This window comes from Dendropsophus ebraccatus, chromosome 5 (assembly GCF_027789765.1).
Source record: "Dendropsophus ebraccatus isolate aDenEbr1 chromosome 5, aDenEbr1.pat, whole genome shotgun sequence".
NCBI lineage: Eukaryota > Metazoa > Chordata > Amphibia > Anura > Hylidae > Dendropsophus > Dendropsophus ebraccatus.
In genome coordinates, this window is record NC_091458.1 from 7813599 (window position 1) to 7885687 (window position 72089).

Here is a 72089-nt window from a genome sequence, read left to right on the forward strand (position 1 = left end):
CATTGTTCCCTATGTGTAACATAATCGGTTGGGGGCCCACTCAGAGTTACTCGCCCCCCTTAGACTGAGCCCCTAGCTACGCCCCTGCTGCTGATACTCCCTTTTGTGCATGAGGCACTGAGGGTGAGTTAAGTCTTTTACCTTCATCCTCGCCGCCATTTCTGTGTAATCAGTAGTTATATCCACAGGCCAGTTGGGCACTTTGGAACACTAGGGGCTGGACTACCGCCCCCAGGGCACTGATCGGGCCCGCCCCCAGGGCACTGATCCGGCCCGCCCCCAGGGCACTGATCCAGCCCGCCCCAGCCAGCTTCCTCTGTTAATATTCATTAGGGAGGCTGTGGTGGTAGTCCCGCTCCCAGGGCTCCAAAACGCCCAATTAGATGTGGATATAACTACTAAGTACACTGAAACAGCGCTCCGTGAACAAAAGGGAGATATCAGCAGGTTAAATTCATCTAACCTGCTGATAGTTTCCCTTAAGTGACAGGAGCTGTCTGATCATATCCCCATAATACCAGAATAAGCAATGAAGTGATTTGTTGTAATAGTCCCCTAGGGTGATTTAAAAAGCATAAAAAAAAGTAAAATATTACAGAGTCCTTCCCCAATAAAGTTGAAATCACCCTCCTTTTACCATGGTAGCATGCACAATTGTATGATCTGTTATGATATAGCAATATTGTTTCCACACGGAGAACAGCATAAATGAAAAGAGGAAAACAGCACCATGATTTCAAATTCTTTGCCACATTTTGTATTAGAAAAAAAACTGATCAAAATTTCCAATCTGCACCAATATGGTACCAATAAAAACAATTGATCATGATTAGAGATGAGCGAACCTGGAGCATGCTCGAATCGATCCGAACCCGAACTTTTGGCATTTGATTGGCGATGGCTGCTGAACTTGGATAAAGCCCTAAGGCTATGTGGAAAACATGGATATAGTCATTGGCTGTAGTTATTGGATAAAGTCATTGGCTGTATGTTTTCCAGACAACCTTAGAGCTTTATCCAAGTTCAGCAGCCACCGCTAATCAAATACCGAACGTTCGGCTAATCATGATGCAAAGAAGTAGCCCTCAAAGAACCCAGTTGGTGGGAAATAAAATGTTACAGGATTCAAAATAGGGCAGATTTAATCATAAGTGTTTAAAAAAAGTTTTAAAATAGTAAAACATTAGAAAAGCTCTACAAAAAAATTGTGAAATTGTATTTTTCCCCAATTTACAAAGTACAATTGTTTCTGAAAACAATAAGCCCTACATGGTCCTGTAGATGGAAAAATAATTAAGCTTTGGCTCTTAGAAGGCGAGGTGGACGAAAACGCTGAAATGAAGATTCTCTGTCCTCAAGGCCAAAATCCACTGTGTCCTTAAAAGGGAACTCCAGAGAAGAAAAACTTGGTTTCTATTAAAAGTTAAATAGATGTGTCTATATCATGTATTACCGTATCTGTACGGTTCTGCCACACTGGTAGCTGATAGAGATCCAGGAAGTGAAGAAAAATGGCCTCTGTGCCAATCCACATTGTCTCCTGCTCCTTCTGCTTTCCCCCCTTAGGAGACAAATCTTCCAGGCCTCTGTCTCACATTGTGTGTGTTTGCTGAGCACAGGCTGATGATGCAGACAGGGGGCAGGGCGTGATGTCACAGGAGGCTTGGCTGGATCCCCCAATCCCCTGAGTGATCCACCATCTCTGACCGGCCAGAAGCAGGTGCAGCATAATTTTACTGATTGGGATGGGTGAGGGACTGTAATGGTCAGCATTGCATTCTGGGAACTGCTGAACCAGGAAACACAGAAACACAAAACAGAACAAAAACAGTTTCAAAACTGGGATAGACAGGTAAGTAATGCGTAACCTCTACCCGGAGTACCCCTTTAAAAGTCCTGTGAAACTAAAACATGACAGGAAGGCAGAGGGATTTGGAAACATAATAAAGTCTATAGTGTGTTTACACAGACAGATAATCTGACAGAAGCCAAGCTGTATCATAGGAGGAATGGATGGGCTGCAGCAGGCAGGATGCCACACACAGCAATGTCTCCTATAAGTTCTCCTGTCTGCTGCAGCCTATTCATTCCTCCTATGCTACAGTCCTGTATTGTTACTGAGGGAACTACAGGTCAGCCGCCCCCAAAAGCTGCTCCTCCAGCTCTGACATGCTGGCGTCCCTGCACACACAGGACGTTTACATGTGCAGCGCTTGCCGGCCAGGTGTGGTGGGCGCTCGGACCCCCCGTCCGAGTGCCCCCCCCCACATCCCGCCGGTGAACGCTGCACATGTTAATGTCCTGTGTGTGCAGGGACACCAGACGGGACCGGACTTGACAGGTGGGGTGGGCACTTGGACAGGACAGGTGCGGAGGGACGGGGCCTCGGACGGGTAGGGGGGGGGGGCACGGATGGGACAGCGGGGGGTCGCTTGGACTGGATGGGGGGGCACTCAGGCATTCTCACCTGGACCCTGCTGCTCCTCCACCTCCCACTCTGATACCGGCGTCCCTGAACATAACTTGCAGCGCTCACGCCGGGCCGCGTGTGTGTGTGGGAGCGCTCTGACAGGACAGGTGTGGGGAGAGGGCGCTCTGACGGAGATAAAATACAAAAATACCGACCTGGCTAAGTTGAGGTCGGTTAACCAACGCTAGTGACGGTATCAGTATTTTTGCGGTATACCGCCCAGCCCTAGGTGCACGGCTTCAGGAAGATATCAGATTTTTTTGCTTGCACCTGCTGATAGTTTCCCTATGTGTGAATCCAGCCTTACCAAAAAGTGGTCTGCAAGAGAGAGCCATAGCGCCCCCTACACTACAATCTTGGAAACAACTCTATTATTCCACATGAACACACTATGCAGTAAAGGGGACATTTATGAAAGCTTCGCCCCAGGCGCAAATCCGCTCATTTTCACTGGCGTACGCCTGACATATCCCTGCCCGCTCGATATCCTCATACACCAGGCACAGGCCATACTGGATTTACTAAGAGGCGTGCGCCTGTTAGTGAATCCAGTTGGTCAGTTGGGGGCGGGGTCCAATTTAGGACTGGTGTACTTGTACAGCGGTCTTCATAAATGTCCCCGTATGTGCACAAAAATCTCACTGAATCTGGGATGTGCTTTTCCCTCTTTATCTCTTTCTTTCTCATCCTCTTGTTCGGTCTCCAGGTCCATCCGCTATATCTGTGTTATATCTGCCGGGTCATCCACGGACTGTTGTGTCAGTGTGTGACGACTTACCGCACCAAGGTGAAGGGATTGGAGGAGGTAAAGGACAAGGACTCAGTTACAATGGAAAAAATATGTTTATTTATGGCAAACCAATAATACTGTTATACTGCATAAATAGGAAGTCGTTCTAACTTATTATAACCGATATAAATAGCATCTTATAAGAGGTAGATGTAACTATGCGCATAATACCGTAACATTCTCTATAATATATAGCTATGTTGTGTTTCTTTGATGTAGTGTATGTTGTATACTATATAATTTTCCACTATACTCGCTTTACAATATAACAAGTTTACAATGACCTTTCCATGTGTTGGACGTATCACACAGTCCTGGATCTGATAGATCTGAATGATCTAGTTGGCTCACAGGTTGTAGTCTAGTGATTCCCAACCGGAGTGCCACAGAACCCTGGGGTGCCGCAACCAAAATTAAAAAAAGCTTTACTGGCGTGTAGTGGGACTGGACAAACTTCTACATGATGGCAGAAAGTACCCCCCCATGAGGCTGGGCCTGGAAGAGCAGGCATAGTGCCCTCCCTATAGGATGCCTGTACGTATGTCACACAGTTATATAATCCAGTTGGTATGTAACATGGAGCTTCTGCCCCCACATTGGGAGCCCTGGGGGCAAGTTCTGTGCCCTAGATGCCAACCTACCTATTTCTATACCATGCCAGCGGATAGAAGACATACTTCTCCCCGACCAGTATTTCCGTTTTATACAATTTCTGATGTAAATGTATGTACAGTAGAGGGCGGTGTGGAGTCGCTTCTACTGTCTTAGTGATCAGGTGAAAGATCATGTGATCACTAATATCCATTAATATCCATTTGTCATGACAAGTAGAGGTTAAATATAAGTTGTAAGAAACTAAATCAAGCAATGAAACCTATGACCGGGTTTACACTGGACATAATGTTGGCCGGGACCAAGAAACCCTCCTAATACTGGATCTCTACAGAAGCATTGACCATCAATAGTCCTGTCATCTGCTCATCACACCCGGCTTCTCGTCTGCTCAGAAATATATTCTCTTCTTTGGTTTGTCTTTTTCCATGTTTCTTATTCCTTCCTTCTCTTCTTTAGATAATCTATTGTACCGTATCCTAGAATAAAATCAGAATCCTCAGTATTAGTCACTTGTATTATAAGGATCCGTGGTGCAGCCTGTGTCTGGGATCAGTAGTGCGGCTTGTGTCTGGGATCAGTAGTGCAGCTTGTGTCTGGGATCAGTGGTGCAGCCTCTGTCTGGGATCAGTGGTTTCCTTTGTGTCTGGGATCAGTGGTGCAGCTTGTGTCTGGGATCAGTGGTTTCCTTTGTGTCTGGGATCAGTGGTGCAGCTTGTGTCTGGGATCAGTGGTTCCCCTTGTGTCTGGGATCAGTGGTGCCGCTTGTGTCTGGGATCAGTGGTTTCCCTTGTGTCTGAGATTAGTGGTGTCCCTTGTGTCTGGGATCAGTGGTGCATCTTGTGTCTGGGATCAGTGGCGCCCCTTGTGTCTGGGATCAGTGGTGCAGCTTTCCTGACTTATTTCTCTATAGAAACCTGGTGAGGAGATTTGGTCTCTGCACTTTATCCAGTTCTAGAAGAAGAGGTTTGGCTTCTAAAAAGGAGTCGGGCAGTGATTTTCTGTCACGCTCAACCATATGACCACCAATATCATCTGTCAGTGGTCATTTAAGAGAGCGGTGGGTTTGGCAGACAAAAGTATAAGGTGTTCAGGGACCTTAATACAGCTTGTAGTTCCACTACAAAGTGGCAGCCAGATAAGGCCTGTTGTGGCAGTGTGTCTATTAAGACCGTGGCAATAGTGGTAGAGAAGGTTTAATCATTTCTCGTCATGTCCTTATTTCTTTCTTCTCTGAGGAACCCTATAGCACGGAGTAAACACGCTGGAGGATAAGGAGACCATGTTTAACCAGTCTGGTATAGTCTCTTTCAACCTTATTCCTACACCTGAGGCCACATATCTAGATTGTTACTGTGTTAGGGTATTTTTGGAACAGGGGGAGATTAGGTCGCCTGTTTAGAGGCTGATTCACTCCTAGTAGGGATAGTATTGTTTGGGGGGAAAGCAATCAGGGCGAATACTAACAAGTAGGGATGAGCAGACCTATGGAAGTTTAGGTTCGACAGGTTCAGTCAAACTTGACAAAAAAAGTCTGGTTCAGGTAGCTGATTTGAAAGTTACACTTTGGTTCTCTACTACTTAAAGGGGTTATCCAGAACTTCAAAAACATGGCCACTTTTCCCCCTCTCTTGTCTCCAGTTCAGGTGCGGTTTGCAATTAAGCTCCATTTACTTCCATAGAACTGAGTTCCAAACCCCACCCAGTCTGGAGACAAGAGAGGGGGAAAAGTAGCCATGTTTTTGTAGCACTGGATAACCCCTTTAAACCCCTAGCGGGGGCAGGCTGTGCTCTGTTAGGGGGGAATTATTATTTACTCTCCTGGGCTTGTCTGACATCATCTTTCTTCAGCTTCGGTTCCAACAGTATCCGCTCACCCAAACAACTACTGAGGCGGTGTCCCAATGCACCCCCACAACATGGACCTCCGTGATCACCCTACTAACAAGCCACAGCTCCTTAAAATGTGAAAATCTTTATTTTGCGTCCAACATCAAACAAAAATAGACATACTGAATAAAAACAAGCGCCAACAGGCGAAATAAAGATTTTCACATTTTAAGGAGCCGTAGACTTCACCTTTCCATTGGACTTTTCCTTATGCCTCCATTTATAAGGTGCCTGGTCTTCTGATGTCTAGTTCATATACTCTAACACCATGAAGGGCACCTCAAACATCCACAAGCTGGGTCCTGTACCCCAGGTAATCCTATACCATGACATGACACTAAGCAACCCCTTCATTATGGGAAAGAGTATGGGAAGGATTTGTGGAGACCTCAAGCCTGTAACATAACATAATAAGGATACAGAACCATTCCACAAGTCTCATCCCCAGCTAATATACCAGCGTGCACTCCCTCAAGGACAAATAATCTGGTGAGATTTATACTAAGCTCAGAACATGAACATCCTTGAGTTCTTTCGTGGTTCAGGCCGACATCACATATCAAGGAGCAGTCAGCAGTTTAACAATGGTGCTGAGCATAAAATAGTATAAAATCCATGTATAACTTGTGCTGCACATAGCCCAGTCCTGGACACGTCTCTTATACTCACTGTAACTCCTCTATCCTGCAGGCTGGACTGGACAGAGCTTCCATCAAGTCTCCAAAGTGCAGACCGGACAGGCGGTTATGAGACAGATGAAGTCTCCTCAGGTATTGGTTATTCCTTATTACAGAGGCCAACTGGGGGCAGGAAGTGTCTGGTAGATTATTCTCATCCAACCTGTAATAATAAAACACACAGAGCCTTGGTATAAAATCTCCAGATTATGAATGAGGAGAGAAAATGTCCCTGGCTGTTAGTAACATCAATAAATGTCATCACTAGAAACATAGAAGATTGTCGGCAGAAAAAGACCACTGGGTCCATCTAGTCGGCCCTTTTGGTATTTTCTTATTATCGTAGGATAGATACACTACCGTTCAAAAGTTTGGGGTCACCTAAACAATTTTGTGTTTTCCATGATACGTCCCACTTCTTCACCACCATACGTTGTGATATGAATAGAAAATAGAGACAAGACATTGACAAGGTTAGAAATAATGATTTGTATGGGAAATAACATTGTTCTTACATCACACTTTGCTTCCGTCCCAGAATCCTCCTTTTGCAGCAATTCCAGCATTGCCCACCTTTGGCATTCTAGCTATTAATCTGTTGGGGTAAGCTGGAGAAATTGCCCCCCACGCTTCTAGAAGCAGCTCCCACAAGTTGGATTGGTTGGATGGGCACTTCTGGCGTACCATACGGTCCAGCTGCTCCCACAATGGGGTGGTGATCTGGTGACTGCGCTGGCCACTCCATTACCTATGATAGAATACCAGCTGCTGCTTCTGCTGGAAATAGTTCTTGCACAATTTGGAGGTGTTTAGGGTCATTGTCCTGTTGTAGGATGAAATTGGCTCCAATCAAGCGCTGCCCACTGGGTATGGCATGGCGCTGCAGAGTGATAGCCTTCCTTATTCACAATCCCTTTTACCCTGTACAAATCTCCCACCTTACCAGCACCAACCCCAGACCATCACATGACCTCCACCATGTATAACAGATGGCGTCAGGCATTCTTCCAGCATCTTTTCATTTCTTCTGCGTCTCACAAACATTCTTCTTTGTCATCCAAACAACTCAAACTTGGATTCATCCATCATCCACAACACTTTTTTCCAGTCTTCCTCTGCCCAATGTCTGTGTTCTTTTGCCCATCTTAATCTTTTTCTTTTATTGGCCAGTCTCAGATATGGCTTTTTCTTTGCCACTCTGCTCTGAAGCCCAAAATCCCGCAGCCGCCTCTTCACTGTAGATGGTGACACTGGTGTTTTGCGGGTACTATTTAATGAAGATGCCAGTTGGGGACCTGTGAGGCGTCTGTTTCTCAAACTAGAGACTCTAATGTGCTTATCTTCTTGCTTAGTTGTGCAACGCGGCCTCCCACTTCTTTTTCTACTCTGGTTAGAGCCTGTTTGTGCTGTCCTCTGAAGGGAGTAGTACACACCGTTGTAGGAAATCTTCAATTTCTTAGCAATTTCTCGCATTGGAATAGCCTTCATTTCTAAGAACAAGAATAGACTGTCGAGTTTCAAATGAAAGTTCTCTTTTTCTGGCCATTTTGAGCGTTTAATTGACCCCACAAATGTGATGCTCCAGAAACACAATCTGCTCAAAGGAAGGTCAGTTTTGTAGCTTCTGTAACGAGCTAGACTGTTTTCAGATGTGTGAACATGATTGCACAAGGGTTTTCTAATCATGAATTACTGGAGTGATAGTTGCTGGAACACAGAAGAAAAAAAAAGACAAATTTGGTCAGCTCTCCTAGAACACCATTCACACTAGGCAGCAGCACATTGCTATGGCTGAAATTGCTGACCAAATTAGTCTTTTTTTTCTGTGTTCCAGACGGGGGAGTGGCTGCCTCTACTTGGTTGTGCACTCCACCTGTCCCACCCAGGTGGTGTAATTAATTTTGCCAGTATAAGTAGCATCTTGCATGCCCAGAGCATAGGTGTATTTCATGCCATGGAGAGGCCATAGTACAGTGTAGGACTGCCCCGGTATGAGGCCACCGTAACGTGATGGTGTAGTTTACATTGCGGTGAGCTGTTGCATTTTTCTGTGTTTTTGTGTGTTTGCAATTTTAGCCACAGCAACGTGCTCCTGCCTAGTGTGAATGGTGTTCTAGGAGAGCTGACCAAATTTACCTTTTTTTTTTTTTTACAGTAAATATAGCTGTAATATAGCCGACTTCAGGAGACTGGACCTGGATACAGTAAGTATAGCTGTTATATAGCTGCTTTCAGGAGACTGGACCTGGATACAGTAAGTATAGCTGTTATATAGCTGCCTTCAGGAGATTGGACCTGGATACAGTAAGTATAGCTGTTATATAGCAGCCTTCAGGAGACTGGACCTGGATACAGTAAGTATAGCTGTTATATAGCAGCCTTCAGGAGACTGGGCCTGGATACAGTAAGTATAGCTGTTATATAGCAGCCTTCAGGAGACTGGACCTGGATACAGTAAGTATAGCTGTTATATAGCTGCCTTCAGGAGACTGGGCCTGGATACAGTAAGTATAGCTGTTATATAGCTGCCTTCAGGAGACTGGACCTGGATACAGTAAGTATTGCTGTTACATAGCTGCCTTCAGGAGACTGGGCCTGGATACAGTAAGTATAGCTGTTATATAGCTGCCTTCAGGAGACTGGACCTGGATTTCTGGATAGTATAGCTGTTATATAGCAGCTTTCAGGAGACTGTACCTGGATTTCTGGTTAGTATAGCTTTGTTTTACAGCATGATAACAATGAAAAAAATGTTTATTGCAAATTTACTTTATTTCACATATACTGTTGATTTAGATTTTGAAAGTTATCATGACAGGTACACTTTTAGTCTTTCCTGATATACTGTATTATATGCCTCACACCCTCTACCATTTAGATTCCCCGTCTTTGGAACCGTTCTACTTTATCAGTATTGTTTTGTAGGTGAGGTCTCCAGAACTGGACACAGTATTCCAGATGTGATGTCACTAGAGCTCTATAAAGTGGGATCACAATGTCCCTCTTCGTACTGGTTATATCCCTAACCATACAGCCCAGCATACCAATATATATACAGCCCAGCATACGATTAGCTTTCCCTACCACCTGGCTGCACTGTGAGGTGTCAAAAATCACTACCCATAAATTCTTTTCTAAAGTTTCTGCCAAAACAGAACTGCTGATATGATACTTGGATAGAGGATTCCTCCTCCCCAAGTGCATTATTTTACATTTGGAAACATTGAACTGCAGTTTCCATAGTTTGGACCACATACCTAGTAAAGCTTAGTCATTCTCCATATTACTGACACTTCCAGGAATATCAACCCTATTGCACATTTTTGTGTCACCAGCAAACAAACCTTACCTACCAAACCTTCTCCTATGTCACTATCCTTACCTACCAAACCTTCTCCTATGTCACTATCTGTACCTACCAAACATTCTCCTATGTCACTGTCCTTACCTACCAAACCTTCTCCTATGTCACTGTCCTTACCTACCAAACCTTCTCCTATGTCACTGTCCTTACCTACCAACCCTTCTCCTATGTCACTGTCCTTACCTACCAAACCTTCTCCTATGTCACTGTCCTTACCTACCAAACCTTCTCCTATGTCACTATCCTTACCTACCAAACCTTCTCCTATGTCACTGTCCTTACCTACCAACCCTTCTCCTATGTCACTGTCCTTACCTACCAAACCTTCTCCTATGTCACTGTCCTTACCTACCAAACCTTCTCCTATATCACTATCCTTACCTACCAACCCTTCTCCTATGTCACTATCCTTACCTACCAAACATTCTCCTATGTCACTATCCTTACCTACCAACCCTTCTCCTATGTCACTGTCCTTACCTACCAACCCTTCTCCTATGTCACTGTCCTTACCTACCAAACCTTCTCCTATGTCACTATCCTTACCTACCAACCCTTCTCCTATGTCACTATCCTTACCTACCAACCCTTCTCCTATGTCACTATCCTTACCTACCAACCCTTCTCCTATGTCACTATCCTTACCTACCAAACCTTCTCCTATGTCACTATCCTTACCCACCAACCCTTCTCCTATGTCACTATCCTTACCTACCAACCCTTCTCCTATGTCACTATCCTTACCTACCAACCCTTCTCCTATGTCACTATCCTTACCTACCAACCCTTCTCCTATGTCACTATCCTTACCCACCAACCCTTCTCCTATGTCACTATCCTTACCTACCAACCCTTCTCCTATGTAACTATCTGTACCTACCAACCCTTCTCCTATGTCACTATTCTTACCTACCAAACCTTCTCCTATGTCACTATCCTTACCTACCAAACCTTCCCCTATGTCACTATTCTTACCTACCAAACCTTCTCCTATGTCACTATCCTTACCTACCAACCCTTCTCCTATGTCACTATCCTTACCTACCAACCCTTCTCCTATGTCACTATCCTTACCTACCAACCCTTCTCTTATGTGACTATCCTTACCTACCAACCCTTCTCCTATGTCACCATCCTTACCTACCAACCCTTCTCCTATGTCACCATCCTTACCTACCAACCCTTCTCCTATGTAACTATCTGTACCTACCAACCCTTCTCCTATGTCACTATTCTTACCTACCAACCCTTCTCCTATGTCACTATTCTTACCTACCAACCCTTCTCCTGTCACTATCCTTACCTACCAAACCTTTCCCTATGTCACTATTCTTACCTACCAACCCTTCTCCTATGTCACTATCTGTACCTACCAAACCTTCTCCTATGTCACTATCCTTACCTACCAAACCTTCTCCTATGTCACTATCCTTACCTACCAACCCTTCTCCTATGTCACTATCTGTACCTACCAAACCTTCTCTTATGTCACTATCCTTACCTACCAAACCTTCTCCTATGTCACTATCCTTACCTACCAACCCTTCTCCTATGTCACTATCCTTACCTACCAAACCTTCTCCTATGTCACTATCTGTAATGAGAAGAGGGGAGACAGGGGGCGCTTCCTCGTGTGGTAAAAGATGACCAGATGGATGGAGACAAGGTCTTGCAGGGATCCACTCACCAGGGTAGGTTGTGCAAAATTTAGGCACAACTCTATATGCAGCGTGAAAAGAAGGTACTCCGCAGCTGTACTGGGGGACGTCACCACCAACGGTGGGAAAAGCAAATGTAGATGTGTAATCAGCCGATTACAGGACCAAGAATTCTTGGTCCTGTAATCGGCTGATTACACATCTACATATGTCACTATCTGTACCTACCAACCCTTCTCCTATGTCACTATCCTTACCTACCAAACCTTCTCCTGTCACTATCCTTACCTACCAACCCTTCTCCTATGTCACTATCCTTACCTACCAACCCTTCTCCTATGTCACTATCCTTACCTACCAACCCTTCTCCTATGTCACTATCTGTACCTACCAACCCTTCTCCTATGTCACTATCCTTACCTACCAACCCTTCTCCTATGTCACTATCCTTACCTACCAACCCTTCTCCTATGTCACTATCCTTACCTACCAACCCTTCTCCTATGTCACTATCCTTACCTACCAACCCTTCTCCTATGTCATTAACCTTTTTTTATTTATTTTTTCTTCCACCCCACCCCAGCCGGGGCTGCGGAGCCAAAAAATAAATAAATAAAAAAAAAAAAAAAAAAAAAACAAACAACAGACACTACCCTAAACATATGCTTAACACCTAGGGGGGACATGTATTGAGGTGCGTATCGGCGGAAAGTGACGATTTGCGTATTATTTTATTCGCAAATGACAGATGTGCGTATAAAATATTTGCAAATACGCCGGGGGGGGGGGGGGGGGGGGGGGGGGAGGGGGGAGTTGTGTGGAACGGGGGGCGCGGACTCAGAGCTCATGCAATTTATCTTTTGCTCCGTCAAAAGATACGCCGAAAACTTACTCCACCTTTCAGGTGGCGTAGGTTTTCTGCCGTGCGCACCAACGCGCACGGGATTTATGTAGAGGCATTCCGCCTCTACATAAATCTCCGTAGCGTCGGAGATGCGGGGACATTTTTAAGTCCGGCGTAAAATAAGTCGGACTTAATAAATGTCCCCCCTAGTATTTCTTTACATTCAATCATTCCCTTCCTGCCAGGGTAACCAAATTCTATTATAACGTTTCAGTTTCTTAATAGATTGTTTTGCAAGGCTCTGTTCATACTTCATAATCCGCATTACTAAAGACTCCCATTCAGCAGGATCTGGAGACTTCTTGTTACACCAGTGTCTAAAGATCACAACTTTCGCAATCATAAACAATCTATTGAGCAATGAGCCTTTTTCTGAGTCTTCAGCCAGCCCTCCCAATAAGATTTCAAACGGAGAAACCGACACCTCCATATTCCATGACCAAATTTGTCTTTTTTTTACTTTTACAGTAAATATAGCTGTAATATAGCCGACTTCAGGAGACTTTTCAGGAGAAATGCATTTTTTTTTTAAGTTTTGCGCTTCCATATTTGTTCTTTCAAAAAATCCATTAGTGCATGTGACTCAATTATAAAAATAGACGGGTCCTCTGTGCTTCAAAGGCGCTTTTTATCTGGATATACCAAAACCTGTGTCTGTCGTGCAATCCATATCTCGTCTTCATTTTTAGAAAAACTCATCAAAGTACCTTGGTGAATTATGTGATTCAAGTGCTTCACTCCTTTATTTACCCAAAATTGTTAGTCTCTTATCTTCATAAGTTCGTGAAATTTTACATTATCCCAAATTGGCGTGAACTCTAAACTATTTTTGATCTTACATATGCGCTTTACCACTTTCCATGTTTTAACGTCCAATTTGACAAAAGAAAAACAGTCTAGCTTATCCCCTTTCAGCTGCTCTCCCTCCAGGCTCTCGGAAATACTACCATTTGAAACTATTTCTTTGAGAATATAATAAACCTTAGTGGAGAGGGCACCTTGCATCAAGTCCTGTAACTTAATAGCTAGGTAATATAACCGAAAGTCTGGCATACTCAGCCCTCCTTCCCCCTTCCTCTGCACCAATAGCTGATATTTAATCCTCACTTTTCTCCTTCCCCATATCAGACTGTTGATAAGAGCAAGTAACCTTCTAAACCATCTATCCTGGATCCAGATTGGTGCAGCAAAAAGAAAAAAAAGAGTACTTGGGGAAGGATTATCATCTTTACTATTGCGAGACGGTCCGCCATGGACAAGGGAAGTTTTAACCAAATTTCAATTTTCTTCTCTATTTTCCCCAAAAGAAGTAGGATGTTATTCTTGCCATAGTCTGTCACCCTTACGCTCAGTTTAGTCCCCAAATATTCTAGTGTCTGGAGATTTTCCAATACTATAACTTTAGCTACGAGGGTAGAAGGAAGGGGGTCAACTGGGAGTAAAGAGGTTTTCTCCCAATTTATTCTGTGTCCTGAGAGTTGACTGAACTCATTAATAGTATTCATTACAATTGGGAGTGTCTTACTCGGATCTGCTATAAACATTATCACATCTTCCGCATAAAGGAGGATTTTATCATTTCTACTGCCCATCCCAAAACCAATTATATTCTCCTCGCTTCTGATTTTCTGTGCTAGGGGCTCGATATAGATTGCAAACACAAGTGGGGATAGCGGGTACCCTTGATGGGTGCCCTGAGTTAGCTGAAAGCCTGGTGTCAGACCATCATTAACAACTACCTTGGCAGTGGGGAGTAAAGCAGCCTCACCCATCTGATAAAGTTCTGACCACAATTAAATGCCTCCATCACTATGTCACTAAACTTAACTACCAAACCATCTCCTATGTCACTATCAGAATTAGAAGAATAGGAAACAAGAAGAAAATCACATGACCTAGTTCATGTACTCTGCTCTACTTCAAAATTTTTTAGGCTAGGTATAGGTAGGTAGGTTAAGATTCAGTTACTGTGGATTTACCAACCACATCTGCTAAAAGTTTGTTCCAAGCATCTACTATTTTTTCACTAAAGTAGTAGATGCGGTTCTATAGGGTTCATTCACAGTCTCATACACATTGATGACATTTTGCCTCTCATAGGTAAAATGTAAGAGCAGGATCAGAAATTACAGCCATTTATACTGAATAGATAGAAGGGAGGTGGTTATATAGGGCTAATGAGAGTGAAAAAATATAGATAATGTAGTGAAGTGATATGGCAATCTGTGTCCACAGGGTAATTTAAACCATGTTGTTCTTAGTCCCATACAGTGAGAATTTGTCACATCATCATACTCACCGTAACTCCTCTATTGTGCAGGCTGGACTGGATAGAGCTGCCATCAAATCACTGAAGTGAGGACCAGACAGATGATTACCAGACAGGTTAAGTGTCTTCAAGGAACTGTTATTCCTTATTGCAGATGCCAAATGGGAGCAGGAAGTGTCTGATAGATCATTATTATTCAATCTGTAATAATAAGAAGATGAGATGTGGGTGATGCGTCCACAGAGCGTTGGTATAAAATCTGTAGATTGTGATTGTGGAGAGAAAATGTCCCAGGCTGGTGTCAGCAGCTCTAGACACGTCATGTGGCATCATTTGTTGGCACCACCTCTTCCTCTCTTTTTCTTTCTGCCAGCGTTTTTATGGCGACACCTCCCCCTGTGCCAGTCACTACAATGATTGCCCATTTAGCACAGAGCACAAAGTAAACTCCACTTGCTTACCCACAAAACTCTTTGCAGTGCTGCACATCCCTACATCTCCCCCATATCTCTGTCTACCACCCTACCCATACTCTACGCTTTGCCAATTACTTATGACTAACATCTATAATCCACACCTCTCATTTCTGTCACAAGGACTTTACCTGCACTGCCCTAGTTCTCAGGAATGCATTACTTGAGAAAGTCAGATTCACTCCTAACACACAAAGCTTGTGTGTCTTAGTCCTGTACACATCTGTTATACTCACAGTAATGTTTCTATCCTGCAGGCTGGACTGGACAGAGCTTCCACCAAGTCATTGAAGTGATGACCAGACAGACAATTATGAGACAGGTCAAGTCTCTTTAGGGATGGGTTATTCCTTATTACAGATGCCAACTGGGGGCAGGAAGTGTCTGGTAGATCATTATAATCCAATCTGTAATAATAATAAGATGAGATGTGGGTGACACGTCCACAGAGTGTTAGTATAAAATCTGTAGATTGTGAGTAGAAAATGTTTGTAACATCCATAAATGTCATCACTAGAAGCCGACTCTTGTGTATGCTGGATGATAGGATTAGATACACTGTTAGTAACATCCATAAATGTCATCACTAGAAGCCGCCTCTTGTGTGTGCTGGATGATGGGATTAGATACACTGTTAGTAACATCCATAAGTGTCATCACTAGAAGCCGCCTCTTGTGTGTGCTGGATGATAGGATTAGATACACTGTTAGTAACATCCATAAATGTCATCACTAGAAGCCACCTCTTGTGTGTTGCGGATGTCAGGAATGGCGGCAGCTATATGATATGTCCACTAACACAGGATCCATGGTCTAGGGAGACAGAATACCTGAGTAATGTCCTCATTTTATGGCATGTCATAAATTATAAATTGGTCTGAAATATCTTATTCCCTTAACAGTCCACAAAAAATACTGATCCTAGCAGCATCAAGACAAAAATGGAGGGTGGGTGCTAATCTCACCGAACCAGACCCAGGTACGTATGTCAATCCAAAGAAGCAGTATGGAGACAGCACATCCAAACAAACTTCACTTTAATCACACCAGTGCAACGTTTCGGCTCTATGTGTAGCCTTTCTCAAGCAGTGCACTGGTGTGATTAAAGTGAAGTCAGTTTGGATGTACTGTCATCATACTGCTTCTATTCCCTTAACAAAAGCATCAAAGAAATGCTTCCAGAGCTCAGCTTGACTCAAATTAAAAAAAAATCTAGTTGATATATGAATGTCATCTGGACATTATCCATTTCAGATGAGTAGTACTTGTGTTTTCCTTACGGCCCTTTTACAGGGGCTTATTGGCACTAAGCGTTCCTAGAAACGCTCATTTGGCTGATAATTGGCCCATGTATAAGTGACACCTGTTCACCACCACCATGTTGTCTGCTCTTCTGCTTTGCTTCATGCTTGTTCTTGTGCTGCTCATGACTTCCAGTGTCTTCTTCTTCTTCCTCCTTCTGCTGCAGTGACAGCTCTGGAACTAGTGTGTGCATGTGGCCACCTGCTCTGGATTTATAGAGGCAGCTTGTCTTTACCTGCTAGTACTGTCTGCCAATCCAGAGCCGCCTGTCCCTATTTAACCTAACTCCACCCGCTCTGCTTTGCCTGATGATTGTTGCATTTCAAGTGAAAGTGTCTTGGTGCTATTCTGTGATTCTCTGTGTATCCTGGTCCGTACCTGTTCTTTGGAATACAGTTTCCTCCTGAATCCTGTCTGTACCATTTGCCTCTCCTATTGCTGACTTAGACTGTCTTACCAGCCTTTGTAGCTGACTGCCTTGACCCCTACCCTGTATGACTATGATTTCTGTCTCATCCCTGGTGTTACACTGACTCACCTGCTGTCACCCCGGTCTGTTGACAACAATTACTCAGCCCCTTTCTTGGTGCCTTGCACTGATTCTGTCTGGTCCTTGGGGACCAGCTGCTGTTTATGCTGGGACCACAATTGTGAAGCTTCCTGGTGCCCTCTAGCTGCAGAAGTCCAGCTTCCACACCCTGGAGTGGGATAAAGGGTGAAGACCTAGAGAGCACTTAGACTTTGCTCCCTGGTGTGGCCCAAAGCCAGACCGGTTAAGTTGCACAGTGGGTCCACACTCGCTGTATGTTTCATATAGACGGCACAGTTTAAATTGCCATCTGAATGAATGCTGGGTTCACGCTGAATACACATTTGCTTTTGCTGAGGTGTACACATTTGCACATTTTGAGAGCTTGAGCTCAAACCCATTTTGTGACTTAACTTTTCACTCCTTACTCACTCACACTTAAACCCTTTGAATTTGTCACCCTTTGTAATACTTTTTGGCAAGCTTCTAATGTGGGTACTGTGGGTACCTGCAACACTGTGTATAGGCTGACAATTGGATGGTGATCAGATCATACTCACTGCAGCTCAGATTGCAATGGCCTTTCCAGGTAATTTCCGACATCTACTGCTAGAGGATAATCCTACCTGGGTGAATGCCTGTCACTGGAAAATTGTTCTAGATTGGCTGATGGCTGAATTGGCATGGCTTAAGATATAGGGGCCGTAGTCAACCCGCATACACAATAAATCTAAATCAGTAGACAGTATCACACATAATAAGATTAGATTCAACAGCTCAGTGGACAGTTTTCAGACATCGGTAGACTTCACAAATCAGCAGTTTATCACATAGACATAACAGCATAAAGTAGAAAAATAAATCCATGTGTAACTTGTGCTGCACTTGGCCCAGTCCTGGCAACATCTCTAATACTCACCGTAATTCCTCTATCCTGCAGGCTGGGCTGGACAGAGCTTCCGCCAAGTCACTGAAGTGAGGACCAGACAGACGGTTAGCAGACAAGTTAAGTGTCTTCAAGGACTGGTTATTTCTAATTCCAAATGCCAGGTGGGTGCAGGAAGTGTCTGGTAAATCATTCTTGTACAAGCTGAAAGAAGAATAAAAGATTTAATGTGGGAAACGCCTCTATAGAGCGTTAGTATAACATCTTTAGATGAATGTGAATGGGGAGAGAAAATGTTCCCGGTCTTGTGCGTGGTGGATGTCAGAAATGGCAGCAGCTATATGATATGTCCACTGACACTAGATCCATGGTCTAGAAATACACAATCCCTCAGTAATGTCACAGTATGCATTTAATAAATCAGTAAATATTGTAGCACCTGGAATCTATGATATTCATAAAGCAGACAGAGGATATTGTGTCATCAATCATTAGCTTCTGAGAACGTTTTTTTCTCTTCTATCTATTGAAGCTGTCAGTCTGTGACCCTTATGGCCTCCACTTTGGTATTTTATACAAATTGTGGCAGATTGCAGTAATGCGTCTGCAGTCCTATAGCTGTTTGGCTTTCAGAGAGCCCCAGGCACTTATGAATTTTGAATGCACAGAGCTATAGACAACATGGTTTAAATTGCCATGTGAATGCAGGCTGCCTGAGTTTTGTTTCAGGTTAAACACTTAGTCACAGATGCAAATTTAACCACCTATTTCTCAGAAAAATGTTTCTAATTATTTGTTTCCTATCTCTTCCTCACTAGCCATTTTTACAGAACCCACAGAGACTCATGGATTAGCTGCAGGAGCCTTCATGTGTATGTCATCAAAGTTCATGCAGCTGAGCACAGAGGAGGAGGGGCATGAACAGTCTGTGTAAAAGGAGTCATTATGAAGCAGTGAATAGGAGAGAGGTTCTTAAGGATCAATATATGGGAGAAGGAGGGCCACATGAATCTATTTCAGAGAAAGGGGCCATAGGGAACAGTATATGAGAGAGGGGGCATTAGGAGCTTTATATAGCAGAGATGGGAATAGGGGGGCATAGGAAACAGTATACATAAGAGAGGGGAACCTTAAGGAGCAGTTTATTAGAGAAAGGGAGCCATATGGAGTAGTAAATGTCAGAGAGAAGGCCATGGGGAGCAGTATATGGGAGAGAGAAGGCCATAGTGAGCAGTATTTGGAAGAGAGGAGGTCTTAGGGATCAGAGTTGGATCTGAGCATTGTATCCCAAGATTCAAAGATATCACCAATACTTTTTCTTTTTCTTTTTCCTTTATTATTTTTTCGTGCATACATTTGCCTTCCATCCAACCATATTTCTTTTATTTTCATACTAGTTTTCATTTTCTACTTTCTTTCATATACTCTTTTTCCCATTATATAGTTTGCTTATGTTCAACTCATAATATCCCTTCCCTTGTCCCCATTATCACACTGTTTGCGTGGGTTTTGATTACTGCTTTCCTGTACTAGTGCATGGAATCGCTTAGTCTAATAAGAGCCCTATGCATATGAGCTTATGCTTTCTCTGGCGGAGGCTACTGGATACTTCTTATGACAGAGCTCCGTAATGTAATTAAAAATACAAAATAAAAATGAAATCAGTGGCAGCACCTGAATTAAAACCAGTGAAAAAAATCAATTCGGGAAACCTTAACCCTATTAACCTATTGATGCAAATTCACTTACATGTATGTCTGGGGCTGCTGCACATTAACACAACCCTATGTACATGTATGTGAATGAGCTTAAATCTGAGTGACGTCAGCGAGGGGTGACAACTCCTAGAAACAGGCCAGGGACCTATCGTAATTTAACTTGGCCAAGGATCGCTGTGATTTACTGGCGGACCATTCCCAGTAAGAATGACAGGAAGGGCAGGCTTCTGACAACTGTCCCGACTGTGAGCTCCTCCTATAGACAAAAGAGAAGATAAGCTGGGAGAGCTGTCAGAATCCGGTCCTTCCTGTTATTCTTACTGCGATTAGTCTGTCTGTAAAGATGGACCCATCACAGTGATCCCCTGCTGAGGTGAATGATGATAGGTCCCTGGCTGGTTGTATCTAATCCCCTGTTGCTGTACCTAGTAGTTGCCCTGGACCTGATAGTCTCCATTATCCTCTATTACTGGACCTGTAGTCATGCTGTACCTGATAGTCGTTCCTGTCCCCTGTTACTGTACCTGATCTTCATTCCTGTTAGTTTTGAATCTTTGCTTTTGTTAGTGTATCTTATTGTTGCGGTTGTTAGTGTATGTGATCTTCGCCCCTGTTTCTGTAACTGATTGCTGCTCCCGTTACTGTACCCGATCACTGCTTCATTTACTATACCTGAATGTCACTGCTGTTACTATATGGAAAATGTAAAGATTTGCGGGACCTTCACCAAAAAATGCCAACAGAGAGTACACATATTGTAAACGTGAATTATTATCTGGTGTGTTGTGTTCCTATCCGCGTTACATACAGAGAATTTCAGACCTAGAAAAATGCTAATTATTCAACTTTTTTATGACAGTTTTTCCACAAAAAAAAATGTTCTACTAATTTTCTAATAACGTATACTCGTATTACATTCTGTAATGATAAAACAATCTCATAATCATTTTGAGAAGTTTAAGTTTCAAAAAATTAGCACATAAAACTGGTCAGAATTAATATTGTTTGGTCCTTAATAGAAAAAGTTCCTGCGGAGTTACACGGTTAATCAGCCGAAACAGACAGATAAAATAGAATTATTACTTTACCTCAGATAATGCAGGTTATGTAAAGCTGGTGCAAGCCTCTCTAATCCTTCAGTGTCTAAGGAACATCCCGAAAGATCTAGTTCTTCTATATTTGTGCAGGTTTCCATGATGAATGCTAACACTGTGCAGTCTAGAGCCGACATGTAAATATAAGACAGTTCGAAACGGTTGTATGATTTTAATGATTCCTGCACTAGAGCCTTATTCCGGGTTTCATACAGATAGTAAAATGTCCTGAGAAGAAGCTTCATGTCTTTACTTTCCCCTAGACTCTGATCTTCTATAATGAAGTTCCTCAGCCAAGTGATGACATCTCTGGAGGCCTGAGCCGCTTGTGTGTCCAGGTATCCAGTTAGCATTGACCTGGTGGAGCCATCCGATAGACCACACAGGAAACGGAGGAACATCTCACCACGTCCATCAGGATAGGATTTTGCCCTTTTTAGCGATTTCTGTAACTTCTCAGGAGAATAATCAGCATAATGCACCAAGGCAGAGAAGAATTCCTGAACAGTGAGATGTAAGAAGGAATAGGACACAGATTCTTCCGATTCTATCAGAAAACTTGATAAGAGCTTTGACTTATTGTCCACATGGAAAGATCTTAGATCTCGATCATCAAAAATAATCAGGTGATTCATGACTCCATATTCTGCCATCCATCCGATGGACTGCAGGACCTTCTGAGCGTCACTTTTCTCCAGGCTGTGATTGGTCAGGATGTTGGCGACAAATATGGCAAAGAGCTGGGTGACTGTTTTGGGTAATAATGATGGCGGCTGATCACTACTTGTTGTCTGGAAGCTCCTGGATAACACTGTACAGATGATCCAGCAGTAGGACGGGAGGTAACAGAACGTGTACAATGTGTCATTTTGCTTCACATAAGTAAAAGCCTTTTCTGCCAGTTCAGGGTCAGAGAAGAAATTCTCAAAGTACGTCTGTCGTTCTTCTGGAAAAAATCCGGTAATTTCTACTATTCGCTGGAAAATATCACAATCTATTGATGCCAGTCTGGTGGGACGACTGGTCATTAGAACAGAACAACCATTAAGAAGAGACTTTCTCACCAAACTAACCACAATCTGACCACAATGTCCGCGCTCTTTAGGATTAGAGCACAAGTGACCAGATGTGAAATCCATTGTATGATTGCTTTCATCTAATCCATCAAATATGAAGAGAAGTTTCTTTGGATCTCGTAAGATGTTCTCAATCTGCGGCTCCAGATACGGGTATTGTTGGAGGATCATGGTCTCCAGACTAACCTCATCCAGTCTGTTCAGCTCCCGGAATTTGAAGAAGAAGACAAAAGAGAATCTTTGATAGAGATCGCCCCTCACCCAGTCATAGACAAACTTCTGCATCAGCGTGGTCTTCCCTACACCCGGCACTCCACTCACCATTACTATATGTGGCACAAGTTTGGATCGGTGACACCAGCGGAACATCTTGTTTGGGGAAATGCGCTGCAATTCATTTTGAGTTTCCTTTAAATATTTCTCATGTTTTACCCCGGTCTCTATGAGCTCATTCTCAGAGCGGTCCCTAAAGCAGTGAGTGGAGACAATGACGAGGTTTACATAATGTGTACACAATGAGAAGCTTCTCTCTTCCTGGTTACATCTTGGAGGTACGTTCTCTATAAGTTTCTCAGTTTTTTCATGTAAATGCTTCTTATGGCAGTTCTGGACATCTGAAGAGATAACAACTTGTTTTAAAGAAATTTTACAAATTGAAAACTTTACAAAAGCCCTCCAAATATTATGATTTGTTTGAAAACCGTCTTAGATTTGTTAGATTTGCCCGGTGCTGCTAAGGTAGGACAGGCAACTTAGATGTGCAGCTGTTCAGGGCCAGACGTAACAGCAACACAACTTAAGTGTGTGAAAAAACACCCTGGATTTACATAATATGGGTGGGACTCAAGCAATGTAGAGGGTGTTGGTAGTAGCATCAGCAGCAGGGATAGCAGCACAGTACAGTATAGAACATGAAAGACCATGCAGGGAATAGGTGGCTATGTAGGCTTGAAGGCAACTGCACCAGGAGTAGTAGTGGCTGCATCGATGGCAGCAGCAGTAGCACAGTATGGAATGTTATGGGTAAGGGTGGAAAATGGCTCTGTAGTGGGCAAGTAGCATACTAAAAAAATTAATTAGTATACAAGAAGATTTTAATAAAGCATTGCTCATTATTTCTTCCAACACTTTAATGGGGTACTCCACTTAACACTGTGCAATCCCCACCCATAATCTAAGCTTGTTTATAATAGGTTACATGAGTTGGTCCATTTGTCTGTCACACTCAGAAGCTGCTAAAAATCCTCACCTCTTGGTCCACTCTGTCTCCACTCTTCTGTCCTCCCCCTCCCTTCTGAGACCAAAGTCACATGATCTGTCTCTTCTGCTACCAGACAAGCTGTAACATCTCATCTGTAACCCCTGCCCACCACTGACATCACATCAATCAGTGAGCTCTTGGCCAAGGGGTGGGAAAACAACAGAAAAGTGACAGCCTCCTGAGCAGTATAGGGAAAGAAAATACAGTTGTTTCATCCCTTTTTCTCTCTCTCTTTTTTTATCCATTTATGTAGATAGATATTTTGTTTACAGTGTAAAGCAGAAGCAGACTGAGCTAGCGATGGGGCAGATTCTACAAGATGAGGCAGACACTTGGCAGTTGGCTCTGAGGTATAGTGCATGCTGGGAAATGTAGTTTCCCAGCCGGTGCCATCTTGGATATAGACTGGCTTTCAGAAAAACTTGTAACTCTGGAATGGTGGCAGCTAGAAATACTAAGGGGGACTTGGTGAGTAAGACCAACTAGGTTTGGAAGCGCTTTATTTTTTTAGCTTTTGTGTGGAATACCCCTTTAGGCTATGTTCCCACACAGTATTTTTCCTGAGTATTTTGAGACCAGAACCAGGAGTGGATTGAAACCACAGAAAGACTATGTTCACACTGTTTACCTGTCAGGAACTTAACTGACCACGGTCCAACCCCCGCTCTCAGCTTCCGGGTTACGACGTTGTCCTCCTGGCCAGGGCCGTGTGATGTCACGGAGACCCAATGGCGTCCCTGGTTACCAGCGGCGCCGTGGGCTCCAGTGACGTGCGGCCGCTAAGCTGAGCAGAGTTTGGCTCTGCCACCCAGCTTGCAGCCTTACATGTGTTTTAGATCAGGACTCAGGAGTCCGGACCAATCACATTCTGGTCCAGGCTCCTGGTCCTGTATTTAAAGACAGAATAGCCAGCCTGACTGTCGATTGCCTCATGGACAACAGGACTGCCATAGCCAATATAGTGGACCAAATGCAACAGCTCAACACCATGATACAGGAGTTAGCCTTAAGGGTCCAGGAACAGGAGACGGCCCCCCGACAACTTACTATGACCTCCCCAGTACCTCCTGAGCCCCTGTTCAGCTCCCAGAAAAATTCACGGTGGACAGGAGAAGCTTTCGTGCCTTCTGGGAGGGATGTAGGTTGTTCTTCAGGTTACATCCTCGCCCTTCTGGTGATGAGCCTCAGAAGGTAGGCATTGTTATGTCCCTTCTCCAGGGGCCATCACAGGAATGGGCCAGGAATTCAGCCCTGTATTGACTACAGAGAATTGAACAAAATTACGGTCCAGAACCAGCACCCGCTGCCTCTTATCCCGGATTTGTTTAACCAGATAGTGGGAACTAAGTGGTTTTCCAAGGTGGACTTACAGTGAGCATATAATTTAATCAGAATCCAGGAAGGAGATGAGTGGAAGACCGCCTTCAATACCCCAGAGGGCCATTTTGAATACCTTGTTTTGCCCTTTGGGTTATACAGTATAATGCCCTGGCGGTCTTCCAACACTTTGTAAATGATATTTTCGTGAGCATCTAGGGCGTTTTCTTGTTGTATATCTAGATGACATTTTGATTTTCTTCCCTGATCGGGCTTCTCACATTGGGCATGTCTGTACAGTCATTGAGCTTTTGAGACAGAATAATCTTTGTGCGAAGTTGTTGAAATGCCAGTTCAGGATTCAGGAGGTTTAATTTCTGGGGTATTGTATAACCCCAAACTCGTTTGGTATGGACCCGCTTAAAGTTGTAGCCATTGAAAACTGGGAGCGACCCAATAACCTAAAAGCCCTGCAGAGGTTTTTGGGATTTGCAAATTAATATAGGAAATTTATTAAGGGGTTCTCGCTTATAGCTAAACCCCTGACTGATTTAAATAAGAAGGGTGCGGATCTGGTTAACTGGTCCCAAGAAGCAATCCAGGCATTTGACAAACTTCAGCGTTGTTTCGCAGAGGCTCCAGGGCTGACACAGCCAGACTGAGTGTCCTTTTGTTGTGGAGGTTGACGCATCAGAGGTAGGAATAGGAGCGGTCTTATCTCAAGGGTCAGCCGCTCTTACTAACCTCCATCCAGTTGCATTCTTTTCTAGGAAGTTTTCTCAAGCAGAGTGTAAGCATGATATCTGCAACCAGGAGTTACTAGCCATAAAAATGGCCTTCAATGAATTGAGGCACTCCCTAGAAGGTGCTAAACATAAGGTGGTAGTGCTTACCGATCATAAGAATCTAAGATCATACCTAGACAATCGTTTTTTCAATCGGTTCAACTTCGAAATCACTTATCGGCCTGGTTCCAAAGACGTCAAAGCTGACGCCTTTTTGCGCAGCTTCAGCATCGAGTGTTGTTGTGTCAGTCTTACAACCAGACTTGGTAATACAGATCGCTGAGTCTCAGACCCAGGCACCCTGTAATACTCCTGAATCCCTCCTGTTTGAGCCCCCGAATCTTTGCCTCTGGGTCTTGGAGGAAATTCAGAGTTCTGTTTTAGCTGGTCACGGTGGTGGCGGGAACTAAGTATTTGCTCTCGCGCCACTACTGGTGGCCATCCTGGGCCCGAGATGTTAAACTTTTTGTTGATGCTTGTGAGACTTGTGCTCAGTCCAAGATCCCTCGTAGGCCACCTGAGGGTCTCTTACATCCTTTACCAGTGCCTATGAGACCTTGGACGCACATTTTTATGGATTTTATCACGGACCTACCACTGTCTAAGGGAGAAACAGTAATTTGGGTGGTTAAGGATAGGTTTTCAAACATGTGCCATCTCATCCCGCTGTGCAAACTTCCTAGTGCTCGTTCCCTAGCCACGCTGTTTATCAACCGCATTTTACATTTGCATGGTATCCCTGAGAACATTGTCTCCGACAGAGGAGTTCAGTTTGTGGCAGAGTTCTGGAGAGAGTTCTGTGGTAGGTCTGGTGTCTCTTTGTCCTTCTCATCTGCCTTCCACCCACAGACTAATGGGCAGACTGAGAGGATCAATCAATCTCTTGAGCAATAGCAAAGGTGTTTTGTGGCTGATGCCCAAGATAAATGGAGAGACTTTATTTCATTGGCAGAGTTTGCATTAAACAATCAGGAGCAACGTTCTATTAAAATGTCAACATTCTTTTGCAATTATGGTTTTAACCCCAGGTATTCTTCTACTCACTCCGCCGAATCAGTTTACCCCTCAGCTGAAGCTCTGTTCTCAAAACTGTGCACAGTTTTGGCCCAAGCTCATCAGAGCTTGGTTAAAGCCCAAGAACTTCACCAATAGTATGCCAATAAAAGACGCATACCAGGCCATCAGTATGTACTAGGGGAGAAAGTATGGCTTTCAACTAGCAACCTAAAATTATGGGTAGAGTCTGGAAAACTAGCACCCAAGTTTATTGGTCCCTATACCATTGTGTAAATAATTAATCCTGTAACTTTTAGATTAAAATTGCCTGCATCACTCCGTATTCACAATGTGTTCCATAAAGCTCTGTTAAAAAGGTATGTTCCTCCGGTGTCTCCGTCATCTCCCCCTGATCCGCTGGTTATCCAGGGTGAACTGGAGTATGAGGTGGAGAAAATGTTGAATTCACGGTGGGTACAGGGTTCCATACAATACTTGGTCCACAGGAAAGGGTTTGGACCTGAAGAACGTACGTGTGTTTCTGGGAAAGACATGCATGCCTCATGTCTGGTCCGGCAATACCATGCTTGCAATCCCTCTAAACCTGGGAGGGGTAATGTCAGGAACTTACCTGACCGCGGTCCAGTGCTGCTCTCAGCTTCCGGGTTGCGATGCCGTCCTCCTGGCCTGGGCCGGGTGACGTCACGGAGACCTGACGGCGTACCTGGTTACCAGCAGCACCGCGGGCTCCAGTGACATACGGCCTCTCAGCTGAGCAAAGTAGTGCTCAGCTGAGCAGAGTTTGGCTCAGGCTGAGTGGCAGAAGTCACGTTCTGATCCGGGCTCCTGGTCCTGTATTTTAAGAGCCAGCGGTCATTCACTGATTGCTGGCTATTAGGTTAATTCCCTGATCCCAGCTCCCCTGTGTCTATTCCTGCATACCCCTTCCTATTCCCTCTGACTGCTCGACTTGTTATCTGACCTCCCGCCTGACCTTTGACTATCCGACTGCCTACTGACGTTGTACTGCGCTGCCAGTTTGGTTCTGACTTGGCCTGTTTACTATTTCTTATTTGTTTGTCTGTCTGTCTCGTTTTGTGTTCCACATATTTCAGTACAGGGAATGTCTTTGTGGTTGTCCACGGCCCCCTAGGGCCGATTGAGGCAAGTAGGTAGGGACAGTAGGGTGGGTGCAGACCTAGGGCCCACTGTCTTGTCCTGTTTGTATCTCCCAGTCCTGACAGCACTATTGAAATTAAGTGGAGGCCCACCATTTAATGGCAAATAATGGCTGTTATTTTAAAACAACAGCCGTTGCTTTTAAATAATAACAATTATTTGCTATTAAATGGCGGCTATCCACTCATAGCCTTTCAGTGTTTTCAATCCATGCCTGGTTTTGGTTGCAAAATACTGAGCATAGCCTCAAAGTTAAATCACAGGACTAAATCACAGGAGTCAGTTGAAGAGCTAGGCTACTGGGATTCTTGAAGACTGTTACACCCTCACCTGTCTGACATCAATAGAAGGTTGCTCTGCCTTTCAAACAAAGCCAGAACACTTGACCCTACTGAAGATTCTAAGGACCCTATTCCACGGGACGATTATCGTTCAGATTATCGTTAAATCGTTCAAATCTAAACAATAATCATTCGGTTGAATAGCAGTTAACGACTAACGACCGAACGAGAAATCGTTGATCGTTTAATAAGACCTGGACCTAACTTTATCGTTGCTCGTTCGCAAATCGTTCGCATTGACTAAGACGTCGTTTGGTCATTCGCAGTAGTGACGAACGCAATAGCGACAACAAGTAACGATTATCATTCCATGGAAATGGGTAAACGATTTCAGGTCTTTCGCAATAACAGTCGTTTGGATCGTTTATCGTTAACGATTATGCGAACGATAATCGTCCCGTGGAATAGGGCCCTTACTCCTGCGCTTAACCACTGCAACTGCCCCTGGAAGACATTAGGGCTACAACATCCTTAAAAACAATGTACCACCAGGTACATCCTCTTGAATTTTGCCCACCGATAGAGTGGCGCCATCATGGGGAAGCCGGTGCTGCGGTACGTTTTTCAAAATGCGGCCCGGGGAATTCCCTCCCCTCTATGACGCCGCTCCATTGATTCTAAAGGAGCCGCGTCATAGAGGGGAGGGAATTCCCTCCCACTGGGGGCGGGCCGGCCAACCTCCAGTGCTTGAGCACTGGACGGTACCGGTGCATAGAACAGCGCCTTACACGGGAATCCCATGACGGCGCCGTACTATCAACGTGGTGGTACATCCTCTTTAAGGCTGGTGACTTCCAAGGTTCACCAAAATAAAGTTTAAGATTAATATGGAGTGGGAAGGAAAGAAATGATTGCTTTGGGATTTTTTGTGACAAAAAGAGAAAGTTATGCAGGCGGTACATGTACTAATTTCCATGAGTAAATGACAAGTTACCCTGGAACTTTCCCCACAAAACTCTCAGCTTCCCCTTCTCTATGGCCCCAGACATTAAGTCTTATTTCCCTATTCTTTTTGTGTTATACTATGAACAATAAGAAATGACCCTGAAATCTAAGGATTTAATATCAATCTGCCAGACAGTGTATGTAGGCCATCACATGGTGATTACAACCAGTTTGGCGGGACCAGTTATTGGTTTTAATAGCACACTCATTTTACCATGTATTGTCCATTCTGATCTGAACCTTCTTATTAGTCCAGCTGCACTATCTGCTTTTTGTGTTCTTTATTGCATCTGTTAAGCTTCATGGAAACTAAAACTTTTTACTATAATAAGGTTATACTCACCTATCAGTTTTGGGGGAAGTTGGTGCCCATCTTCATCCAGTACGATTTGCTCCACCATAGTATCACCTAATAAGAAATGACATATGTGAGGGATTGACTTACTCTTATCAGTGCTGGATGCAGAAATATACTATACATATTAGGATATATATTGACTGGGACAAAGCTTCAGTGGCCTAAATACAAAGCTGGAAAGCTGGGATCATGACAATCAGGATACGTCCAACTCCACTTACCTCACCCTGCCTGATATTGAGTATATAGTATATTCTACAAATGATCTGCCTCATGCCAGTTATTTCTCCCTCCATAATTCCCAGACTGAGCTCACCGAAGGAATAACCTCGGCCCTTCAGCACCACTGCTGCACTCTGCACCCTTAAAGGGGATATCCAGAGGGCAGAAAAGTTCCTCTTTCTGACTGTTTCTTGTGATAACTTCTGGGGAAGAAAGGGGAACAGGAGCATGTTGTGGGCAATGCTCAATAGATGCCCGATGTTACTGATGCCTCAGTGGCTGCTATGGGACATTGCGTGTGGGTAATAGCCCTATTACACAAAACGATTATCGTTCATAGACTCGCTCAAACGACCGCTCGTTAACGAGTATTTAACGATTTTTTTAAGCGAACGATAACACATAATACGTGTGGGAACGTGAACAATATCTGTAGTGTAACGTTTTTTTTGCGGTCGTTACATGGTCATTTAAAATGTTTGCCGGGCTGCATGTAGGTGGGGAATTGATAGGTGAACGATTTAACGATTTTTAATTCAACAAAAAGATTAGCGAATTATTGTTGAAAGACCAACGATTTTTTTTCGACATGTTGAAAAAAGATAGTGAACGACTCAACGATCATTTCGCTGTTGTCGTTCGCTCGTTAATAGCTATTCCACTGAACGAATACCGTTAACGAGCGGTCGTTTGAACGATTTTATGAACGATAATCGTTCGAAAACGTACCGTGGAATAGGGCCTTAAGGTTTTGCCAGAAAAATGCTCCCGCACCATCTCATCCCCTGAAGTTATCACTAGAGACAGAGGGAGGATGAGAGTGTTGGCAAGCAAAAGAGGTAGGACCTTTTCTGCTTTCTGGACAACCCCTTTAAGACCTTATGATAATAGAGCTAGTAATCAGACGATGAGCAGGCAAACGCTTGCTTGTCAATTGATCATTATCTTACATTGTTCTGGTTGCCGTTGGAGTCGGGGGGGGGGAGTTTTCTCCCTGTGGTGGGGCTGTTGTCGTCTACCTCGTGGGGGTTTTTGCCTTCCCTGGATCAACACAGTAGGGTTTCCCTAGGTTGAACCTGATGGACTCTTGTCTTCTTTCAACCTTGTTTACTATGTTAATATGTTACTATGTTACATATCGACTGTTGTCCGCACATCTCCCTGTGTAGATTGACTGTTACATTGTTCATCCCTGGCTGCATGATTATCAAGCTCTGTGAATGAGCACCAATCTAGGAGATCAGCGCATGTTTACAGTACTACTCCGCCCGTCTACTATTACTTACTCTTTACTTAGACACTCCGGCTGCATGGAGTATCAAAAATGGGAAGGAACTTGTGTAACTGGGACTACAACGCGTTATGTGGCGAGTAAGAAGCAAAGGTTGCGTTAAACAGTGATTGATATTATATATTTTAACCTACCATGGGACCCCCGGGAGCTGAGCCCTGTAGCTGCTCAGCAACATTCCCATATTCTGTATAAGAGCAACAGTTTCTTTCCAATATTTAGTACAGATTGCAGCAAACATGTGCTCAACTTTGGGGCACTATAACAGTCTATTCATATGTGGCATTCAAATCCAATATTTGACATAAAAACACATTTTGTCAGGGCGGTATTTTATCACAGCTTTGTGAAGCCTTGCCGCATGGTTCTTGACCGCTTGGTACACCACCTCTATCTGTACCGGGCAGCTAAATCAGACGCAGATGGAGGATGAGAGGATAGTAAATATGAGACACAGACCCCAGAATAAAATTCAATTTCAGGTAAAATTTGGATTAAAAGTCGCCATCAGCAACAACATCTGCATTATCTGTACTTAAGCTTCCACATATAAAAGAAGAGATGGGCAGTGTCCATTGTGGATGATGAAGAGGAGGCATACACGTGCCTGTTGTCACAATCAGACGCTTCACATTCTTGGCCATTTGAAGGTGCCAGTCTTTCTTTGAGGTTAGCTATCCTCCATCGGGACTAGGGGCCCTATTCCACGGGCCGAGGAGGGCCCGATCAACGATGTAAACGAGCACCGATCTGCTAGATCGGCGCTCGTTTACTGGGCCTATTCCACGACCCGATGATTGTTGAGCGAGGGCTGCAGGGACATTGTTACTGATGTCCTTACAGCCCTTGCACCATACATTACCTGGCAGGACTTCTCCTCCGCTCCGTCTTCCTCCCCGTCCCCTATGCTCTAGCTTCAGAATGGCCTGTCAGCTGACAAACCACTCAGCCAATCACAGGCCGCGGCGGTCCCGGGGAGGAAGACGGAGCGGAGGAGAAGTCCTGCCAGGTAATGTATGGTGCTTCTCAAATCATCGGTTGCCTTCCGCTCACCGCTATTCCACCATAGCGATGCGCGGTGGGTGACCGATGATTTTAGGTCTGGCCCTAAATAAACGATCAGCCGATGACACGATCATTGGCTGATCGTTTTCTCTGAGCGATAATCACTCCCATGGAATAGGGCCCTTAGTGCATGTCATCAGTCGTCTAAGGAAAGTGGAATCAAACAGTGACACAGTTTAATGTCACTACATCTCATGCACAATCCTGGTTATTGAGTGTGTTACATATTCCCCCTGGCAAAGGCTAGCTGAGGTTGTGTGGTCGACCATTATCATGAGCTTCATCATTATTACCATCACCTACCAGTTGCCATAATGACATTTTGTAATTCATAGGTTATGCTAATAACCCATGCGCACAGCTTTCACAATATGTCAGGCAGAGTAGGGAGGCCACACCAGAGCATTTGTCTGCCAAAAAGCACAGATTTATGTGCAAACCACATGGTTTGCTGATGTATATGAAGCGTGCCATTGATAAATCCCCTATGGTGTGGAGTTGGGGAATAAAACCTTCAGCTTTTGGAACTGTCTCAGGCCTGTGGTCAAATACTGGTCAGAGAAGGTAAAAGAGATCACCCGCCGGGTCACTGGTCTGATTGAGCTCCCCCCGCCACTGTTTCTGCTTCATCACACTGAGATGTCAATCAAGAAGTACCGATGCTCTCTACTGCGATTCCTGGTCATGGCCGCTAGGTCCTGCGTCCCCCTGTACTGGAAACGCACCGTGCCCCCACCTGTCTCCCTGTGGGTCACAAGAGTGAATGAGCTCATGAGAATGGAGGACCTGACCTCGGAAATTCATAACCAAAATGTACGCTTTACGAGCACGTGGCTCACATGGGCCGAGTTTCAGAATACAGACGATTACAGACAACTGCTCCATGAAGACCCGCTTCCGTATTCCGATAACCCTTGAGAGGTGCACTCCTCTCTACTGGAGCGGTGGCAAGGCCACCACTCTCCATTCTTCCTACGGGTTGGCCCTCTGGATCTTCCAACCCCCCTGACTCCCCACCTTTGCTTCCCTTCCCTTTTGCCCCTGCCCACATACCTCCCCTGCCCCCTCATCCCTTTCCTGGCTCTTAGCCCCTCTCCCCTCCTTCTTATCTATGGGACGTCCCTTACCCTCTCTCTATCTTTGTTTGTGGAAAAGGCTGGAGGTATCTCGCGGGTGGGGGGGCTCCTCAGGACAGTACTACTCTCATGACCGCAGTCATGTTGGAAGGACTTCGTGGTCGGCCTTGCCGGCCTGTGCTCACCTCACTTCATGGTTGTCTGACAATATCATATCCTAAGGTCATTTTTAGAGATGAGCGAATCGGGTTCGGGTTCGGGTCCATCTGAACCCGATCGTTCGGCATTTGATTAGTGGCAGCTGCTGAACTTGGATAAAGCTCTAAGGTTGTCTGGATAACATGGATACAGCCAATGACTATATGCATGATCCACATAGCCTTAGGGCTTTATCCAACTTCAGCAGCCACCGCTAATCAAATGCCGAACGTTCAAGTTTGGATGGACTCCAGCATGCTCCAGGTTCCCTCATCTCTACTCATTTTCCTTTTTTGATTGCTTGGGTGTGCCTACCCTGACTGTTGGTTCTTCTCTGTCTCAAAACTGTGTTTGATAAATAAAGAATTTATAAAAAAAATAAATAAAATCCTGGTCAGAGTCCTCTTCACTCCCAGACTCTTTATACAACGACAGCCCCTTTTCCATGATGAAAATGTTACCTGTATGTCGGAGTTCCTCCAGTACAGCGTGCAGGCCAGGAGACTTATTCTTCCGTAAGACGTATAGACTGACCCACAATGCTATCACAGCTTCTCTTCCTCTGTCAAAAATATCCTGTAGTAACGTCCGGGCCAATGTTCTTCTATCATCTTCTAGACTCTGGTATTTCTAGAATACAAGAAAGATTCAAACACAATGGTCAAATATATGGGACAGATGGGGAGAAAATCCTTCCCGAATCTACATGTAATGGTGAAACATTTGTATATAACACATGATAACACAGGGGGGGGGGGGGGGGGGGGGGGGGGGGGGGGCTCCTCTATATAACACATGATAACACAGGGGGCTCCTGTATATAACACATGATAACACAGGGGGCTCCTGTATATATCACATGATAACACGGGGTGCTCCTGTATATAACACATGATAACACAGGGGGGGGGGGGCTCCTCTATATAACACATGATAACACGGGGGGCTCCTCTATATAACACATGATAACACAGGGGGGGGGGGGCTCCTCTATATAACACATGATAACACTGGGGGCTCCTGTATATAACACATGATAACATGGGGGGGGGGGGGGGGGCTCCTGTATATAACACATGATAACACAGGGGGGGGGGCTCCTGTATATAACACATAATAACACGGGGGGCTCCTGTATATAACACATGATAACATGGGGGGCTCCTGTATATAACACATGATAACACAGGGGGCTCCTGTATATAACACATAATAACACGGGGGGCTCCTGTATATAACACATGATAACATGGGGGGCTCCTGTATATAACACATAATAACACGGGGGGCTCCTGTATATAACACATGATAACACAGGGGGCTCCTGTATATAACACATGATAACATGGGGGGCTCCTGTATATAACACATGATAACATGGGGGGCTCCTGTATATAACACATAATAACACGGGGGGCTCCTGTATATAACACATGATAACACGGGGGGGGGGAGGGGCTCCTGTATATAACACATGATAACACGGGGAGGGGGGGGGGCTCCTGTATATAACACATGATAACACAGGGGGATCCTGTATATAACACATGACAACACGGGGGGCTCCTGTATATAACACATGATAACACGGGGGGCTCCTGTATATAATACATGATAACACGGGGGGCTCCTGTATATAACACATGATAACACGGGGGGCTCCTGTATATAACACATGATAACACGGGGGGGGGGGGGGGCTCCTGTATATAACACATGATAACATGGGGGGGGGGGGCTCCTGTATATAACACATGATAACACGGGGGGCTCCTGTATATAACACATGATAACACGGGAAGCTCCTGTATATAACGCATGATAACATGGGGGGCTCCTGTATATAACGCATGATAACACGGGGGGGGGGGGCTCCTGTATATACCACATGATAACATGGGGGGCTCCTGTATATAACACATGATAACACGGGGGGGGGGGGCTCCTGTATATAATACATGATAACACGGGGGGCTCCTGTATATAACACATGATAACACGGGGGGGGGGGGGCTCCTGTATATAACACATGATAACACGGGGGGCTCCTGTATATAACACATGATAACACGGGGGGGGGGGGGGGGGCTCCTGTATATAACACATGATAACATGGGGGGCTCCTGTATATAACACATGATAACATGGGGGGCTCCTGTATATAACACATGATAACACGGGGGGCTCCTGTATATAACACCTGATAACACGGGGGGCTCCTGTATATAACACATGATAACACGGGGGGGGGGGGGCTCCTGTATATAACACATGATAACACGGGGGGCTCCTGTATATAACACATGATAACACGGGGGGCTCCTGTATATAACACATGATAACATGGGGGGGCTCCTGTATATAACACATGATAACACGGGGGGCTCCTGTATATAACACATGATAACACGGGGGGCTCCTGTATATAACACATGATAACACGGGGGAGGGGGGCTCCTGTATATAACACATGATAACAATGGGGGGGGGCTCCTGTATATAACACATGATAACACAGGGGGCTCCTGTATATAATACGGGGGGGCTCTTGAATATAATTGCAGGGTATGACCTCTAACCTTAAGACCATGGATATTTCGGGCATTGAGCTCTGTGAGAAGTGGGTGAGGGTCCAGGTTCTCCACAATGAGCTGCAGATCATCCAGGAAGTATATATACGTCATCCTCAGGACATGATCTTCATACTGACAAATCTCCTGGTGAAACTCCTGGGTGTCGTCATCTAGGAAATGAGGGAGACACAAGAATGACGTCTTCTACAACCTGCAGAACACTGACAGCATCTTATAGTAATAGTTTAGTATAATCTTCCTGTCCTGGATCATTCTAGAAGGTTCCACTAATCAGAATTCAACAGCCCGCGGTCACTTACCAGCGGGGTTCTGGACCCATGATTTGGTCCCCGATTATATCTCTTGGCTTTTGTCGTTGCCTTAGACATATTGACATGACTATATTGTTTTTTCTGTTACTGCTCCCACCTAAGGCTCCCCAAATTGTAAAAATGCCCCTTTTGGTAGGTAGGTTCCCTTTTTTTAAGCATCTGGCCCTAGTAGTTAGCCGAGTGTCCCCCAATAAGTAGATAGGCACCACCAGTAAATAGTTGTCCCCCAGTAGGTAGCTCAGTGCCTTCCCCTGTAATAGTTGTCTCCCAGTAGGTAGCTCAGTGCCTTCCCCAGTAATAGTTGTCTCCCAGTAGGTAGCTCAGTGCCTTCCCCTGTAATAGTTGTCCCCCAGTAGGTAGCTCAGTGCCTTCCCCAGTAAGAGTTGTCCCCCAGTAGGTAGCTCAGTGCCTTCCCCTGTAATAGTTGTCCCCCAGTAGGTAGCTCAGTGCCTTCCCCAGTAATAGTTGTCCCCCAGTAGGTAGCTCAGTGCCTTCCCCAGTAATAGTTGTCCCCTGTAGGTAGCTCAGTGCCTTCCCCAGTAATAGTTGTCTCCCAGTAGGTAGCTCAGTGCCTTCCCCTGTAATAGTTGTCCCCCAGTAGGTAGCTCAGTGCCTTCCCCAGTAATAGTTGTCTCCCAGTAGGTAGCTCAGTGCCTTCCCCAGTAATAGTTGTCCCCCAGTAGGTAGCTCAGTGCCTTCCCCAGTAATAGTTGTCCCCCAGTAGGTAGCTCAGTGCCTTCTCCAGTAATAGTTGTCCCCCAGTAGGTAGCTCAGTGCCTTCTCCAGTAATAGTTGTCTCCCAGTAGGTAGCTCAGTGCCTTCTCCAGTAATAGTTGTCTCCCAGTAGGTAGCTCAGTGCCTTCCCCAGTAATAGTTGTCCCCCAGTAGGTAGCTCAGTGCCTTCCCCAGTAATAGTTGTCCCCCAGTAGGTAGCTCAGTGCCTTCCCCAGTAATAGTTGTCCCCCAGTAGGTAGCTCAGTGCCTTCCCCAGTAATAGTTGTCCCCCAGTAGGTAGCTCAGTGCCTTCCCCAGTAATAGTTGTCCCCCAGTAGGTAGCTCAGTGCCTTCCCCAGTAATAGTTGTCCCCTGTAGGTAGCTCAGTGCCTTCCCCAGTAATAGTTGTCCCCCAGTAGGTAGCTCAGTGCCTTCCCCAGTAATAGTTGTCCCCCAGTAGGTAGCTCAGTGCCTTCCCCAGTAATAGTTGTCTCCCAGTAGGTAGCTCAGTGCCTTCCCCAGTAATAGTTGTCTCCCAGTAGGTAGCTCAGTGCCTTCCCCAGTAATAGTTGACCCCTGTAGGTAGCTCAGTGCCTTCCCCAGTAATAGTTGTCTCCCAGTAGGTAGCTCAGTGCTTTCCCCAGTAATAGTTGACCCCTGTAGGTAGCTCAGTGCCTTCCCCAGTAATAGTTGACCCCTGTAGGTAGCTCAGTGCCTTCCCCAGTAATAGTTGTCTCCCAGTAGGTAGCTCAGTGCTTTCCCCAGTAATAGTTGACCCCTGTAGGTAGCTCAGTGCTTTCCCCAGTAATAGTTGACCCCTGTAGGTAGCTCAGTGCCTTCCCCAGTAATAGTTGTCTACCAGTAGGTAGCTCAGTGCCTTCTCCAGTAATAGTTGTCCCCCAGTAGGTAGCTCAGTGCCTTCCCCAGTAATAGTTGTCTCCCAGTAGGTAGCTCAGTGCCTTCCCCAGTAATAGTTGTCCCCCAGTAGGTAGCTCAGTGCCTTCCCCAGTAATAGTTGACCCCTGTAGGTAGCTCAGTGCCTTCTCCAGTAATAGTTGTCCCCCAGTAGGTAGCTCAGTGCCTTCTCCAGTAATAGTTGTCTCCCAGTAGGTAGCTCAGTGCCTTCCCCAGTAATAGTTGTCCCCCAGTAGGTAGCTCAGTGCCTTCCCCAGTAATAGTTGTCCCCCAGTAGGTAGCTCAGTGCCTTCCCCAGTAATAGTTGTCCCCCAGTAGGTAGCTCAGTGCCTTCCCCAGTAATAGTTGTCCCCCAGTAGGTAGCTCAGTGCCTTCCCCAGTAATAGTTGTCCCCCAGTAGGTAGCTCAGTGCCTTCCCCAGTAATAGTTGTCCCCTGTAGGTAGCTCAGTGCCTTCCCCAGTAATAGTTGTCCCCCAGTAGGTAGCTCAGTGCCTTCCCCAGTAATAGTTGTCCCCTGTAGGTAGCTCAGTGCCTTCCCCAGTAATAGTTGTCTCCCAGTAGGTAGCTCAGTGCCTTCCCCAGTAATAGTTGTCTCCCAGTAGGTAGCTCAGTGCCTTCCCCAGTAATAGTTGACCCCTGTAGGTAGCTCAGTGCCTTCCCCAGTAATAGTTGTCTCCCAGTAGGTAGCTCAGTGCTTTCCCCAGTAATAGTTGACCCCTGTAGGTAGCTCAGTGCCTTCCCCAGTAATAGTTGACCCCTGTAGGTAGCTCAGTGCCTTCCCCAGTAATAGTTGTCTCCCAGTAGGTAGCTCAGTGCTTTCCCCAGTAATAGTTGACCCCTGTAGGTAGCTCAGTGCTTTCCCCAGTAATAGTTGACCCCTGTAGGTAGCTCAGTGCCTTCCCCAGTAATAGTTGTCTACCAGTAGGTAGCTCAGTGCCTTCTCCAGTAATAGTTGTCTCCCAGTAGGTAGCTCAGTGCCTTCCCCAGTAATAGTTGTCTCCCAGTAGGTAGCTCAGTGCTTTCCCCAGTAATAGTTGTCCCCCAGTAGGTAGCTCAGTGCCTTCCCCAGTAATAGTTGTCCCCCAGTAGGTAGCTCAGTGCCTTCCCCAGTAATAGTTGTCCCCCAGTAGGTAGCTCAGTGCCTTCCCCAGTAATAGTTGTCCCCCAGTAGGTAGCTCAGTGCTTTCCCCAGTAATAGTTGACCCCTGTAAGTAGCTCAGTGCCTTCCCAAGTAATAGTTGACCCCTGTAGGTAGTCAGGTGCTCGCTTAAGGAAAATGAATAAATCAATGAAAAGCAGTAGCTTGTGTGTGGTAACTCAACCGCTCACCTGCTAAGTTGTTCCTGGTGACGCCAGTTCTGGGGTGGTTGGTCGGTGGTGTATAGCTCAGCCTGTGAGAATGCAGTCATGACGCCAGCACACAGGTGTGATGGTATACCTGATTTTAGTTTTTGTGGCTGGCTATATTGATCCCCAATGGTCGGTGACCTGCTGGGCTGTGATGGGTCCCTTGGGCTCTTATCACGGTGGTCCAGAGTGGAGAGATAACCCACCCTGACTGTCGGTACTGCCACCCACAGAAAGGGGAGAATGACCCAAGGACGGTTTAGCCTGTGTGTGTAGGTGCTGGTGCAATAACCACTGAGTCCTAGTAAAATAAATGAGCTGATCTTTACTGACAAGTCTCTTCCAATACAGGATAGTAAGGTAACGAGTGACTCCTGAGATACAAACTTAAAGGGGTTGGCCACTTTATAATAAAATAGTTCAGTGTACAGTATTAGTAACTGTACTCACTGTATATACTGACAGCAGCTCCCTGTGTACTCACTGTATATACTGACAGCAGCTCCCTGTGTACTCACTGTATATACTGACAGCAGCTCCCTGTACTCACTGTATATACTGACAGCAGCTCCCTGTGTACTCACTGTATATACTGACAGCAGCTCCCTGTGTACTCACTGTATATACTGACAACAGCTCCCTGTGTACTCACTGTATATACTGACAGCAGCTCCCTGTGTACTCACTGTATATACTGACAGCAGCTCCCTCTGTACTCACTGTATATACTGACAGCAGCTCCCTGTACTCACTGTATATACTGACAGCTGCTCCCTGTACTCACTGTATATACTGACAGCAGCTCCCTGTGTAATCACTGTATATACTGACAGCAGCTCCCTGTGTACTCACTGTATATAATGACAGTAGCCCGCTGTACTCACTGTATATACTGATAGTAGCTCCCTGTGTACTCACTGTATATACTGACAGCAGCTCCCTGTGTACTCACTGTATATACTGACAGTAGCTCCCTGTACTTACTGTATATACTGACAGCAGCTCCCTGTGTACTCACTGTATATACTGACAGCAGCTGCCTGTGTACTCGCTGTATATACTGACAGTAGCCCGCTGTACTCACTGTATATACTGACAGTAGCCCCCTGTGTAATCACTGTATATACTGACAGTAGCCCACTGTACTCACTGTATATACTGACAGCAGCTCCCTGTTTACTCACTGTATATACTGACAGCAGCTCCCTGTGTACTCACTGTATATACTGACAGCAGCTCCCTGTACTCACTGTATATACTGACAGCAGCTTCCTGTGTACTCACTGTATATACTGACAGCAGCTCCCTGTACTCACTGTATATACTGACAGCAGCTCCCTGTGTACTCACTGTATATACTGACAGCAGCTCCCTGTGAACTCACTGTAAATACTGACAGCAGCTCCCTGTGTACTCACTGTATATACTGACAGGAGCTCCCTGTGTACTCACTGTATATACTGACAGCAGCTCCCTGTGTACTCACTGTATATACTGACAGCAACTCACTGTATATACTGGCAGCAGCTCCCTGTACTCACTGTATATATTGACAGCAGCTCCCTGTGTACTCACTGTATATACTGACAGCAGCTCCCTGTGTACTCACTGTATATACTGACAGCAGCTCCCTGTGTACTCACTGTATATACTGACAGCAGCTCCCTGTGTACTCACTGTACATACTGACAGCTGCTCCCTGTGTACTCACTGTATATACTGACAGCAGCTCCCTGTGTACTCACTGTATATACTGACAGCAGCTCCCTGTGTACTCACTGTACATACTGACAGCTGCTCCCTGTGTACTCACTGTATATACTGACAGCAGCTCCCTGTGTACTCACTGTATATACTGACAGCAGCTCCCTGTGTACTCACTGTATATACTGACAGCAGCTCCCTGTGTACTCACTGTATATACTGACAGCAGCTCCCTGTGTACTCACTGTATATACTGACAGCAGCTCCCTGTACTCACTGTATATACTGACAGCAGCTCCCTGTGTACTTACTGTATATACTGACAGCAGCTCCCTGTGTACTCACTGTATATACTGACAATAGCTCCCTGTGTACTCACTGTATATACTGACAGCAGCTCCCTGTGTACTCACTGTATATACTGACAGCAGCTCCCTGTGTACTCACTGTATATACTGACAGCAGCTCCCTGGGTACTCACTGTATATACTGACAGCAGCTCCCTGTACTCACTGTATATACTGACAGCAGCTCCCTGTATACTCACTGTATATACTGACAGCAGCTCCCTGTGTACTCACTGTATATACTGACAGCAGCTCCCTGTGTACTCACTGTATATACTGACAGCAGCTCCCTGTGTATTCACTGTATATACTGTGAGCAGCCTGTACTCACTGTATATACTGACAGCAGCTCCCTGTACTCACTGTATATAGTGACAGCAGCTCCCTGTGTACTCACTGTATATACTGACAGCAGCTCCCTGTGTACTCACTGTATATACTGACAGCAGCTCCCTGTGTACTCACTGTATATACTGACAGCAGCTCCCTGTATACTCACTGTATATACTGACAGCAGCTCCCTGTGTACTTACTGTATATACTGACAGCAGCTCCCTGTGTACTCACTGTATATACTGACAGCAGCTCCCTGTGTACTCACTGTATATACTGACAGCAGCTCCCTGTGTACCTCATAGAGCTAATATCAGACTCCCCCAAGGCTGTGCTGCTCTGCTCTGTGGTGTTTTGGTCCATAGGATTGCTTACATGGACAAGCATGTGACCAGGCCCCGCCCCCCAGTGTCCACCACTGAGCCTGTATATATCTATGGAGGACACAGGGGACAGGGCATGGTCACATGCTCCTCCATGTCAGCCATTTTATGGACAGAAACAAAACAGAGTAGGGCAGCCCAGCCTGGTAAAGAGGAGTCTGCTTTTAGCTCTATGAGGCACACACGGAGCTGCTGTCAGTATATATAGTGAGCACACAGGGAGCAGCTGTCAGTATATACAGTAAGTACAGGGAGCTGCTGTCAGTATATACAGTGAGTACACGGAGCTGCTGTCAGTATATACAGTGAGCACACTCACTAATACTTTATTCTGACCTATTTTACTATAAAGTGGCCAACCCCTTTAAGTTCACTGAATCTGTGCCGAGAGATGTTGACTTGCTGAGGTAGAATATAGGAGTTCTGGTTTAGTTGAGTGCAAGTAGAAGAGTTCATAAAAGTGGAGAGGAGTTTGTTGGGAGAGCCCCAACCCAGTTTAGTAAAGTGCTCTGCCGGAACTTGTGAGAAGATATACTTGAAAGATACTTGAGAAGAAGAGACTACTTGTGCTGGTGTTTCAACCTGAGTGTCACTAAACCACCTTCTGCCCTGCAGTATTGGGTTACCCGTCCTACGAGGGTGACACAAGCCCCAGTCCTGTTACCTGAGTTGAGCTAAGTGCCCAAGCGTGTCCCAGTGTCACCTGCGCTGTGAGATAGAGTACGTAGGCCTTGGATACGGCTGCTTTGCTCTATCTGAGTCAGTTCCTCTTCTTTAGGATACCGTCCTGCACTGTATAGAGAGGTTCATGGCGTGGGTTGGGGTGTTCTCTGCACCGCATCTTGACTGTAAGTGTAGCTGTTAGGAAAAGAGTCTGTGTTCTCCATACATGTGTTTCCCTATCACAGCTGATCTGTCCCGGACAGGGAACCTGGCAGAGCACAGCAGGGATGCCTGATCTGTGTGTGTCCTACTCCTTAGAGAAGAACTAACTAAAATGATGCTACACTTCCTCTCCCCATGTGACTACTTCCTACAGGGTGTGTGTAACAGGCCCTGTGAGTGGGGGAAAAGAGAGTGTGCAGAAGAGAAGAGAATGGAGATAGGCAAGAAGAAAAGAGCATCTCTCATTGGTGCACTGAATCACATAATAAGACAGTAACCCTTGAATGATTACAGCTGTGCAATACATACATAGTGAAACCTAGTGGTGGAACTTACATAGACCTTCTTCAACACTTTACTGTAAAGTACAAGGCTTTTGCGACAGGTGCCTAAACTATAAACACCCGTGATGGGACACCACACTGTGTGTAGGTATTTGACCCCAGGTGCCTGCTGGTAGATGTCTGACCCCATTAAAGGAAAAAAAACACTACATGCTTACCTCCTCATTAATCCCCCACTGCTTATAGATATAGCAGAAGCATTCACAATGAGTAAAGTCATTGGGGGACATTTATTAAGTCTGGCATTTTTTTATACTGGGCTTACAAATGTCCCGTGACATAAATCCTGTGTGCACTGAGCCCTTTTGTGCGAATAAATTGAAACCTATACCAGCTCAGAGCTAGCGTAGGTTTCACTATCATCTTCCCCCCGGAAAAATGATAAATGTGGCACATGCAGAGGCCGCACCCCTGTAACGCCCCCTCTCCGCCCCACAGGCACAGATGGGCCCATTGCAAATAAAATATTTGCAAATAGACCATTTGCGAATATTTTTACGCCGATCGGGCCCATCTCCGACTAAAAAAAGCATTTTAACCTTTTATTAAATTTCCCCCATTGTGTGCATCTGAACCAGTGGTGGGAATCCGAGGTCCTGCACTGCTCCTGGCCTCCTGTAGGCTGCATGCTCAATGCAACATGCTGCCTACAAGGAAAGCAATGGAGCAAGCAGTTCTGTCGACATTCAACCTGATGAAAGCGGCACTCACTGGTAAAGGGGATCTTGGGCAAGTGCCAGGATATAGTTCTAGTGATGACCCGCAATGGTGCTCCACAGGCTGGGTAGGCAGTGGAATCCTAGGCTGGGTAGGCAGTGGAATCCTAATGCCTATCCCTTGTCCTAGCCCTGATGATGATATTACATTAATTGTCTCAGGCTGTGGATCTCTGGACCATAACTGGTTTGGCTTTGGCTAAATTGGGGTCTGGAGTCTAAAGGAGCCCTAGCTTTCACACTTATCCCCCTGGAGAGGTTTGGACTTTGCTGCAGGATATCCCCCAGTTGCAGTCCCCAGAGTGGTCACCAGTCGGCAGTGGGGTACAGTGACAACAGGATATGACAGCACAGAAGAGAAGTCAGAATCTGAACATGTAAACAGGAACTGGGTAGATGTTCCAGATGAGGTAATAAGAGCAAGACAGAAACGAAGGAGTGAGCAGCAGTCAGTTCTGGCAGTATACAATTAAAATGGTAGACAAGCAGAAGGTGTGAACTACAGGTACCAGGCAGATAATCTAAAGACAGACAAAGGCAAACAATATCAGGATGTAGCAGGCTGGAGACCAGGTATCTGGCGTGACACCTGAGGGGTTAGCAGCTCTATATAGCAGCCAACAAGGGGAAATCTGAAAGACAATGGTACTACAGGATTAAACCTCACTAGCTGCAGGACAGAGCGGTGTGGTCCTAGAAACACAAGGATGCACAGTATTCTGGTATATGTAATAGTTTACATTTACAATTGGTCTCCACAGATCACATAGTAACATGGTGTTATTGCTGCTATAGGCGATAAGGACTCCTAGGTGTGAAATCATGAGTAAAAGCACCATTTGAAACATAAAATAAGTAAACTTTAATGTCACTAACTGTTCATACACCCTATTCGCATACAGTAGTATATGTAAGCAGTATCCAGAGAACATTTATTTCCATTAAAAACGTTGCTGTTTTAGCACTAAAAATGTGTCTAAAAGTTTCAGCTACCAGAGGTCTTCCTTCCACTGAATTTGCTCTTCACTGCTGATTCAATCCATCTCTAGTAACAGGTAGTTTGAACAGGACCTTCACAGAACTTCCATATTTTTGTCTCTGCCATCCGCCATAGGATTGTGAATCTCATGCCTCACTACCAGCCGCTGAATTGCTGCTCTCCTGCCTCAGCTGTCAGCCATAGCATTGATTTTCTCATACCTTTGCTACCAGCCATAGCATTGCCTTTCACATACCTCTGCTACCAGCCATAGGATTGCTGCTCTCCTGCCTCTGCCATCAGCCATAGGATTGCTGCTCTCCTGTCTCTGCCATCAGCCATAGGATTGCTGCTTTCCTGCCTCTGCCATCAGCCATAGGATTACTGCTCCCCTGTCTCTGCCATCAGCCATAGGATTGCTGCTCCCCTGTCTCTGCCATCAGCCATAGGATTGCTGCTCCCCTGTCTCTGCCATCAGCCATAGGATTGCTGCTCCCCTGTCTCTGCCATCAGCCATAGGATTGCTGCTCCCCTGTCTCTGCTATCAGCCATAGAATTGCTGCTCCCCCGCCTCTGTTATCAGCCATAGGATTGCTGCTCCCCTGTCTCTGCTATCAGCCATAGGATTGCTGCCCCCCTGCCTCTGTTATCAGCCATAGGATTGCTGCTCCCCTGTCTCTGCCATTAGCCATAGGAAAGCTGCTCCCCTGCCTCTACCATCAGCCATAGGATTGCTGCTCTCCTGCCTCTGCCATCAGCCATAGGATTGCTGCTCTCCTGCCTCTGCCATCAGCCATAGGATTGCTGCTCTCCTGCCTCTGCCATCAGCCATAGGATTGCTGCTCTCCTGTCTCTGCCATCAGCCATAGGATTGCTGCTCTCCTGCCTCTGCCATTAGCCATAGGATTGCTGCCCCCTGCCTCTGCTAACAGCCATAGGATTGCTGCTCTCCTGCCTCTGTTATCAGCCATAGTATTGCTGCTCCCCTGTCTCTGCCATCAGCCATAGGATTGCTGCTCCCCCGCCTCTGTTATCAGCCATAGGATTGCTCCGCCCCTGCTATCAGCCATAGGATTGCTGCCCCCCTGCCTCTGCTATCAGCCATAGGATTGCTGCTCTCCTGCCTCTGCCATCAGCCATAAGATTGCTGCTCTCCTGCCTCTACCATTAGCCATAGGATTGCTGCTCTCCTGCCTCTGCCATCAGCCATAGGATTGCTGCTCTCCTGCCTCTACCATTAGCCATAGGATTGCTGCTCTCCTGCCTCTGCTATCAGCCATAGGATTGCTGCTCTCCTGCCTCTGCCAATAGCCATAGGATTGTTGTTCTACTTCCTCTGCCATCAGCCATAGGATTGTTGTCCACCTGCCTCTGCCATCAGCCATAGGATTGCTGCTCCCCTGCCTCTTCCATCAGCCATAGGATTGCTGCTCCCCTGCCTCTGCCATCAGCCGTAGGATTACTGCTCCCCCGCCTCTGCCATCAGCCATAGGATTACTGCTCCCCCGCCTCTGCTATCAGCCATAGGATTGCTGCTCTCTTGTCTCTGCTATCAGCCATAGGATTACTGCTCCTCTGCCATCAGCCATAGGATTACTGCTCCCCTGCCTCTGCCATCAGCCATAGGATTGCTGCTCTCCTGCCTCTGCCATCAGTCATAGGATTGCTGCTCTCCTGTCTCTGCCATCAGCCATAGGATTGCTGCTCTCCTGCCTCTGCTATCAGCCATAGGATTGCTGCTCCCCTGTCTCTGCTATCAGCCATAGTGTTGCTGCTCTCTTGCCTCTGCTATCAGCCATAGGATTGCTGCCCACCTGCCTCTGCCATCAGCCATAGGATTGCTGCCCACCTGCCTCTGCCATCAGCCATAGGATTACTGCTCTCCTGCCTCTGCTATCAGCCATAGGATTGCTGCTCTCCTGCCTCTGCCATCAGCCATAGGATTGCTGCTCCCCTGTCTCTGCCATCAGCCATAGGATTGCTGCTCTCTTGCCTCTGCTATCAGCCATAGGATTACTGCTCCCCCGCCTCTGCCATCAGCCATAGGATTGCTGCCCCCCTGCCTCTGCCATCAAACATAGTATTGCTGCTCCCCTGTCTCTGCCATCAGCCATAGGATTGCTGCCCCCCTGCCTCTGCCATCAGCCATAAGATTGCTGCTCCCCTGTCTTTGCCATCAGCCATAGGATTGCTGCCCCCCCCCCTGCCTCTGCTATCGGCCATAGGATTGCTGCTCTCCTGCCTCTGCCATCAGCCATAGGATTGCTGCTCTCCTGCCTCTGCCATCAACCATAGGATTGCTGCTCCCCTGTCTCTGCCATCAGCCATAGGATTGCTGCTTTCCTGCCTCTGCCATCAGCCATAGGATTGCTGCCCCCTGCCTCTGCTATCAGCCGTAGGATTGCTGCTCCCCTGCCTCTGCCATCAGCCATAGGATTGCTGCCCCCTGCCTCTGCCATCAGCCATAGGATTGCTGCTCCCCTGTCTCTGCTATCAGCCATAGGATTGCTGCCCCCTGCCTCTGCCATCAGCCATAGGATTGCTCCTCTCCTGCCTCTTCCATCAGCCATAGGATTGCTGCTCCCCTGCCTCTGCCATCAGCCATAGGATTGCTGCTCCCCTGTCTCTGCCATCAGCCATAGGATTGCTGCTCCCCCGCCTCTGTTATCAGCCATAGGATTGCTGCTCCCCTGTCTCTGCTATCAGCCATAGGATTACTGCTCCCCTGCCTCTGCTATCAGCCATAGGATTGCTGCTCTCCTGCCTCTGCCATCAGCCATAGGATTGCTGCCCCCTGCCTCTGCCATCAGCCATAGGATTGCTGCTCCCCTGTCTCTGCTATCAGCCATAGGATTGCTGTTCCCCTGCCTCTGCTATCAGCCATAGGATTACTGCTCCCCTGCCTCTGCCATCACCCATAGGATTGCTGCTCTCCTGCCTCTGCCATCAGCCATAGGATTGCTGCTCTCCTGCCTCTGCCATCAGCCATAGGATTGCTGCTCCCCTATCTCTGCCATCAGCCATAGGATTGCTGCTCCCCTATCTCTGCCATCAGCCATAGGATTGCTGCTCCCCTGTCTCTGCCATCAGCCATAGGATTGCTGCTCCCCTGTCTCTACCATCAACCATAGGATTACTGCTCCCCTGTCTCTGCCATCAGCCATAGGATTGCTGCTCTCCTGTCTCTGCCATCAGCCATAGGATTGCTGCTCCCCTGTCTCTACCATCAACCATAGGATTACTGCTCCCCTGCCTCTGCCATCAGCCATAGGATTGCTGCTCTCCTGCCTCTGCCATCAGCCATAGGATTGCTGCTCCCCTGCCTCTGCCATCAGCCATAGGATTGCTGCTCCCCTGTCTCTGCCATCAGCCATAGGATTGCTGCTCCCCCGCCTCTGCTATCAGCCATAGGATTGCTGCTCTCCTGCCTCTGCCATCAGCCATAGGATTGCTGCTCTCCTGCCTCTGTTATCAGCCATAGGATTGCTGCTCCCCTGTCTCTGCCATCAGCCATAGGATTGCTGCTCTCCTTCCTCTGCCATCAGCCATAGGATTTCTGCTCTCCTGCCTCTGCCATCAGCCATAGGATTGCTGCTCTACTGTCTCTGCCATCAGCCATAGGATTGCTGCTCTCCTGCCTCTGCCATCGGCCATAGGATTGCTGCTCTCCTTCCTCTGCTATCAGCCATAGGATTGCTGCTCCCCTGCCTCTGCTATCAGCCATAGGATTGCTGCTCTCCTGCCTCTGCCATCAGCCATAGGATTGCTGCTCTCCTGCCTCTGCTATCAGCCATAGGATTGCTGCTCTCCTGCCTCTGCCATCAGCCATAGGATTGCTGCTCCCATGCCTCTGCTATCAGCCATAGGATTACTGCTCCCCCGCCTCTGCCATCAGCCATAGGATTGCTGCCCCCCCTGCCTCTGCCATCAGCCATAGGATTGCTGCCCCCCTGCCTCTGCTATCAGCCATAGGATTGCTGCCCCCCTGCCTCTGCCATCAGCCATAGGATTGCTGCCCCCCTGCCTCTGCTATCAGCCATAGGATTGCTGCCCCCCCTGCCTCTGCCATCAACCATAGGGTTAATGCTCTGCTTAAGTAAAGGTTTGTAACTCATCTGTGGGAGTTTTCTGAGCTGTTTTACGATTATTCTTTGTCTGCTAGCCGGGATTTGCCTCAGTGATCAGTAATATGACTGTCTTTATTCCACACCATAATGTAACCTATCAGCTTTCAACAAGAGTTCCTCAAGCTTGTAAGCGAAACGTTACATTGTGGTGTGGAGTAAAGACAAATTTCTATTGAGGTGCTGTCTCCTTCTTTTTACTTGGATCTGTGGCCGATGTTTGGTCCAGTCTGATGAGGCGTGCATCCTTGTACTTAAGGGTATGGAATTAAGCGAGGAATTTTAAACAGAGGCCGGCGGACTCCGCTTGAAGTTCCGCATGTCCCATAGACTCAATGATATTCTGAAGCTCAATCCACCATCAGCCCAAAGAACCGACATGTCGCCTGCCGCACAGCTTCTGCTTGAAATTCCTCACTTAATTCCGTAGTGTGCACATACCCTAAGAGGCTTGACTACTTTTATGGTGCCGCTTACCTCTTTATATTTCAGTAATATTACTATCTGCTTATTTCCGTGCACTAGATTGGTTTCGCTTGCTCAGCACTTGTAGTCTGCCATGCGTACTAGGAACTACTGTGGGAGGCTCAATAGTGAGGGGGGCACAATACAAGGTGCACAAGAGGTTGGCCTCATTTCTGGCCTTAAAGGGGTAGTCCACCAAAAAAAAATTTCTTTCAAATCAACTGCTGCCATGAAGTGCCAGAGATTTGTAATTTACTTCTATTAAAAAATCTCAAGCCTTCCAGTACTTATCAGCTGCTGTATGCCCAACAGGAAGTTGTATTATTTCCAGTCTAGAGAGCAGGAGAGGTTTTCTATGGGGATTTGCTACTGCTCTGGACAGTTCCTGACATGGACAGAGGTGGCAGCAGAGAGCACTGTGTCAGACTGGAAAGAAAACACCACTTCCTGCTGGACACACAGCAGCTGATAAGTACTGGAAGACTTAAGATTTTTTAATAGAAGTGAATTACAAATCTCTGGCACTTTATGGCACCAGTTGATTTGAAAGAAAACATTTTTTGGTGGACTACCCCTTTAATTTCTCAAAACTGTTCTGGTAAAATGAAAGCTGAGCTCTGATTGGTTACTATGGGCAACATGGGCAGCTCTCATAACTGAGGCCCTGAGCAGCAATCACAGAGATACAGGAGAACAGCCGGAAGTAGCTGGCAGCACTGCATGATGGGAACTGTAGTCGGCTACTATCATAGGTCACTTCCGAAGCCCTGCCCACTCTAGCTGCACTGAAAAGGAAAATATACAGAACAACATAGGACAAAAGGGTAATGCTACGTATTTAGGATCAGTGCCCTGTGTGTAATGTCCCAGCAGCCATTTCTAGGCTATTCCTCATCCGGATCATTTACCTAATACAGTAATAAGATTGTTATAAGAAGAGGAGGAGGAGGAGGAGGAGGAAGGGTCCTTACCTTCACCGGGAGTTATAATACTCATTCCTGATCTGGGGAGGAGAGGAAAATCTCCTGCAAAATGAAGAAAAAAAAAAAAAAAAACTTTATTATATTTAGAAGCAAAAAAAAACTGTGTTTCATTTATATCTTTTTCATTTTAGGAAAATGTAGAAAAATAATTTGTATGTTTAGTTTTACTGCCTCTTTCTGTGCCGTTCCCTGTTCCATTACTTCATCAGGATTAGGCAATGCTCACACCATGTTTATTTTCGGCAGTATTTTTGGATGGCCATCATTCTTAGGCGAGATTGTGACGAGATTATAATTACGGCTATAATTATCCAATTGCGGACGTACTGTATTATCCCCTCCAAATGACGTCCGTTCAAAAATATGGTCGAAAACAAATGTGTGTACATAGCCGTAATTGGATTTTTGTAACATTTTTATCCACATTGTGGCCTAAATGTCTATTGCCTAGAACACGGGTGTCAAACACAGACCCTCCAACTATTACAAAACTACAACTCCCATCATGCTTTACATAGTTTGTCACTTTTTGCCCCTGTCCCCATTAGGGCTCACAATCTACATTCACCTAGCTGTAGGTTTTAGAAGTGGGAGGAAACCAGAGAAAACGTACGCAAACACGGAGGGAACATACAAACTCTTTGTTGCCCTTGGTGGAATTTGAACCCAGGACCCCAGGGCTGCATGGCTACAATGCTAAGCGGAAATGAATTCTGTGAATAAAGGGCTCAAAAAGGCTGAACGCATCGAATTATATGGCAGGTAGATTTACATGAGACAAATCTACGGTAAAATTTACTATATTAATTATTTTTGCAGTTTTTAGAGATTGTTAGATTGTTGAATAGGTTATACAGAATTAGAAATAACACAACATTGGTGCAAAAACAGCGCCATCCCTGTCCTCAGGTTGTGTGTGGTATCACAATTCAGCTCCATTCACTTCAATAGGACTGAGCAGCAAAAATGACATCCAAACTAAGGACTGGCGTGGAGTTGTATCTGGAAGAAAGCGTCCATGTTCTTCTAGAACTGGAGAACCCCAATACATGATATACCCTCCAATATAGAGGCATTCAGAAACAAAACTCGTTCTGAAAAAATCGTCCCAAATATGACACAAGATGTCACATGAATGTATGTAAGAAGAGTCTGCAGTTTAAAGGGGTTTTCCGTGTAGTTTTGTAATGTTTAGCATTATGGAGAATAAAGATTTAACACACAAATCACATAAGTGAAAACAGGAAGATTTACTATGCAAAATACCCTGACGTATATGCCGAGCATTGGAATAATATGTGCGCGGTTCTGTCTCAGGTGACCCAGTCAGATGGATCCAGATCTCTGTGGAGAAACATGGCCGGTCAGGTAGATCCAGATCTCTGTGGAGAAACATGGTCAGTCACATGGATCCAGATTTATGTGTAGAAACATGGCCAGTCACATGGATCCAGATTTATGTGGAGAAACATGGTTGGTCAGATGGATCCAGATCTCTGTGGAGAAACATGGCGAGTCAGATGGTTCCTGATCTCTGTGGAGAAACATGGCCGGTCAGGTGGATCAAGATCTCTGTGCAGAAACATGGCCGGTCAGGTGGATCTAGATCTCTGTGGAGAAACATGGCTGGTAAGATGGATCAAGATTTCTGTGGAAAGACTTGGCCAGTCAGATGGATCCAGATCTCTGTGGAGAAACATGGCCGGTCAGATGGATCCAGATCTCTGTGGAGAAACATTGTCGGTCAGATGGATCCAGATCTCTGTGGATAAACCTGGCTGGTCAGATGGATCCAGATCTCTGTGGATAAACCTGGCTGGTCAGATGGATCCAGATCTCTGTGGATAAACCTGGCTGGTAAGATGGATCCAGATTTCTGTGGAAAAACATGGCCGGTCAGATGGATCCAGATCTCAGTGGAGAAACATGGCCGGTCAGATAGATCCAGATCTCTATAGAGAAACATGGCTGGTCAGACGGATCCAGATTTCTGAGGAGAAACATGGCCGGTCAGATGGATCCAGATCTCTGGCAGAAACATGGCCGGTCAGATGGATCCAGATCTCTGGCAGAAACATGGCCGGTCAGATGGATCCAGATCTCTGAGGCACCATGCTGATGGGACCTTTGTTCCTGTGATACTTGTGGATGGATGTTTGGACTGTTTGCAGTAGTAGGCACCATCCACAAGGGTTGTATAGTCATGGACTGCTGTAGTTCCAGGAACATCACAGGATTTTCCTTGCTTCCTTGGCCTTTATAGTCCTCATATTTTGATCCTATAGAAATCTCTGGAATGAGGTAGAACAGGTTGTTCGGAGCATGTCAGGACCTCCATGTGAAGTGGGAACGGTGAGAAGCAATCCTATCCAGTTCTGTTCCCACAGAACAATTTCATCACCTGGTTGGATCTATACTGTAATAAACTGCTGTGGTTGTGAATCCCAAGAAGGGTCCAATGTACTATTAGACGGGGGCTCTAATAAAGGAGGCCTTCAGTGTAACTATATGTATGGCTGCAGTCATATCCCATGGAAGATCACACCAAAGTCACGTAAAGTCACACTATATGTAGCACATCACAAGCAAACTAAATAAAAAAAAATATTTATTAATAAGTTTTAGTAATACTTTGAATTGTTACGTAGGAGATTTCTTTTTTATGTTTTTTTTTTCTTTTTTATGTTAAAGGGGTTGTCTGATTATGATAAATCTTTTCCATTAAATTAGTAGAAACTTCCCAATTTCCTCCCGTTATTGTTATGCCTCCTTTCTCCTGGTTTCCATGGGGTGGGGACATGATCATGTATGCGTATTACACCATTTCTGCTGACATCCCGCACATTGCAGGAGAGCGTACAGATATGTCAGCAGAGAAGAACATGCTCGGTGCCATCAGTACTTATTCTGGGAGCATGGAGTAAAGGCCCCATTCAGTGGCGTAGCTATAGGGATCGCCATGGCGACCGGGCCCCTACGCTAGGGGGGCCCGCACGGCCCCCCTTGCCAATTCCTCCTGTGCTCCCCCAATCCGGGGGGACCGCAGCAGGGTATATGCCCCCCGCCCCCGTGCAGTTAAATAGCCGCGCCGGACCTCTTTCAGTTCAGTGAGCTTCCGGGATGCCGGCCCTGGCCGGAAGCTCACTGATGCAGGACCGTGGCGCCGGGACTTCTCCTCCTCCTCGGCAGCTGACATGTGACGTCATCACATCACATGTCAGCCGCCGTGCAGTAGAGAGGGGAAATCCGGGCGCCGCGGTCCTGCATCAGTGAGCTTCCGGCCAGGGCCGACATCCCGGAAGCTCACTGAACTGAAGAGAAGCTGCCAGGCCTGAGGGAGATCAAGGATCCAGGTGAGGTGAGTTTATTTAGTTTTTTTTTTTTTTTCATTGTTTACATAAATGTTGCGATGTGGGGGGCTGCACAGCGGGTCTATACGGGGGAGGGGGGGCTGCACAAGGGGTCTATCCTGGGGGGGGCTGCACAGCGGGTCTATACGGGGGGGGGGGGGCTGCACAAGGGGTCTATCCGGGGGGGGGGGGCTGCACAAGGGGTCTATACTGGGGGGGGCAGCACAAGGGGTCTATACTGGGCGGGGGGCTGCACAAGGGGTCAATACTGTGGGGGGGCTGCACAAGGGGTCTATACTGGGGGGGGCTGCACAAGGGGTCTATACTGGGGGTTGCTGCAATAGGGGTCTATACTGGGGGGGGCTGCACAAGGGGTCTATACTGGGGGGGGCTGCACAAGGGGTCTATACTGGGGGTGGCTGCACAAGGGGTCTATACTGGGGGGGGCTGCACAAGGGGTCTATACTATGGGAGGGGGGCTGCACAAGGGGTCTATACTGGGGGGGCTGCACAAGGGGTCTATACTATGGGAGGGGGGCTACACAGGGGGTCTGTACTGTGGGGGATCTACACAGGGGGTCTATACTGTGGGGGGGGCTACACAGGGGGTCTATACTGTGGGGGGCTACACAGGGGGTCTATACTATGGGGGGGCTACACAGGGGGTCTATATCTACATTATCTGTACTCAGAGATATCACTGTGTTATCTGTTCTGTTACATAGGACTGCAGGTGACTACTACATTATCTGTACTCAGAGATATCACTGTGTTATCTGTGGTGTTACATAGGACTGCAGGTGACATCTACTGCATTATTTGTACTCAGAGATATCACTATGTTATCTGTGGTGTTACATAGGACTGCAGGTGACTACTACATTATCTGTACTCAGATATTACTGTGTTATCTGTGGTGTTACATAGGACTGCAGGTGATATCAGGTGACTTCTCCAGGTTGCAAAAGTTCAAACTTCATCGTGCCCTGCTGACAGTTTATTATGGGAGTTGTAGTTTTGCAGCATGTGGCTCTTCAGGTTGCAGCACTACAACCCCCATCGTTCCCAACTGGCAGTTCATGATGAGAGTTGTAGTTTTTCAGCCGGAGTGTCATAGATTGGAATACAATGATTAGACAATGACACAGTACAGTCCATTCATTATTGGGGGCAGTAGTGCAGTACATGAGGTGGAGGCAGTGACAGGGCATTAGAACATGGTGGCACATTAGAGTAATTGGATATAACGTTAGATAGGACTTTGCCTGATCGGGTGAGATGGGGGGGCCCCAAGCTAAAATTTTGCACCAGGGCCCATCAGCCTTTAGCTACGCCCCTGGCCCCATTAATGTATTCGGCCAATAATCGCTTGGTGTAATGGCTCCTGTTAAAAGGCAAAGATCAGTTATAGGCCCTTACGGATTGCTCACTGCCGACTATTGTTCCATGTAATAAATACAACGATCAGCCGATGATCGTTGTCATCGGCTGATCGTTCATATAGGTTTGGAGCTATATTTGTCGAGCGCCGACCGCGCACCGCTACGTGTAATAGCAGTGCGCGGCCGGCGACTGACGGTATACATTACCTATCCATGTTGCAGGGCTGCTCCTGCGGTCTTCTCCCTGGGTCCCGCGCACTCCAGCTTCAGAGTGGCCTGTCAGCTGACAGGCCGCCTGGCCAATCAGAGGGGACCCGGGGAGAAGCAGACCACAGGAGGAGCCCTGGAGCGTGGATAGGTAATGTATACAGTTTAGCAAGGGCTGCAAGGACATCGGTAACGATGTCCCTGCAGCCCTTATTGAACGATTATCGGGCCGTGTAATAGGCCTAGTAAACGAGCAACGATCTAGCAGATCTTACAGGTGGTATCTGGCCCCCATCGGCCCGTGTAATAATACCCTTAGGCTATGTTCACACATAGTATTTCCATCAGTCTTTTGGTCAGTATTTTTTCAACCATAAACAGGAGTGGAACTGGCAGGGTAAAATCATCATGAAAAGATTTGGACAGTTTCTGTATTTTCAACCCACTCCTGAACGGAAATACTATGTGTGAACAGCGCCAAACTGCACACATTCTTTCCATTATAGTTTTTCTCTGTCGGCTCCACTCCTGATTTTGCCTACAGACACTGACCAGAATGCAATGTGTGAACATAGCCTTAGCATAGTCCTTTATTATATAGGGAGACTTAGTATTAAACTATTTATGTCCTAATAGTGGAAGAAGTGATCAGTGCAGTTTCTATTAAAGGGGTTTTCCAGGCTAAATGGACAGATGAGCTATGTACAGGAGTGCTCCTCAGTCACTGATTGGCTGGCAGACCTAATTGCCTGGAATCCCCCTTTAAGCTCTAATAGGAGCGCACAGATGGGAGGCCAGAGGTCCTGTACTAGTCCCCCGGCTGCTATAACCGTCTTCAGAAGGGGAGTGATTGTAATACAGGGGGAGCTCCCTCCGTCTATCTAACCTCTTCGCTATCTCAGTCACAGCTGAATACCACTGTGTATTAGGTGGATGGAAGCAAGGAGTTTAAGGGTTAAGAGAAAACTAAGCAGAATTTTTAGTGATGCTTCTCTATGAGTCCGGTTATACGAGGGTCAGTACAGATAGATGTGACTGGAGCTCGGAGACTCTCATTACCTGGGGTATCACTGTATTCTTATGTGACCGCAGCTCTTGCATCTTTATGATGTTTCTATCCTTTATGGCCTAACATTGTGCTCCCCTCATATCCCTGACCAATATACACCCCCCACTATAAAACATATCACCCTATATATACAGTATATCATATAGGAGAGAGAAAAGCATCGTACCTTGGCACAGCATAGAGTGTAGAAATACCAGATCTCCGAGAAGGGAAACGCCTGAGTGTGAAGGGAGGAGCTGCTGGAAGTTACTTTCATTTTCATGTAACCCTTAAAGGGATTATTGGCATTGTATTTCATTTCTTACAGATGATTGGCTGCTGCTTCTCACAGCATCACCGCTCCTCTCCTATGTCTCCCCCCCCCAATATGAAGGTGGGGTCTATGGACGGTTTCACTAGAATACAGATGCATTTTAAGTATTAAAGCCATAAGTGTTCTCTGTGGGTCTGGTGACGGCCGCCAGTAAAGGTCACCACAAACCACGGCCAGTCATAAGGCCAGAATATAATGGAAAAATGTATTTGTATTGCGCTCATGGGCAGCCGGCCTTATGTGTTTGTTCATTTCAATAGGAAAAGGCAGTGGTGGCGGCTGATCTCATTGCACATAGTGGGAAGAGGGCGTTAGATGTAGAATCTACAGACTGCAGTGTAATATTACAGGGCCTGACCCGGACACTGATCTCCTAGAGCCTGTTACACCGCTCCATGATCATGTGACCAACTATTACACGGAGAGATGTGCGGCCAACAGATGATTCGTTTTTGACAGATCAAAATTGAGTGATCAGCCGCTAAGCGATTTCTGGCTTGTTTATCGGCTGACCGCTGGCCCCATTACACGAGCTGATATCGGCCGGATTTGACAGATAATGGCTACATGTATTACAAACTTGCGTCACTGAAGCCTGGAGATGATTTGTATAGATCTCTAGTGACATCACAAAACCTTACTAATTCTGTCATTCTTTATGAAACTCTCACCACAGGGTTACTGCTGTATGAGGGGGCTGCGCTGAAAATGACCGCCGAGATTGGCCCTCGTTTACAGAGCTTATTACACGGCTCAATAATTGGGGCTGTATGAACAATCGCTCGATTACACCGATTGGTGGAGACGGGACAGTAAGCATTGTCCTTTTACATGGTTCGATGCGCTCCACAAACAAGCATCGGTTAGCGAGGTGGCCGTTCATTTGCAGAACTTACAAGGCTCAAACAAGATCACTGCAACATTTCTGCAGCCTATAACTTTATGGTTCGCACTTACCTGTTTACATGGGGAGATGTGGAGGTCGCGACCTTGGATAATTTAATGCCTGCAGAAAAGATGCAGTCAGCCGGTGATCGTGTTATTTCTCGTTTATACGCTGGCCCCTTTACACTGACTGATTACCGGCAGCGAGGGTTCCTGCCTACCGATGTATAACCTGTGTAAAAGGACCCATCATGTGCAGCAGAGGTAGCAAGAAGCCACGAAAAGATGGCTAGGAACCTTTCATGCTTCTGCTCTTTATCCTTTGAATGCTATAAAAATTATGGAACATCAATATTTCTAGCATCTTTTTGGGGGGACAGAAACCCTTATAGACTGTGAGATAGAAAAGCTTTTCCCTGAGAGCACGGGAGACAAGAACTTTGTTCGGATCGGATCACAGGTTTGAGGACGGACCCGTGAAAGGAATCGCGAATACAGAGAGAGGCAACAATTCATACTCTATAGCAGACTGGATTGAGTTGTTTCGTGACCATTAACCCCTTAAGGACAGAGAGACAAATTTTATGAATATGACCAGTGTCACTTTATTCATTAATAACTTCGGATGCTTTTACCTATCCGGCTGATTCTGAGATTGTTTTCTCGTGACATATTGTACTTTACATTTCTTGTAAATTGGAGTCGATACTTATAACAAATCTTTAGAAAAAATCCAAAATAATGTGAAAAATTGTGAAAAAATGCATTTTTCCAACTTTGAAACTTTTCTGCTTATACAGAAAATGGTTATACCACATAAATTATATATTAAATAGCATTAGCAACATGTCTGCTTTATGTTGGCGGCATTTATTAAACTTTCTGTCATTATTTTTAGACAATAGAAAGCTTAAAACATTAGCAGCAATTTTCCAAATTTTCAGTAAAATTTCAAAATCAGATATTTTTAGGGACCTGTTCACGTTTGAAGTGTATTTGAGGGGCCTGTATGTTATGAAGCCCCACAAAGCACCCCATTTCAGAAACTGCACCCCCCAAACTCTGCAAAAGCATATCCAGAAAGTGTTTTAACCCTTTAGGAGAGTCACAGAAATAAAAGCAAAGTGTGTAAGAAATTTGAAAACTTTAATTTTCTGTGCAGAGATTTTATTGTAATCCAATATCTTTCATAATTATAAACCTATTACCAGAGAAATGCACCCCAATATTTATTGCCCCGTTTCTGCAGTTTATAGAAATACCCCATATGTGGCCCTATTGCGCTATTTGACGCAACCACAAGCCTCAGATATAAGGGAGCGCCTAGTGAATTTCAATGGCTCCGTTATTTTTGGTCATTTCTGACTGTACCACTTCAGGTTGGCAGAGGCTCTGGGGTGCCAAAACATAAAAACACCCCTAAAGGGACACCATTTAGAAAACTACACCCCTCAAGGAATGTAACAAGGGGTGCGGTGAGCATCTGGACCCCATAGGTGCTTCACAGATTTTCAGAACACTGTGGTGGAAAAAAGGAAAAATTCGATTTTTTACACTAAAATGTTGTTCTAGCATTCAATTTTTGTTTTTGTAAGGGGATAAAAGAGAAAAAAAGACCAAACATGTAGCGCAGTTTCTCCCGAGTACGGAAATACCCCACATGTGGCCATAAAGTGCCAAGCGGGCGCAGGACGAGCCTCCAAAGGGAAGGAGCGCCAATTGGCTTTTGGAAGCTGGATTTCACTGGAATGGATTTCAAGGGCCATGTCGCATATACAGAGCCCTCGTGCTGCCAAGACACTGGAAACCCCCCACAAGTGACCCCATTCTGGAAACTACACCCCTCAAGGAATCTAACAAGGGGGGCAGTGAGCATATGGACCCCACTGGTGATGGGCACAAATGTAGAACAATGTGACGTGAAAGGGAAAATGTTCATTTTTTCACTTTCACGGCACAAATGTGCCCGTCATCCAGGGGTCCATATCCTCACTGCACCCCTTGTTAGATTCCCTGAGGGGTGTAGTTTCCAAAATAGGGTCACTTATGCGCTTTTTTCACTGTCTTGGCAGCACGAGGGCTCTGTAAATGCGGCAAGGCGTTCATCATCCATTCTGGCCAAATCCAACCTCCAAAATCCAAATGGCGCTCCTTCCCTTCGGAGGCTTGCCCTGCACCCACATGGCGCTTTATGTCCACATGTGGGGTATTTACGGACTTGGGGGAAATTGCTCTACACATTTTATGTGTTTTTTTTTCTCTTTTAACCCCTTGTGAAAATGAAAAATTTAAGGCTAGACCAACATTATAGTGTAAAAAATGTAACCACATTTGTGCCCGTCACCAGTGGGGTCCATATGCTCACTACACCCCTTGTTACATTCCCTGAGGGGTGTAGTTTCCATAATGGGGTCACTTGTGGTTTTTTTTTTAACTGTCTTGGCAACACAGAGGCCTTTTAAATGCAACAAGGCCCTTGAAATCCATTCCAGCCAAATCCAGCCTCCAAAAGCCAAATGGCGCTCCCTCCCTTTGGAGGCTTACCCAGCACCCGCATGGCGCTTTATGTCCACATGTGGAGTATTTTCGTACTCAGGGGAAATTGCTCTACACATTTTGTGTTTTGTTTTTTTATCTTTTAACCCCTTGTGAAAATGAAAAAACCAAGACAAGATCAATGGTTAAGTGTAAAAATTAAACATTTTTTACACTAAATGTTGGTCTAGCCTTGATTTTTTCTATTTCCACAAGGGGTTAAAAAAAAAAAAAAAGAAAGCAAAACGTGTAGGGTAGTTTCCCCTGAGTACGAAAATACCCCACATGTGGACATAATGTGCCATATGTGCACAGGGCAAGCGACCAAAGGGACAGAGCGCCATTTAGAGGCTGGAATGGAGGATGGAGGCCATGTCGCAATTACAAAGCTCCTGTGCGGCCAGGACAGTAGAAACCCCCCACAAGTGACCCCATTCTGGAAACTACACCCCTCACGGAATCTAACAAGGTGTGCAGTGAGCATGTGGACCCCACTGGTGACGGGCACATGTGTAGAATACAATTTTTTTCATTTTCACGGCACAAATGTTTCCAGAATGGGGTCACTTGTGGGGGGTTTCTACTGTCCTGGCCGCACAGAGGCTTTGTAATTGCATCATGGCAAGTCTCTAATGGGAATGGCGGCCATACCTATTTAGCTGGGGAAAAGGGACAATTTTAATTTATTTGGGGGTATTAGGCCAATTATTAGTTTATAAGGTTGGAAATGACAGGTGTCCATCAAACTCAACCTGTGTTGATCCAGAGGAAGGCAAAAAACCCTCGTGAGGCAGACGACAGTAGCCTCATCACAGGGGAAAATTCCTTCCCGACTCCATAATGGCGATCAGAATAATCCCCGGACCAACGTGACCCCTGAAATAGGAATAAGGGACAATAATTAGATAATGTAGAACCCCAATGACGTGTGGTACGCCTTGGAGCGATCCAGTATGCAGAGGCAGTATGCATCAGGACAGGTGTCACACTGGAAAATGGCGTCCTTCCTGATCCCCCTGTTACGCCACACTCTGCACTTCTTCTGGGGTCTCCCGTTCTCCAGTGTGGGGGACGTCACCTGGAAAATGTTGTCCTGGTGCGATATGGGGTCCTTCATATCTAGAAGCGCTGGGTCAGCTCCATGGCTGCTAAATATTAGGGCTCTATTACGGCTTCTGATATTTTCGGATCGTGCCGCAAGCTACAGTAGCTCTGGCAGTGAGGGACCAGAAGAGGGGGTGCTGGTATAAAAGTTATCTCCGTACAGGTGGTGACCTTTATCCAGCAGTGGGAAGATCAGTTCCCGAATGATCTTCCCACTATCTCAGAGGATGGGGGGGGGGGGGGGGGCATCTGGGGCTGGATTCAGGTGTCCTCTCCCTCATAAACTCTAAGGGTACGTGAACACTGCGGAATGGCGAAGGATAACCCTTTGTGCATTCCGCAGCTGGCACCCGCTGGCGGACTGATGGAGGCGCGCGTCTCCACTCGTGTCAAAATCCTTTCTATGCACGGGCGGATTCCGCCCTCTGTCCAAAGAATGAACATGTTCATTCTTTGGACGGACAACTGAATCCTTCTGTGCATAGAATGGAGTTTATGACATGGGCGGAGACGCGCGCCTCCATCAGTCCGCCAGCGGGTGCCAGCTGCGGAATGCACAAAGGGTTATCCTTCGCCATCCCGCAGTGTGCACGTACCCTGAATCTGTAAGTGTACCCTGAGGTACTCTCACAGAGTTTGTAGAATTTCACACCATACCGTCATCTCTTATTGAGAAGGTACTGGCGGAAAAGACGTGTCTGGGGGGCAGCGTACGCTACTCTACCCCCAGACACGTCACTGGATGATGAGGATGAATGGAGGAAAAAAGGATCCCCCCATTCATCCTCACTGGCTGTTTCGGTGTCGGAGGCAATAATAGCGTATGCGTCTGACACCGAAAACACCCTGGGGGCCATTTGTATATGGAGATTGGTATATGGGGTATGTAAATGTGAAGTGCAAAACTTTATTTCATGTAGTGTAGTGTAATGTAGTGTTTTTTAAGTTTTTTTTTTTGACAGTAAGAAAAAATATATCTACGCCAAGAAAGGAGCTGCTGATAAATGCCGCACTTATCAGCAGACAGTGGCGGTAGGATATAGGGGGGAAAAAAGCCCCTACGCCAAAAAGGAGGAGTTGCTGATCAGTGGCGCACTTACGTGCAATGCTGATCAGCACTCAGCGGCGTTAGGGTGCATAAAAAGTAAAAAAAAAAATGTTGAAAAAAAACCTTTTTTTTTTAACCTAAAGCAACTGATCAGTATATAATAAACACTGATCAGCCCCTAGGGGGCAGTAGAGCGAAGCTGCCGAAGATTTCCAGAGTTAGACAATGGTGGGCCCCGAAGATTTCCGAAGTTAGAAGCCAGGAAGCCGACGGGAGCCGAATTTAGACGACGGGGAGAAAAGGACGCCATGGGACCGCCGATCTTCGCTCCGGACGTCGGGTTAAGTTGAGTATAGTGCACCTAAACTATACACACTTGTTCTGCACCCCTCAGCTACCTAGATGAGGGGTGCAGAACCTGGGGGGACACTTTTTAAACTGTTTGATCACCGTGATGGGCCAGCCGGATCGTGGGGGTGGCACCGGCACCATCTTTTGGGAGGTCACTTATAGCCATTGCTTTCCAGGTCACCAATGACCAGGAAAGCTGTTTTCAGCTGCTATCGGCTGACCTGAATTGATCAGCCTATAGCAGCGATCGTCGGCACGGGTGTGTGTGTGTTAATTGGGGAAGCGATCAGGGAAACATTGGGCGTAAATATATGCCCGTTTGCGTTAAGGCCCATGCAGTGGGGGTGTACATTTACGCCTGATGTCGTTAAGAGGTTAAAGCACCCAAGTAATGAGGTGTCAGCAGGTGATCTTCAAACTGATGTTCTCAGCAGAAAACCATACCTGGTCCCTTGGATGGAACTGTGATGGAGGACGTCGCTTCTTGTCTGTTTAGTTCCTGTGATGGACTCTGGCACAGAAGAGAAGATGTGGTAGCATGGCACTTTCCAGACAAGTCCTGGACCAAAAAATTGTCTGCGTGAGTTTCAAAAGATACAGACATCAGAAGGGCAAGCGAGGGTGTTGACAATGGACCACAAAGAAGGGAGGAGCTGTGTTATTACCAGGCTTGTGTGGCTCCTTAGGCTACATTCACATATACCACATCTGCTGCAGACTCTACTACCCAAAGGCCTTAATGGGTCTCCAAAAAACCATTACATCCACCATTACTGACCCAATGAAGTCAAGTAGTGTGAAATCCATGGTGGAGTTGTCTGAATGTAATATCTGCATGAGTATAAACTAACCCCAATCCACCTGACAAGTGGAGACAAAGTGATGGAGTTAGCGACCAAGGACTTGATTTACTTGTATCACCTGCCGGTTGGCCTAGAGATGAGGTAGCGGAGACACACGACGCAGCAGCGGCCTCTGTTTGCTGGTGTTGCAGATGGTTGTACTGTATGCTGTGATGTCACTGAGAGCAGCAATAGGAATGATGGGAATTAAAAGTACGGCTGTGTTCACATGGTCAGGTTTTGATTGCAATGAATGAATACAGCCAGGATACATTATATACAGGCAGGATACATTATATACAGGAAGGATACATTATATACAGCCAGGATACATTATATACAGCCAGGATACATTGTATACAGCCAGGATACATTATATACAGCCAGGATACATTATATACAGCCAGGATACATTATATACAGCCAGGATACATTGTATACAGCCAGGATACATTATATATAGCCAGGATACATTATATACAGCCAGGATACATTATATACAGGCAGGATACATTATATACAGCCAGGACACATTATATACAGCCAGGATATATTATATACAGGCAGGATACATTATATACAGGCAGGATACATTATATACAGACAGGATACATTATATATAGCCAGGATACATTATATACAGCCAGGATACATTATATACAGCCAGGATACATTGTATACAGCCAGGATACATTATATACAGGCAGGATACATTATATACAGACAGGATACATTATATACAGCCAGGATACATTATATACAGGCAGGATACATTATATACAGCCAGGATACATTATATACAGCCAGGATACATTGTATACAGCCAGGATACATTATATACAGGCAGGATACATTATATACAGGCAGGATACATTATATACAGGCAGGATACATTGTATACAGCAGATACATTATATACAGGCAGGATACATTATATACAGCCAGGATACATTATATACAGCCAGGATACATTATATACAGGCAGGATACATTATATACAGGCAGGATACATTATATACAGCCAGGATACATTGTATACAGCCAGGATACATTATATACAGCCAGGATACATTATATACAGGCAGGATACATTGTATACAGCCAGGATACATTATATACAGCCAGGATACATTATATACAGCCAGGATACATTATATACAGCCAGGATACATTGTATACAGCCAGGATACATTATATACAGCCAGGATACATTATATACAGGCAGGATACATTATATACAGCCAGGATACATTATATATAGTCAGGATACATTATATACAGCCAGGATACATTGTATACAGGCAGGATACATTATATACAGCCAGGATACATTATATACAGCCAGGATACATTATATACAGGCAGGATACATTATATACCAGCAGGATACATTATATACAGGCAGGATACATTATATACAGCCAGGATACATTGTATACAGGCAGGATACATTATATATAGCCAGGATACATTATATACAGCCAGGATACATTATATACAGGCAGGATACATTATATACAGGCAGGATACATTATATACCAGCAGGATACATTATATACAGGCAGGATACATTGTATACAGGCAGGATACATTGTATACAGGCAGGATACATTATATACAGGCAGGATACATTGTATACAGCCAGGATAAATTATATACAACCAGGATACATTATATACAACCAGGATACATTATATACAGGCAGGATACATTATATACAGGCAGGATACGTTATGTACAGCCAGGATACATTATATACAGGCAGGATACATTATATACCAGCAGGATACATTATATACAGCCAGGATACATTATATACAGCCAGGATACATTATATACAGACAGGATACATTATATACAGGCAGGATATATTATATACAGGCAGGATACATTATATACAGACAGGATACATTATATACAGACAGGATACATTATATACAGCCAGGATACATTATATACAGACAGGATACATTATATACAGACAGGATACATTATATACAGGCAGGATACGTTATATACAGGCAGGATACATTATATACAGACAGGATACATTATATACAGGCAGGATACGTTATATACAGGCAGGATACATTATATACAGCCAGGACACATTATATACAGCAGATACATTATATACAGGCAGGATACATTGTATACAGGCAGGATACATTATATACAGGCAGGATACATTATATACAGGCAGGATACATTATATACAGCCAGGATACATTATATACAGCCAGGACACATTATATACAGGCAGGATACATTATATACAGCCAGGATACATTATATACAGGCAGGATACATTATATACAGACAGGATACATTATATATAGCCAGGATACATTATATACAGGCAGGATACATTATATACAGGAAGGATACATTATATATAGCCAGGATACATTATATACAGGCAGGATACATTATATACAGGCAGGATACGTTATATACAGGCAGGATACATTATATACAGACAGGATACATTATATATAGCCAGGATACATTATATACAGGCAGGATACATTATATACAGGCAGGATACATTATATACAGGAAGGATACATTATATACAGCCAGGATACATTATATACAGGCAGGATACATTATATACAGCCAGGATACATTATATACAGCCAGGATACATTATATACAGCCAGGATACATTGTATACAGCCAGGATACATTATATACAGCCAGGATACATTATATACAGCCAGGATACATTGTATACAGCCAGGATACATTATATACAGGCAGGATACATTATATACAGACAGGATACATTATATACAGCCAGGATACATTATATACAGACAGGATACATTATATACAGCCAGGATACATTATATACAGCCAGGATACGTTATATATCAGCCAGGATACATTATATACAGCCAGGATACATTATATACAGCCAGGATACATAGTATACAGCCAGGATACATTATATACAGGCAGGATACATCTATATATAGCCAGGGATACATTATATACAGGCAGGATACATTATATACAGACAGGATACATATATACAGGCAGGATTACATTATATACAGCCAGGGGATACATTATATACAGCCAGGATACATTATATACAGACAGGATACATTATAATACAGCCATGGATACATTATGTATAGACAGGGATACATTATATACAGGCAGGATACATTATATACAGACAGGATACATTATATACAGGCAGGATACATTATATACAGACAGGATACATTATATACAGCCAGGATACATTATATACAGGCAGGATACATTATATACAGCCAGGATACATTATATATAGCCAGGATACATTATATACAGCCAGGATACGTTATATACAGCCAGGATACATTATATACAGCCAGATACATTATATACAGGCAGGATACGTTATATACAGCCAGGATACATTATATATAGCCAGGATACATTATATACCGGCAGGATACATTATATACAGCCAGGATACATTATATACCGGCAGGATACATTATATACAGCCAGGATACATTATATACAGGCAGGATACATTATATACAACCAGGATACATTATATACAGGCAGGATACATTATATACCGGCAGGATACATTATATATAGCCAGGATACATTATATATAGCCAGAATACATTATATACCGGCAGGATACATTATATACAGCCAGGATACATTATATACAGGCAGGATACATTATATACAACCAGGATACATTATATACAGGCAGGATACATTATATACCGGCAGGATACATTATATATAGCCAGGATACATTATATATAGCCAGAATACATTATATACAGGCAGGATACATTATATACAGGCAGGATACATTATATACAGGCAGGATACATTATATACCGGCAGGATACATTATATACAGGCAGGATACATTATATACAGACAGGATACATTATATATAGCCAGGATACATTATATACAGCCAGGATACGTTATATACAGCCAGGATACATTATATACAGCCAGATACATTATATACAGGCAGGATACGTTATATACAGCCAGGATACATTATATATAGCCAGGATACATTATATACCGGCAGGATACATTATATACAGCCAGGATACATTATATACAGGCAGGATACATTATATACAGCCAGGATACATTATATACAGGCAGGATACATTATATACAACCAGGATACATTATATACAGGCAGGATACATTATATACAGGCAGGATACATTATATATAGCCAGGATACATTATATATAGCCAGAATAACATTATATACCGGCAGGATACATTATATACAGCAGGATACATTATATACAGGCCAGGATACATTATATACAGCCAGGATACATTAGATACAGCCAGGATACATTGTATACAGGCAGGATACATTATATACAGGCAGGATACATTATATACAGGCCAGGATACAGTTATATACAGCCAGGATACATTATATACAGGCAGGATACATTATATACAGCAGGAGTACATTATATACAGCCAGGATACATTATATACAGGCAGGATACATTAGTATACAGACAGGATACATTAGTATACAGCCAGGATACATTATATACAGGCAGGATACATTATATACAGACAAGGATACATTATATACAGCAGGATACATTATATACAGCCAGGATACATTATATACAGACAGGATACATTATATACAGCCAGGATACATTATATACAGGCAGGATACAGTTATATACAGCAGAGATACATTATATACAGCCAGGATACATTAGATACAGCCAGGATACATTATATACAGGGCAGGATACATTGTATACAGACAGGATACATTATATACAGGCAGGATACATTATATACAGGCAGGATACATTGTATACAGCCAGGATACATTATATACAGGCAGGATACATTATATACAGGCAGGATACATTATATACAGCCAGGATACATTATATACAGCCAGGATACATTATATACAGGCAGGATACATTATATACAGCCAGGATACATTATATACAGGCAGGATACATTATATACAGACAGGATACATTATATATAGCCAGGATACATTATATACAGGCAGGATACATTATATACAGGAAGGATACATTATATATAGCCAGGATACATTATATACAGGCAGGATACATTATATACAGGCAGGATACGTTATATACAGGCAGGATACATTATATACAGACAGGATACATTATATATAGCCAGGATACATTATATACAGGCAGGATACATTATATACAGGCAGGATACATTATATACAGGAAGGATACATTGTATACAGCCAGGATACATTATATACAGGCAGGATACATTATATACAGCCAGGATACATTATATACAGACAGGATACATTATATACAGCCAGGATACGTTATATACAGCCAGGATACATTATATACAGCCAGGATACATTATATACAGCCAGGATACATTGTATACAGCCAGGATACATTATATACAGGCAGGATACATTATATACAGACAGGATACATTATATACAGCCAGGATACATTATATACAGACAGGATACATTATATACAGCCAGGATACATTATATACAGCCAGGATACGTTATATATAGCCAGGATACATTATATACAGCCAGGATACATTATATACAGCCAGGATACATTGTATACAGCCAGGATACATTATATACAGGCAGGATACATTATATATAGACAGGGATACATTATATACAGGCAGGATACATTATATACAGACAGGATACATTATATACAGGCAGGATACATTATATACAGCCAGGATACATTATATACAGCCAGGATACATTATATACAGACAGGATACATTATATACAGCCAGGATACATTATGTATAGACAGGGATACATTATATACAGGCAGGATACATTATATACAGACAGGATACATTATATACAGACAGGATACATTATATACAGACAGGATACATTATATACAGCCAGGATACATTATATACAGGCAGGATACATTATATACAGCCAGGATACATTATATATAGCCAGGATACATTATATACGCCAAGATACGTTATATACAGCCAGGATACATTATATACAGCAGATACATTATATACAGGCAGGATACGGTTATATACAGCCAGGATACATTATATATAGCCAGGATACATTATATACCGGCAGGATAACATTATATACAGCCAGGATACAGTATATACCGGCAGGATACATATATACAGCCAGGATACATTATATACAGGCAGGATACATTATATACAACCAGGATACATTATATACAGGCAGGATACATTATATACCGGCAGGATACATTATATATAGCCAGGATACATTATATATAGCCAGAATACATTATATACCGGCAGGATACATTATATACAGCCAGGATACATTATATACAGGCAGGATACATTATATACAACCAGGATACATTATATACAGGCAGGATACATTATATACCGGCAGGATACATTATATATAGCCAGGATACATTATATATAGCCAGAATACATTATATACAGGCAGGATACATTATATACAGGCAGGATACATTATATACAGGCAGGATACATTATATACCGGCAGGATACATTATATACAGGCAGGATACATTATATACAGACAGGATACATTATATACAGCCAGGATACATTATATACAGGCAGGATACATTATATACAGGCAGGATACATTATATACCGGCAGGATACATTATATACAGGCAGGATACATTATATACAGACAGGATACATTATATACAGCCAGGATACATTATATACAGGCAGGATACATTATATACAGGCAGGATACATTATATACAGGCAGGATACATTATATACAGGCAGGATACGTTATATACAGACAGGATACATTATATACAGGCAGGATACATTATATACCAGCAGGATACATTATATACAGCAGGGATACATTATATACAGCCAGGATACATTATATACAGTCAGGATACATTATATACAGGCAGGATACATTATATACAGGCAGGATACATTGTATACAGACAGGATACATTATATACCAGCAGGATACATTATATACAGCCAGGATACATTATATACAGGCAGGATACATTGTATACAGACAGGATACATTATATACAGCCAGGATACATTATATACAGCCAGGATACATTATATACAGCCAGGATACATTATATACAGCCAGGATACATTATATACAGGCAGGATACGTTATATACAGCCAGGATACGTTATATACAGCCAGGATACATTATATACAGACAGGATACATTATATACAGGCAGGATACATTATATACAGGCAGGATACGTTATATACAGCCAGGATACATTATATACAGCCAGGATACATTATATACAGACAGGATACATTATATACAGGCAGGATACATTGTATACAGGCAGGATACATTTATATACAGGCCAGGATACATTATATACAGGCAGGATACATTATAGACAGTCCAGGATACATTATATACAGACAGGATACATTATATACAGCAGGATACATTATAATACAGGCAGGATACATTATATACAGGCAGGATACCATTATAACAGCCAGGATACATTATATACAGGCAGGATACATTATATACAGGCAGGATACATTATATACAGCCAGGTACATTATATACTAGACAGGATACATTATATACAGGCAGGATACATTAGTATACAGGCAGGATACATTATATACAGGCCAGGATACATTATATACAGGCAGGATACATTGTATACAGGCCAGGATACATTATATACAGGCAGGATACATTATATACAGCAGGATACATTAATATACAGCCAGGGATACATTATATACAGGCAGGATGACATTATATACAGGCAGGATACAATTTATACAGGCAGGATACAATTAGATACAGCCAGGATACATTATATACAGCAGGATACATTATATACAGCCAGGATACATTATATACAGCCAGGATACATTGTATACAGCAGGATACGTTATATACAGCAGAGAATACATTATATACAGCCAGGATACATTATATACAGCCAGGATACATTATATACAGCCAGGAACATTGTATACAGGCAGGATACGTTATATACAGCCAGGATACAGTATATACAGGCAGGATACATTGTATACAGAAGGATACATTATATACAGGCCAGGATACATTATATACAGCCAGGATACTTATATACAGGCCGGATACGTTATATACAGCCAGGATACGTTATATACAGCCAGGATACTTATATACAGACAGGATACATTATATACCGGCGGATCATTATATACAGCCAGGATACATTATATACAGGCAGGATACATTATATACAGCAGGATACATTATATACAGACAGGGATACATTATATACAGGACAGGATACATTATATACAGGCAGGATACATTAGTATACAGCCAGGATACATTATATACAGCCAGGATACATTATATACAGGCAGGATACATTGTATACAGCCAGGATACATTATATACAGGCAGGATACATTATATACAGGCAGGATACATTATATACAGCCAGGGTACATTATATACAGACAGGATACATTATATACAGGCAGGATACATTGTATACAGGCAGGATACATTATATACAGCCAGGATACATTATATACAGCCAGGATACATTATATACAGCCAGGATACATTATATACAGCCAGGATACATTGTATACAGGCAGGATACGTTATATACAGGCAGGATACATTATATACAGCCAGGATACATTATATACAGCCAGGATACATTATATACAGCCAGGATACATTGTATACAGGCAGGATACATTATATACAGCCAGGATACATTATATACAGGCAGGATACATTAGTATACAGACAGGATACATTATATACAGCCAGGATACATTAGTATACAGGCCAGGATACATTATATACACGTCAAGGATACTATATATACAAGGCCAGGATACATTAGTATACAGCCAGGATACATTATATACAGGACAGGATACTATTATATACATGCAGGAGACGATTAGATACAGGCAGGATACGTTATATACAGCCAGGCTAGGATCATATATACAGCAGGATCCATTGTATATCAGGACAGGATAAAATTATATACAGGCAGGATACATTGTAATATACAGGCAGGATCAGTTATAT

The 72089-nt window shown here is 44.7% G+C and overlaps 1 protein-coding gene across 1 annotated transcript; it reads right to left on the reverse strand.

Moving 5' to 3' along the window:
- Positions 1-3327: 3327 nt before the first annotated feature.
- LOC138792248 (NACHT, LRR and PYD domains-containing protein 12-like) lies at positions 3328-56333 on the reverse strand. Its single transcript, XM_069969447.1, has 11 exons — positions 56066-56333; positions 49880-49933; positions 35326-35489; positions 33208-33376; positions 28880-28945; positions 20631-22326; positions 17858-18028; positions 15344-15514; positions 14665-14835; positions 6432-6602; positions 3328-4351 (listed from the first exon to the last, which is right to left on the reverse strand). The coding sequence occupies exons 1-11, from the start codon at positions 56076-56078 to the stop codon at positions 4264-4266; spliced, it is 2934 nt and encodes a 977-aa protein (XP_069825548.1). The 5' UTR covers positions 56079-56333; the 3' UTR covers positions 3328-4263.
- Between the last annotated feature and the right edge of the window lie 15756 nt (positions 56334-72089).

What these genes read in the sequence shown, in the direction of transcription:
- LOC138792248 (XM_069969447.1), bottom strand. An exon ending in TATTATAACTCCCGGTGAAG is followed by an intron (nt 35,490 to 49,879) that starts GTAAGGACCCTT and finishes CTCATTTCCTAG; the next exon opens with ATGACGACACCCAGGAGTTT. An exon ending in ACTTCCCCCAAAACTGATAG is followed by an intron (nt 22,327 to 28,879) that starts GTGAGTATAACC and finishes TTATCTCTTCAG; the next exon opens with ATGTCCAGAACTGCCATAAG.